The sequence below is a fragment of the Pan troglodytes genome, chromosome 13, assembly GCF_028858775.2.
Source record: "Pan troglodytes isolate AG18354 chromosome 13, NHGRI_mPanTro3-v2.0_pri, whole genome shotgun sequence".
In the NCBI taxonomy this organism is placed as follows: domain Eukaryota; kingdom Metazoa; phylum Chordata; class Mammalia; order Primates; family Hominidae; genus Pan; species Pan troglodytes.
The window spans coordinates 52,164,107-52,236,195 of record NC_072411.2 but is presented as its reverse complement, the minus strand read 5'-3'; the positions used below and the strand labels follow the sequence as shown (position 1 = coordinate 52,236,195).

At 38.1% G+C, this 72,089-nt stretch overlaps 1 long non-coding RNA gene across 1 annotated transcript; it reads left to right on the top strand.

Moving 5' to 3' along the window:
• Nucleotides 1-34,958: 34,958 nt before the first annotated feature.
• LOC107973703 (uncharacterized) lies at nucleotides 34,959-49,501 on the top strand. Its single transcript, XR_001716095.3, has 4 exons — nucleotides 34,959-35,214; nucleotides 42,769-42,828; nucleotides 47,310-47,464; nucleotides 48,447-49,501. It is a non-coding gene; the product is annotated as an uncharacterized LOC107973703 (long non-coding RNA).
• Nucleotides 49,502-72,089: the final 22,588 nt, after the last annotated feature.

Here is a 72,089-nt window from a genome sequence, read left to right as displayed (position 1 = left end):
GTGGCTCATGCTTATAGTCCCAGCACTTTGGGAGGCTGAGGCGGGTGGATCTCTTGAGTTCAGGAGCTCAAGACCAGCCTGGGCAACTTGGTGAAACCCCATCTCTCCCCAAAATACAAAAATTAGCCAGGGGTGGTTGTGCTAATTTTTGTGTTTTGGGGAGATATGGGGGTTTCACCATGTTGCCCGGGGGCTGGTGTTGAACTCTGAACTCGAGTCTTTGGTCCCAGCTACTCAGGAAGCTGAGGCACAAGAATCACTTGAACCTGGGAGGCAGAGGTTGCAGTGAACTGAGATGGCACCACTGCACTCCAGCCTGGGTGACAGAGCGAGACTCCATCTCAAAACAAAACAAAACACACAGAATCTGGAGCCAGACAGCTTCTGTTCATGTTCACCCTCCAACATGTACTAGCCGTGTAACTTTGGGCAAACTCCTTAATATTGCTGAGTCTCATTTTCCTCCTGTGGTAAAAATGGGGCTAACAACCTATTTCATAGGGTATATATCAAGATTAAATAAGGTAATATGTGTAAAGCTCTTAAAATAGTACCTGGTGCTTAGTAAGTGCTTTTGTGCAAACTTTTATTTTACTTTTACTTTTATTTTACTTCAGGATTATTATAATAACAGAGTAGAACTAGGATTTCTCCTGATTCTAGCTTTAAATAAAATTAATTGGTCCATCTTCTGTAGTAAGGGTACTGTTATTGTTATTACTAACATTTTCTTTTGATTCATTCTACTGAAATTTTTTTTAATGTTAATGTGTTGTTTCCTTGAATTTTCACTGTTCAATGTTTACTTTCACACATATGACTAACCATGGCTCAAAACACATATGTACAGTTGAAGTGAAAGATGGGTTTTTGATTTAATGGCAAAAAAATTAATCGGTGGTAAAATAAGAACTCTTAAATGAGTGCTATTCTTTAAAGGGATGATATTTCTATCACTATTATATGTTGATTTATAATCACTATTATATACTCTCTTTGATGTAATTTAGACACATTATGGTGGGCAGGAGAAGAAATGAGATGGGCCATTGTGAATCAGTGGTGTAGAAATAAGCATATGTCATGAATAGAATAATGTTCCTATTTCTCAAGGAGCACAGTATGAAGAAATAATTGTTTTGAAAATGTAAGATTCAAACAAGATGTCTGATTTAAACTGTATAAAGCTTATTTACCACCACTGGCAAAAATAAGAGGTGAAAGACCTTCTGGGTCATGCATGTGTCCTTTTAACCGGGAACCATGGAGACAGGCACCATAGAAACAGGTAAATCTCATCTTTTACTTTTTGAAGCTTTTATATAATTCCTTTAGCTTTGTCCATGAAAATTCAGGGCAAAATATGAGACAAGTATCTAGATGTTTCAAAATTTTAAACCACACTTCATTTTCTCTTTAAAGCGAATATGATTTTAAACATGATTTTAGCATAATTGTCTCAGTTCTTCAAAGAAGCTGTAGAAAGTATGTTGGCAGATGTTACAATCAAGAGGTTTCTGTTGATTAGTCTTTAGGGACTGGAATGATGAAGGAGGCTCAAAATAAATAAATCATAGTAGTTAATGTGTCCCATTTCCCTTTTTAAGGCCTTATCTAATGCAAAAAGTGCCCCTAAAACATTGAAAAAGCCATATTTTTCTTCTATAGAAATACAAGATAGAGGTTATTGAACATAGAAAAAAATCTAAGATCAAAAGTGCCTCCTGAATAATCAAAAAGAGAGAAAAGCAAATTTATTATGCTTCTGTAATGTTAATTATTACATTTAGTCCCTCCAAAAAGTGATTATCCACAGACTATATTTGTGGAACCACCAGAGAGTTTAAGTAACTAATAGGTCTCACTCCCTAAGCATTCTGCACAAGTCAGAGTTGTTCTACGTTTCTTCAGATATGGCATTGGCTAGCTTTTATGTAGCACTCCAGGACTACAATCATAACATCAGAGCAGTCCTGAGATTCCTTTTGATCCAAGTTTTGATCATAGTAATCAATAGATCCATGTACTCTAAGTAGTTAAGTACCTGATGCTTCTGGGCCTCTGCTGATTGTGCTACCATGGAGAGGATTGGTTTGAGGAATCTGACTAAAATTACCACCCAAAGAGTTCTTAGAGTCATTCTCTCACGTCACAGCTGCTGCCTCCATCTCAAGAATGGCTCCTATACACAATCAGTTTCAATTCATCCTGGCAGAATTATATGGAGAAGTGGTGAAGATTCATCTGTTTTAAGAGACTTGGCCTTAATTTTGCTTAAGTATGTATGTTTAGCATGAAAGTCTCTGAGTCTTGCCTCATAAAATTGAGGGTAGTAAAGAAGTTAAAGTGATGGATATTATGATGAGTTCTATCACACTCCCAGCTCCTAATTTCCCTTGCTATAGTATCTTGGTGCCCTCTCAATGTGTTTCTGTAGAAGATGTCAGGAAATATCTCTTTATACATGCCTTAAGCCATATAGTGATCTATCCTTCTTACAGGAAAGGAGTACACTGAGATTATTATCAATGTTCTGAAGAAACTTGGGCAAGGGTCACTGAATACTTTCTTATAAAATATCTGCTTTGTTTGCTCTGAAGGAAATGAAATAACCCTACTTGGATCCCTTTGTTTAGAAAGCCTTTCTTTTCTTTTTCAATTTTTTAAAATTATACTTTAAGTTCTGGAACACATGTGCAGAACGTGCAGGTTTACCACATAGGTATACGTGTGCCATGGTGGTTTGCTGCACCCATCAACCCGTCATCTACATTAGGTATTTCTCCTAATGCTATCCCTCCTCTTGCCCCCCAACCCCTGACAGGCCCCAGTGTGTGATGTTTCCCTCCCTGTGCCCATGTGTTCTCCTTGTTCAGCTCCCACTTATGAGTGAGAACATGCGGTGTTCGGTTTTCTGTTCTTGTGATAGTTTGCTGAGAATGATGGTTTCCAGCTTCATTCATGTCCCTGCAAAGGACATGAACTGATCCTTTTTTATGGTTGCATATTATTCCATGGGGTATATGTGCCACATTTTCCTTATCCAGTCTATCACTGATGGGCAGTTGGGTTGGTTCCAAGTCTTTGCTATTGTGAATAGTGCTGCAATAAACATATGTGTGCATGTGTCTTTATAGTAGCATGATTTATAATCCTTTGGGTATATACCCAGTAATGGGATTGCTGGGTCAAATGGTATTTCTGGTTCTAGATCCTTGAAGAATCACCACACTGTCTTCCACAATGGTTGAACTAATTTACACTCCCACCAACAGTGTAACAGCATTCCTATTTCTCCACATCCTCTCCAGCATCTGTTGTTTCCTGACTGTTTAATGATCACCATTCTAACTGGCATGAGATGGTATCTCATTGTGGTTTTGATTTGCATTTCTCTAATGGCTAGTGATGATGAGCTTTTTTTCATGTTTGTTGGCTGCATAAATGTCTTCTTTTGAAAGTCTCTGTTCATATCCTTCTGCCACTTTTTGATGGGGTCGTTTGTTTTTTTCTTGTAAATTTAAGTTCCTTGTAGATTCTTGATATTAGCCTTTGTTAGATGGATTGATTGCAAAAATTTTCTCCCATTCTGTAGGTTGCCTGTTCACTCTGATGATAGTTTCTTTTGCTGTGCAGAAGCTTTTCAGTTTAATTAGATCCCATTTGTCAATTTTGGCTTTTGTTGCAATTGCTTTTGGTGATTAGTCATGAAGTCTTTGCCCATGCCTATGTCCTGAATAGTACTGCCTAGGTTTTCTTCTAGGGTTTTTACGGCTTTACGTCTTATGTTTAAGTCTTTAATCCATTTTGAGTTAACTTTTCTACAAGGTATAAGGAAGGAGTCCAGTTTCAGATTTCTGCATATGGCTAGCCAGTTTTCCCAACACCATTTATTAAATAAGGAATCGTTTCCCCATTGCTTGTTTTTGTCAGGTTTGTCGAAGATCAGATGGTTGTAGATGTGCAGCATTATTTCTGAGGCCTCTGTTCTGTTCCCTTGGTCTATATATCTGTTTTGGTATGAGTACCATGCTGTTTTTGTTACTGTAGCCTTGTAGTATAGTTTGAAGTCAGGTGGTGTAATGCCTCTAGCATTGTCCTTTTTGCTTAGGATTGTCTTGGCTATACAGCTCTTTTTTGGTTCCATATGAAATTTAAAGTAGTTTTCTCTAATTCTGTGAAGAAAGTCAATTGTAGCTTGATAGGGATAGCATTGAATCTATCAATTACTTTGGGCTGTATGGCCATTTTGATGATATTGATTCTTCCTATCCATGAGCATGGAATGTTTTTCCACTTGTTTGTGTCCTCTCTTATTTCCTTGAGCAGTGGTTTGTAGTTCTCCTTGAAGAGGTTCTTCACATCCTTTGTAAGTTATATTCCTAGGTATTTTATTCTCTTTGTAGCAATTGTGAATGAAGGTTCAATTATGATTTGGCTCTCTGCTTGACTATTACTAGTGTATAGGAATGCTTACGATTTTTGCACATTGATTTTGTATCCTGAGACTTTGTTGAAGTTGCTTTTCAGCTTAAGGAGATTTTGGGCTGAGACGATGGGGTTTTCTTTTTTTTTTTTTGAGATGGAGTCTCGCTCTGTTGCCCAGGCTGGAGTGCAGTGGCACGATCTCAGCTCACTGTAAGCTCTGCCTCCTGAGTTCATGCCATTCTCCTCCCTCAGCCTCCTGAGTAGCCAGCCAACATGGCTGGCTAATTTTTTTGTATTTTTAGTAGAGACGGGTTTCACCATGTTAGACCGGATGGTCTTGATCTCCTGACCTCGTGATCCGCCTGCCTTGGCCTCCCAAAGTGCTGGGATTACAGACATGAGCCACCGTGCCTGGCCGACGATGGGGTTTTCTAAATCTACAATCATGTCATCTGCAAACAGATAATTTGACTTCCTGTCTTCCTATTTGAATATTCCTTATTTCTTTCTCTTGCCTGATTGCCCTCGCCAGAACTTCCAATACTATGTTGAATAGGAGTGGTGAGAGAGGGCATCCTTGTCTTGTGCTGGTTTTCAAAGGGAATGCTTCCAGCTTTTGCCCATTCAGTATGATATTGGTTGTGGGTCTGTCATAAATAACTCTTATTATTTTGAGATACATGGCATCTACACCCAGTTTATTGAGAGTTTTTAGCATGAAGGGATGTTGAATTTTATCGAAGGCCTTTTCTACATCTATTGAGATAATCATGTGGTTTTTGTCACTGGTTCTGTTTATGTGATGGATTACGTTTACTGATTTGTATATGTTGAACCATCCTTGCATCCCAGGGATGAAGCTGACTTGATTGTGGTAGATAAGGTTTTTGATGTGCTGCTGGATTCAGTTTGCCAGTATTTTATTGAGGGTTTTTGCATTAATGTTCATCAGGAATATTAGCCTCAAATTTTCTTTTGTTCTTGTGTCTCTGACAGGTTTTGGTATCAGGATGATGCTGGCCTCATAAAATGAGTTAGGGAGGAGTCCCTCTTTTTCAATTGTTTGGAATAGTTTCAGAAGGAATGGTACCAGCTCCTCTTTGTACCACTGGTAGAATTCAGCTGTGACTCCATCTGGTCCTAGGCTTTTTTTGGTTGGTAGGCTATTAATTGCTGACTCAATTTCAAAACTTGTTATTGGTCTATTCAGGGATTCAACTTCCTCCTGGTTTAGTCTTGGGAGGGGGTATGTGTTCAGGAATTTATCTATTTCTTCTAGATTTTCTAGTTTATTTGCATATAGGTGTTTATAGTATTCTCTGATGGTAGTTTGTATGTCTGTGGGATCAGTGGTGACATACCCTTTATCATTTGTATGGAGTCTATTTGATTCTTCTCTCTTTTGTTATTAGTCTGGCTAGCAGTCTATCTATTTTGTTGATCTTTTTAAGAAACCAGTTCCTGGATTCACTGATTTTTTTGAAGGGTTTTTTGTGTCTCTATCTCCTTCAATTCTACTCTGTTCTTAGTTATTTCTTGTCTTCTGCTAGCTTTTGAATTTGTTTGCTCTTGCTTTCTAGTTCTTTTAATTGTGATGTTAGGGTATTGGTTTTAGATCTTTCCCGCTTTCTCCTGTGGGCACTTGTGCTAGAAGTTTCCCTCTAAACACTGCTGTAGCTGTGTCCCAGAGATTCTTGTAAGTTGTGTCTTTGTCCTCATTGGTTTCAAAGAACTTATTTATTCTGCCTTAATTTCATTATTTACCCAGTAGTCATTCAGGAGCAGGTTGTTCAGTTTCCACGTAGTTGTCTGCAGTTTTGAGTGAGTTTCTTAATCCTGAATTCCAATTTGATTGCAATGTGGTCTGAGAGACTGTTTGTTATGATTTCCATTCTTTTGCATTTGCTGAGGAGTATTTTACTTCCAATTATGTGGTCAGTTTTAGAGTAAGTGTGATGTGGTGCTGAGAAGAATGTATATTCTGTTGATTTGTGGTGGAAAGTTCTGTAGCTGTTTGTTAAGTCTGCTTGGTCCAGAGCTGAGTTCAAGTCTTGAATATCCTTGTTAATTTTCTGTCTCATTGATCTATTATTGATGGTGGGGTGTTAAAGTGTCCCCCCATTATAGTGTGGGAGTCTAAGTCTCTTTGTATGTCTCTAAGAACTTGCTTTATGAATCTGGGTGCTCCTGTATTGGGTGCATATATATGTACGATGGTTAGCTCTTCTTGTTGCATTGATCCCTCTACCATTATGTAATGCCCTTCTTTGTCTTTTTTCATCTTTGTTGGTTTAAAGTCTGTTTTATCAGAGACTACGATTGCAACCCCTGCTTCTTTTTTGCTTTCCATTTGCTTGGTAAATCTTCCTCCATCCCTTTATTTTGAGCCTATGTGTGTCTTTTCCTGTGAGATGGGTCTCCTAAATACAGTACACCAATGGCTCTTGACTCTACCCAATTTGCCAGTCTGTGTCTTTTATTTGGGGCATTTAGCCCATTTACTTTTAAGGTTAATATTGTTATGTGTGAATTTAATCCTGTGATTATGATGCTAGCTGGTTATTTTGCCTGTTAGCTGATGCAGTTTCTTTATAGTGTTGATGGTCTTTACATTTTGGTATTTTTTTTGCAGTAGCTGGTAACAGTTTTTCCTTCCCATATCTAGTGCTTCCTTTAGGAACTCTTGTAAGGCAGGCCTGGCTGTGACAAAATGCTTCAGCATTTGCTTGTCTGTAAAGGATTTTATTTTTCCTTCACTTATGAAGCTTAGTTTGGCTGGATATGAAATTCTGGGTTGAGAATTCTTTTCTTTAAGAATGTTGAATATTGGCCCCCACTCTCTTCTGGCTTGTAGGGTTTCTGCTGAGAGATCCACTGTTAGTCTGATGGGCTTCCCTTTGTGGATGACCTGACCTTTCTCTCTGGCTGCCATTAACATTTTTTTCCTTCATTTCAACCTTGGTGAATCTGATGATTATGTGTCTTGGGGTTGCTCTTCTCAAGGAGTATCTTTGTGGTGTTCTCCGTATTTCCTCAATTTGAATGTTGGCCTGATTTGCTAGGTTGGGAAGTTCTCCTGGATAATATCCTGAAGAATGTTTTCCACCTTGGTTCCATTCTCTCCGTCATTTTCAGGTACACCAATCAAACATAGGTTTGGTCTTTTCACATAGTCCCATATTTCTTGAAGGCTTTGTTCATTCCTTTTCATTCTTTTTTCTCTAATCTTGTCTTCACACTTTATTTCATTAAGTTGATCTTCAATCTCTGATATCCTTTCTTTGGCTTGATTGACTCAGCTATTGATACTTGCCTATGCTTCACCAAGTTCTCATGCTGTGTTTTTCAGCTTCATCGGGTCATTTATCTTCTTCTCTAAACTGGTTATTCTAGTTAGCAATTCCTCTAACCTTTTATCATGGTTCTTAGCTTCCTTGCATTGGGTTTGAACATGCTCCTTTAGCTTAGAGGAGTTTGTTATTACCCACCTTCTGAAGCCTAATTTTGTCAATTCGTCAAACTCATTCTCCATCCAGTTTTGTTCTCCTGCTGGCAAGGAGTTGTGATCCTTTCGAGAAGAGGCATTCTTGTTTTTGGAATTTTTAGCCTTTTTACATTGGTTTATCCTCATCTTTCTGGATTTATCCACCTTTGGTGTTTGATGTTGGTAACCTTCAGATGGGTTTTTGCATGGGGGTACTTTTTGTTGATATTGATTGCTATTGCTTTCTATTTATTGCTTTTCCTTCTAGCAGTCAGGACCCTTTGCTGCAGGTCTGTGGGAGTTTGCTAGAGGTCCATTCCAGACCCTGTTTGCCTGGTTATCACCAGCGGAGGCTGCAGAACAGCAAAGATTGCTGCCCGCTTCTTCCGCTGAAAGCTTCATCGTAGAGGGGGACCCGCCAGATGCCAGCCAGAGCTCTCCTGTATGTAGTGTCTCTTGTCCCCTGCTGGGAAGCATCTCCCCATCAGGAGGCATGGGGGTCTGGGACCCACTTGAGGAGGCAGTCTGTCCCTTAGCAGAGCTTGAGTGCTGTGCTTGAAGATCAGCTGCTTTCTCCAGAGCTGGCAGGCATGAACATTTAAGTCTGCTGAAGCTGCCCACAGCCACCCCTTCCCCAGGTGCTCTGTTCCAGGGAGATGGGAGTTTTATCTGTAAGCCCTTGACTGGGGCTGGTGCCTTTCTTTCAGAGATGCCCTGCCCAGAGAGGAGGAATCTAGAGAGGTAGTCTGGCTACCAGGGCTTTGAGCACTGTGGTGGGCTCCGCCCAGTTCGAGCTTCCCAGGGACTTTGTTTACACTGTGAGGGGAAAACCCCGTACTCAAGCCTCAGCAATGGTGGACGCCCCTCCCCCAACCAAGCTCGAGAGTCCCAGGTTGACTTCAGACTGCTGTGCTGGCAGCAAGAATTTCAAACCAGTGGATCTTAGCTTATTGGGCTCCATGGGGGTTGGATCCGCTGTGCAAGGGCACTCAGCTCCCTGGCTTCATCCCCTTTTCCAGGTGAGTTAATGGTTCTGTCTCACTGACATTCCAGGAAAGCCTACTTTTTGGATATATGTCCTCTAATCTATTTAGAAGGGACTTGTCCCTTTGCTTAAGGCCTGGTGGGATTTCCTCTGGGTGAAGTTTAATGGGAGTAGTCTATGAGAAGCTTGTGAGTTTTCATCAGCAACCATCTGACCCAGAAAGTCTATAAAAACTATATGTCTTCCTTTTGCTGAGACACTTACCTGAGTGTCCCTACAGAAGACCAATTATGGGTTGTAGGCAAAATCTGTCTTTGTACCCTCCCATCACCAAATAAATTATTCCATGTCTGATCCTCACGGCTACTTGAACTGATTCCCACTTTCTCGAAAAGACTGAAAGAAAGCAATAAAGGGAATGCTTAAATTTTTTGAGCATTGTATTTGATAAGGAAAAAAAGGTGTACGAAATCATTTGACCCACTTCCATCTCTCCTTACTCTTGTGAAATTTTATGTCTCTAAGATGTAAAGAAGATAAATGGTCAATCTCTAATAAAGGAAGCATTCCTAATTTTCCAAGAACTATTCTGTTTGTGTTGTTCCCTCTAGTGCATTGTTAAAGTTTTCCTCCACTGCTTTTCCAGTTAATGATTTTGAGGACAATATCCCTTCCATTGATCTCTAGTTTGATAGACAGCAGAATGAAGTTGTGTCTTCTCACTATTGCCTCTTGAACAGAGAGAAGGAAAAGGGAAAAAAAAATTCCATCTTCAATGAAGACAGGAAATGGATATGACCACATACCACAAAATTATTAGAATAACTTGCCAAGTCTTGCGAGACAATACCAAGGACAGACGCACAGTCTGTAGAATTCTGGCAACGTTTCAGCAACAGCAGACATTGCTGTTTGTCTAATGGAAAATGTAAAACTAGTTTTTTGCCCATTCCCTCCTCAGGCTTTATTCTTCGTCAGCAGAGCCTTGGTTTTTGTGAGTATGAGGTGGTCATAAACTTCAGAGACTAATTATGATTAGTTGTAGCCCCCGATCATAATTTGTCCTTGTTTGAGAATGAGAAGTGACACAATTCTGGAAAATGTATGCAACAGTGTGCTTCTGGGAAACATCTGCTCATTTTAAAAAGGGACACAGGGGCCAGGCACGGTGGCTCACACCTATAATCTCAGCACTTTTGGAAGCTGAAGCAGGTGGATCACCTGAGGTCAGGAGTTTGAGGCCCGCCTGGCCAGCATGGTGAAACCCCATCTCTACTAAAATTAGCCGGGCGTGGTGGTGTGTGCCTGTAGTCCCAGCTACTCAGGAAGCTGAGGCAGGAGAATTGCTTGAACTCGGGAGGCAGAGATTGCAGTGAGCCGAGATTGCACCACTGCACTCCAGCCTGGGTGACAGAATGAGACTCCATCTCAAAAAAAAGGGACACAAATAAGGTTAAGCCTCTTTAGGGCCTCTGAATAGCATTATCTGCATGTAAGGCTTGGAAATATGGCACCTGGGACCGCAAAGGGAGCTAGCCTAAGGGGAAAGTGAGTGTGCCCATTTTGGCAGTCAGAAAAGATGCAGAGGATTTGAGTGTTTCATAAGGTCTCTGTTCCACTGAATAATCACCCTGAAAATGCTTTTCTCATCATTCTTCAACATGCAAGATAATGCATGTCCTAGTGGTTTCAGCCTTCTTACTCATAGTGAAAATCATCCTAATATAGCAGGGTCCTCAAACAGTAGGGCTATCTCTGATGGATCCAACACTCCTTTACTATTATAATGACAAAATCTAGGGGTGAAGATTATCTGTGGAAGCACCCTTTAACCCTGGTTCTTAAAACATAATGGAGACATTGTGGGAAAGGGTTGGCTATACATCTATTTGAGCATTAATAGATAATAATCTATTCAGATGTAGTATTAACAATAAGCAAATGTAGGAGTCATTTAGATCACAAGAGAAATATTTAAAAATGTTGAGAATTTCAAAATAACAATATAATTAACATACTCTTGAAGGTGAAATGTGATAGAAAGAAATATAACTAGGTTAAATTTCTGATTTTTCACACTGGAAGTTGATTGATACTGTTTAAAGTAGGCAAATCAAGCAGCAAATGTTTAAATGTATTATTTGAAGATGCATACATATATGTATATATATGTATTATTTTAAGAGATCTGTAAGAAAAATTTAAATTGAGAACATAATAACCAAAATCAAGAGATGAAGTAGAGAAGAAAAGTGGGAGAAAATACGAATGTTCCAGTTCATTCACTGTTTAAAAGGGACAATTCATATACACTCTGTAAAAATGAAAGAAATAAGAAGCATTATTGTTACAATTTGTAAACATCAACACTACAGGATCTAAAAACAGAGAATGTACTCTCCAAGCTACTGGTTGGGAAACATACCCAAAACAAAACATGGAGACAGATCATATATAAAAATTAGACAATTTACAAAGCAGCAATGACAAATCATATAAGAACTAAGAACAAGCCTATCTGTCATGTCAGTAAATGTAAATAAGATGAACTCAAATTTTAAAAGAAAGAGACTCTCAGATTGGGAGGAAAGCCTCAAGACCTGAGGGGGTTAATGAGGTGCTGACAAGGTATAAGTGGGGAGAGTAACCCATCTGTCCCCAGTTTTAAGCTGCACTTGTTTTTTTGTTTTCCCAAGTAGCGCTGCTTGTGTTTAGAATTTCACAAAGTCTTTTATGAAAACATTTTTATTTGGCTTAAGGCTCTGAACCTTTCTGTTGATAATAAAATTCTATTTCAAGCTGGATTAGAGAGCTGCTATGCCATCCTCTCTACTGCTTTGACATTTCCAATCTTTCTCCTGGTGAATACAAACATTCCTTTCCTTTTCTTGCACCCTCAAAGAAGAGTTTCTGTACTCATCAAGTCAGAAGCTATCAACTACCCACCCTATTCAAGAACGTTAAGACCTCATTTTTAACATTGGTCAGTTGAGATACCCTGTGATTCTAGTATCACAAGAATTCTTCCACATTAATTGAACAACCATTTGCTATCATGAACCAATTGCTGGCATTGCAAAGCTAAAGACGTCTCAACACCGCAGGCTGCATGTTATAAGCTATGAGCTTTATGATTAGGTTCAGAAAATAACAAATATAGGCCATCAATATGGAAATGAATGCCACTGCAGTCAGATGGACACATCAGCTTCCATGTTTCAACAGACTTGAGTGGGTGAGTTTGTTAAAATAGCACATGCTTCTAAAGAGTAAATCAGGTTGACTGACTACAAAAAATCTTTAAAACCTCAGTGTGTATATTTTTAAACTGTTACATCATGGATAGGCAGGTCAAACTCCATTGCTGTTTAAAAGAAGTTTTCCACCTCAGTGGAAAAGACACCTGGATGATGCAAATAGGTATGGGGTATGTTGCAATTTGTTAGCTATGACAGTTAGTGTGTGAAAGTTTGAGAATGATTTACTGAAAAAAAACAACAAATTCAAGGTTATCTACATAACATCACACTCGTATTTTGATATGCATTATTGAGCTTGAAATAAAGGGATTTCAGTATAATTACTCCTCAGAGAATCCCAAATAAATCTGTGTATACCCACGGGAATATGTATAAACCATTGGCTTAAATGCTGATGGTTGAAGAACAACCTAAAAGAAGAACTTGCAAAGGTGCTGAAAATAAATAGTATAGGGAGATTAGAAAAATAAACTGAGAGCCTGCCCCCAAAATGCTTGGATTTCCCTAGCAAGTCTAAAGTAGCTGTGATTTTTTTTTTGAAAGAAAATAAACACCTGGGAAAACCACCATGAACAATGTGTAAATCCCCTTCCTTTGTTTGTCCAAGGAACTACACTGAGCCACCCGAAGAAGCATAAAATCTGTGGAATTTTTGTTCCCTAGGAGGTGGAATACAAAACCCTGAATAAGCTAGGATTGCCGTCTTTCATAACCAACTATAATTTTATTGATTTCCATGTGTTATCCAAGTCTTATTAAGAGAGATGAGAAGTCTGCCAAAGCAAATAGAAAGATGCACATACTGCCATCTGAGTTTTATGTTATGTGGGCTACACCTATTGATGGAATTTAAAATTGGAGGTTGCCAAGAAGCCAGAAGGAAAGTGCAGGGTGATTTATGTTCTCAAAACACAAATAATACTCTATATTAAAAATTTCTACTTTTTTCCGTGGAACTGTGTTCATCTTTTGGTAATAACATACAATACATTTTTCAATGCAAAATAATGATTTTTATCATTGAAGATCATTATCTATCAATTATCATTGTAGATGGCTAAATGTGGTCAGTCCTTGACTTATGCTTTTCTTCCCCCATAAATTCCAGTGAAATAGTTTAGATTTTATTAAAGTTACCTTTCAGGATTTATATAGAAAATAGTCAAGACTTTTTTAAAAAGCTACAATTATTTAACATTTCATTGAAAAAATCAAAATTTCAACAGACAATAAAGTGGAATCATTTATTTTTGCATATCCTTTGATATTTCCTAGAAGATTAAGGGTCTATATTTAAAGGAATCCTCTATAAACCAGTCTTAACTAATGATTACTCAGCTTCTGTCATGCTAGTTCTGTCTACTCCTTTTACTCACGTATTTGCTACATAATAGAAATCATATTTTCATATAAAGGATCTTAGATACTTTAAATCATGGATCTTGATTCTCTTTGACATTTTCTTTCTTAGTCTAAATATTTAGAGGTCCTAAAAGGTCTTCTATTTTTGAAAATGTGGACACTGTTTCACCTTTCAGTTTTAGGGATGTTTTATTTCTGGATCATGGTGATTGCCTTTTTTTTTTTTTCTAAAAGAGATGAAAAACAATTTCAAGATCGAATGCTTAAATTTAGCTCAGTTTCTATAATTACAAGTGATAAAGGAATTATAGAATCTCACCAATATTTTGCTGAGGAATAAGACAAAGAGATTCAACCAAAAATGATTAAAAGTAGTGATTGGCAAAAACAAATAAATCATGTTTATATTTGTTTCGCTTGGGACTGAACTCATAGTAGTTAACAGATATCCCTATAAATAAGGGCTTAAACTCAAAGGTATTGTTTGGCTTAAGAGGTAAAACGTTGTTAAGGATTGTGTTAGTTCACTTTTACACTGCTATAAAGGAATACCCAAGGCTGGGTAATTTGTAAAGGAAAGAGGTTTAATCGACTCACAGTTCCACATGGCTGGGGAGGCCTCAGGAAACTTACAATCAAGGCAGAAGGGGAAGCATGCACCTTCTTCACAAAGCAGCAGGAGAGAGAAAGAGTGTATATAGGAGGAAATGTCAAACACTTACAAAACCATCAGATCTCATGAGAACTCACTTACTATCATGAAAACAGCATGGGGGAAACTGCCCCCTTGATTCAATCACCCTCCACCAGGTCTCTCCCTCAACACTTGAGGATTACAATTCAAGATGAGATTTGGGTGGGAACACAAAGCCTAACCATATCAAGGATAAGTATTGCAGGGCTGGTATGACACCTCAAAACTGTGATTAAAGACACAGACTTCTAGTGTCTTCCTGCTCTGCCTTCCACAACTTGTGGGTTTTGATTCTGTGGCTGAAAGGCTTTTGCATGTCTAAGGTACAGAATCTATCCTCCAGGAAGGAAGAAGGGCACAGTACAAAAGGCAAAAGATCAAATGGAACATGGCTGGAAGACTCCCTTTGCAAAACTTCCCCAGAGGTCCTGCTGATGGACTTCTGCTCATACCTCATTGGCCAGAACTGGGTCCCATGACCATGTCAAGTATAAGCAATCTGAGAAACTGAATCCATCCCTTTAACTTAGCACAATGGTGTGGTGCTCTAAGGTTCTCTTGGTAAGGAGGGAAGGGAATGATAATCAACAGTACCTGCCACAATACCTACAGCATTGAAAGCCTTCAATAAGCTGGTAACATACATGCATACATACACGAATCAAAACACAAATATTGCTAATTTTATTTGTATATTTCATTGAAGGTGCTGTTTTCACCATCCATCCATTTATATAATATTTAAAATATCAGTAATAATTACATGTATTTTTAAAACTTATAAGCAAACATATAGTTACTTATTTCATATTTTTGTGTTGATAGCCTACACAAGGATTTTGTTTTAAAATATTAAATGAAATACTTCAATATAAGTATCAATCAAATGAAAGGGAAAAATAATGGATGAGTTATTCTTAATTTCCATATCCTTTTATGAAGTTGTACAAAAGTGTGGAAAACAAGAGCATCAGCTGATTCAATTAAACCTAAATAATAATAATGGCCACTATTGATTGAGTCCTTGTATGTGACAGAAACTTTAGATATTTTAATTAACTTACCCTCACAGCCCTTTAAAGGTCAAGATTTTTCACTCCATATTCTAGATGAGGAACTTGCGGCAGAGAATGATTAAGTTAGTTGTCTAAAGTTATACAATTAAATAGCAGAGCTAGGATTTAAACTCAGGCTTTTTGGACACAGAGACCACACTTAACCACTATGCCACAATGATTAAATCCAAAATGTTATAGCGTTTATTTACCAACTCTTTGCACGCTTTGTGACAAATAAGTGCATATTAGTAGAGACTAAAATAAATAATTTTTAAAGTGTGTAAGGATCCAACCTTCCATTTCCAGGGCATATTTGTTTTATCCGGGTTGTCAAAGTAGCATCTAAGATAGACAGAACATTGTCTGAAGAATAAAATGAAATTTAAACAGGATGAATATTATATTCCTGCATTTATGTTCAAATATCATGGCAGAAATATATGGAAAAAAGTCTGATACAATGCATTTATAAAATACTTCTAGTATTTGCCTAAAATAACATACATGCAAGTGCTTTCAATATTTCAGTTGCTATATAAGTGATATATATTTTTAATAAACTTCAATCACTGTAAATCTAACAGGCTCATGCTTACCATGTAGATGGGAAGAGAGAAAATGATGAGGTTGTTTTAGCAAGAAGAATAGAGACTCCATAAATTTGTTGAGAAACTACTTTGTTCCAGACACTTGCTGGGAATGCAAAGATCACAAGACACAATCTCTGTCCTTAAAGTATGCAGAGATTAATGGGACAGAAACCATTAACAGATAATTTCAAAAGCCTAAGAACTGTGATCAAGATAATCACAGTCTTATGGGGTCACAGATAAGCCTGTACGCCAAACTGAGGGAAGTAGAGACAGTTTTATGACTGTCCAACGGTTTATTTCACATTTTGAACACTGGGTTAGAGTCAGGCAGAGGAGGGGGAGGTGGATGGGTGCTCCAGGGACAGATGGCATTAAGAGCAAGGCCTGTGGAGATGTCGTAGCAGTTCCAAGTTGATTGACAATAATGGAGGGGAATGGGGTGACGAGGGCACGGGAAGTAAAGGAAGAGCCTCGTCAAAGTGCTTAATGCTTTATACTGTTGGGGATAATAAACTACAAGAAGGTTTTAATCCAGAAAAGGTCATTGTTAAATTTTTGTTAAGTGTTTACCAGGAAAGTCACTTTGCTATTTGGAGCCTCAGTTTTCTTATGTATAAAACAAGAAAATTTATAATTCTTATTTTTAAACATTCTTATTCTTTTAAAAATAAGAATTAAAGAATTCTGCCATCTACAGCTTTGGGGTTTTGATTCTTGGCTGGGAGGCTTTTGCATGTCTACAAAATGTCTTATTTTTAAAAGAAAAAATTTTGGGGGAAAGGTTAGAATAGATCATTTTGGAGATCGTTTCTGGTTAGAAAATTTGGAAAAGGACTTAAATCAAGAAAAATTTTACCCTTCTATGATTCTTAAAGTTTAAAAATTAGACAGAGCTTTAAGTTGTTAGGTCCTTATTTAGGACCCGAATTCCATTGTCCCCATGCTGCTTAGCTTTAGCTATGTAAAGCAAGGGTAACTTTCAGGACAGGTAGGGGTGTGTGTGTGTGTGTGTGAGTGTGTGTGTGTGTGTGTGTGTGTTGGAGAGATGGGGGTGGGGAGGAGAAAGAAGAACTGGAGTTTGCTGTTGAAAGAGAGGCCATATATGAGTATTCCAAATAGAATTTCTAAGAAAAATACTCTTAATGATAAAATATCAGATAACCCAATGGATAGTGATAACATGACTGACAGGAAAAATGCCTGGAGTTGTTCTTGAAATATATTTTTATGCAGCCCCTTGGTTCTAGAATATTTTTCCTGTTCAAACAGCATCAACAAATAATCGATCATCTGCTTACTCTGTAGAATATACATGCAGATCAACATTCTCGCATTGTTTCTCTTTTCTTCTGCGGCTGCTTGACAAGCTAGAGTACAGTCGTTAAGTATTCATCTTCCAATACAGCTCTGTCCTTCAGGTTTTCAACAAAGTCCTGAAAGTTATTAATGCCTCCACCAAGTCTTCTTTACCTTAACAAATGAACACTCAAAAACACCAAAGAATAACTTTCTGACTTGTGCATGCGTGTACACACACACACAGACACACACACACACATACACAGCCCTCTCTATGCATGCTATCAACCTGTCTTTCCCACTCCTTCCACCTGACCTTGCTTTAAATTATAATGCAGTGGTTTATAATATTGTTTAAAAATGCCTTGAGGTCTAAATTGATTGATATTCTTGAAAAACCAATCAAAAATTTTTCAGTCTCGCTCTGTCGCCCAGGCTGAAGTGCAGTGGCGCGATCTGGGCTCACTGCAAGCTCCGCCTCCCGGGTTCATGCCATTCTCCTGCCTCAGCCTCCCAAGTAGCTGGGACTACAGGTGCCTTCTACCACGCCCGGCTAATTTTCTGTATGTTTAGTAGAGATGGGGTTTCACCAAGTTAGCCAGGATGGTCTTGATCTCCTGACCTCGTGATCCGCCCACCTCGGCCTCCCAAAGTGCTGGGATTACAGGCTTGAGCCACCGCGCCTGGCCTCAAAATTGTTTTAAATCAAGTATGAATTGTCTGGACCACTGCTCCAAACCTGTTAATTTTGTCCCTTTTGCTTAGTATCTCTTTTTATGAGATTTTTCTAGCGAGTTTATTGAAACTTAGTAGCAGCTATTGTTTATCATATCTTGGTCTATGTGATTCTACTGAAATGACTTACATAATTTGAAGGAAAATGCCAGTTTTACTGAAATTGGCAATAAAAACACCCATTTGTATTCTCCTTCTCTCTATAGAGTATATAACACGTATCTGATAGATTTAATGAGACATAAGGCATATATGTGCTCATATCATCGAAACATTATACATCTGCCCATTATCTATAGCGCATAATGTTATCTGCAGAACCAGATGTGCAAATCAGAGTGCTTGTGATAGAAGTACATGCTTAGAGATACATTTCTTATGAAGGCACTGTGATATTCAGAAATCACAATGGGAGTATATAAAATGTTTAATCCTCGTGCAGATTGTTTTCTACTGTACTTAAGTTTCCATGCACACACAGTCTATCCATTTGCATCAGAACAATGGCTGTCTGGTTATGAACTCAATATACAAATTATCAGCCATTCCGGGTCTGCCTTTGATCTCCAGTCTTCCACTTCAGGCATTCAGTGCAGTAGGTGCCAAGTGATATCAATCATTCTATTTTTGCCATGTCCCTGGTAAGAGATGGCATTTATTTCCTGATTCAGAAGATAAGCCAGACATGAGTGGAAAAAAAGTGTAAACAGGAAAAACGAAGCCTTGATGAGAAATCTTTGAACTAAACCCAGAACATGTTAAACATCTTTTATTAAGTGCAATTATAATAAAATTTTAATTATCTAAAATTAGAGAAGGCTGGGCGCAGTGGCTCATGCCTGTAATCCCAGCACTCTGGGAGGCCCAGACAGGTGGATCACCAGAGGTCAGGCAAAATTGCAGGAGGCCAGCACGGTGGCTCACACCTATAATCTCAGCACTCTGGGAGGCTCAGGCGGGAGGATCACCAGAGGTCAGGCAAAACCCCATCTCTACTAAAAAAAAACAAAAACAAAAAATAGCTGGGTATTGTGGCACGCGCCTATAATCCCAACAACTAGGGAGGCTGAAGCTGGAGAATCACTTGAACCCAGGAGGCGGAGGTTGCAGTGAGCCGAGATAGCACCACTGCACTCCAGCCTGGGTGACAGAGCCCAACTCCGTCTCAAATAAATAAATAAAATAAAATAAAATTAGAGGAGAAAGGATAATAAAAATTAATATGGAATTGCAAAGAAATTTAAATTTTACTCTAAAGCCAAGTGTGTTATTTTATGTAGGCACCTAATTTAATTGGGAGATTGCTCATATTAAGACCTTCTACGTCACAATGACATTAGATCTATTCTGCAGCTCTCTTAAGGCTTTAAGGCTGAAAATTGGTTTGCATTAAGAAATTAAATATTGTTCTTTTTCATTTTCGTACATAATTGAAATCTGCAAATAACTTTAGTGGATTTTTTTTTGTTTTAAATAAACCAATATTTTCAAAAGTTATCAAGCCCAGCAACTTCTCCCACTGTCTGTTATAAACTGAAAATTACTCATAAGCAATCTGGGTTAGACTAAACAAAAAGTTCAAATGGTGTGTATGGGAATGTATGTGAAGGTGCCTTTGAATTTTTGGCACTAGAAATCCACCCCTGACCTATAGAAACAATATCTGAATACCTTATTTACTGACAAATCTCTCTAAGTCTTGGGTGACCATCAAGTGGCATCTGAACATGAACCATCAGCTCTTCCCAAGCAGAGTGCACAGGAAACAACCTTCCTACACAGGAATAAAGCTAAAGTAGCACCACAGGAGCATGGTAAAAGACATTTCCGCAATCCCAACAAAAGCCACAAATTTCAAGGAGCTAAAAATTACCACAAAATGGAATGTAAATGAGAAGTTGCTTTTTAAAATTGGATCACTGGAGACAGACAGAACTTCTTGATAAGCAAGTCACAAGTGCAGCCATATGCAAAGGAGGGTAAGTAGACCATCTCTTAATGGATGGTTTGGCATGCTCTCAAGAAGAAAAGGAACTCTTAGTGGCCATATTTCAGGACTATTTACCACCAAGGGTAAGCAGGGCAGCCTTACAGAGAACTATTTCACTTGAATGGGTTTTAAGCAAGGACTACAAGCACACAGGTGATCAAGCAGTACAATCAGATTTTCTTAAAGAGAATTTAACAAAATCAGTGTACAAAAATCACAAGCATTCTTACACACCAACAACAGACAAACAGAGAGCCAAATCATGAGTGAACTCACATTCACAATTGCTTCAAAGAGAATAAAATGCCTAGGAATCCAACTTACAAGGGATATGAAGGACCTCTTCAAGGAGAACTACAAACCACTGCTCAAGGAAATAAAAGAGGATACAAACAAATGAAAGAACATTCCCTGCTCATGGGTAGGAAGAATCAATATCGTGAAAATGGCCATACTGCCCAAGGTAATTTACAGATTCAATGCCATCCTCATCAAGCTACCAATAACTTTCTCACAGAATTGGAAAAAACTACTTTAAAGTTCATATGGAACCAAAAAGGAGCCCGCATCACCAAGTCAATCCTAAGCCAAAAGAACAAAGCTGGAGGCATCCCACTACCTGACTTCAAACTATACTACAAGGCTACAGTAACCAAAACAGCATGGTACTGGTACCAAAACAGAGATATAGATCAATGGAACAGAACAGAGCCCTCAGAAATAATGCCACATATCTACAACTATCTGATCTTTGACAAACCTGAGAAAAACAAGCAATGGGGAAAGGATTCCCTATTTAATAAATGGTGCTGGGAAAACTGGCTAGCCATATGTAGAAAGCTGAAACTGGATCCCTTCCTTACACCTTATACAAAAATCAATTCAAGATGGATTAAAGACTTAAACATTAGACCTAAAACCATAAAAACCCTAGAAGAAAACCTAGGCATTACCATTCAGGACATAGGCATGGGCAAGGACTTCAGGTCTAAAACACCAAAAGCAATGGCAACAAAAGCCAAAATTGACAAATGGGATCTAATTAAACTAAAGAGCTTCTGCACAGCAAAAGAACTACCATCAGAGTGAACAGGCAACCTACAAAATGGGAGAAAATTTTTGCAACCTACTCATCTGACAAAGGGCTAATATCCAGAATCTACAATGAAGTCAAACAAATTTACAAGAAAAAAACAAACAACCCCATCAAAAAGTGGGCAAAGGATATAAACAGACACTTCTCAAAAGGAGACATTTATGCAGCCAAAAAACACATGAAAAAATGCTCACCATCACTGGCCATCAGAGAAATGCAAATCAAAACCACAATGAGATACCATTACACAGCAGTTAGAATGGCAATCATTAAAAAGTCAGGAAACAACAGGTGCTGGAGAGGATGTGGAGAAATAGGAACACTTTTACACTGTTGGTGGGACTGTAAACTAGTTCAACCATTGTGGAAGTCAGTGTGGCGATTCCTCAGGGATCTGGAACTAGAAATACCATTTGACCCAGCCATCCCACTACTGGGTATATACCCAAAGGACTATAAATCATGCTGCTATAAAGACACATGCACACGTATGTTTATTGCGGCATTATTCACAATAGCAAAGACTTGGAACCAACCCAAATGTCCAACAATGATAGACTGGATTAAGAAAATGTGGCACATATACACCATGGAATACTATGCAGCCATAAAAAATGATGAGTTCATGTCCTTTGTAGGGACATGGATGAAATTGGAAATCATCATTCTCAGTAAACTATCGCAAGAACAAAAAACCAAACACCGCATATTCTCACTCACAGCTGGGAACTGAACAATGAGAACACATGGACACAGGAAGGGGAACATCACACTCTGGGGACTGTTGTGGAGTGTGGGGAGTGGGGAGGGATAGCATTGGGAGATATACCTAATGCTAGATGACGAGTTAGTGGGTGCAGTGCACCAGCATGGCACATGTATACATATGTAACTAACCTGCACATTGTGCACATGTACCCTAAAACTTAAAGTATAATAATAATAAATAAATAAATAAGAAAAAAAAGAGAATTTAACTGTACAACTTGCTTCAGACTAGTTCGAGGAGATAAGTTGGGAAAAGTTTTGCTATCTCAATTATGACTCACCTAAAAAAAAAAAAGGCAACAATATACCCTGTCACTAAGCATTTTGAACTTTGTGTTCAAAACCTAGAAAATGCATTCACCACATGCTTCTCTAGCTGCAGTCAGCTTCTGCCTGCCTTCTCTTCCACATTTCCATTTGCTCTTCAAACTGCAATAACTTATTTCAGCCTCCCTGCTCAATTTTCTATAGGAAATGTGCCTGCACTCAGTAACCTTTCTGACTTTCTCACAATCGAAAATAGAGACAAGATAATTAGGTAAACAAAGAAAAATGTTCCTCACATTTGCATTTCCTCCAGATAGTGTCAGTTTGCTATTTCTGTTTACAGCAAACTCCTCAAAAAAAGTAATCAGTACTTGATATCTCTACTTCATCTTCTATTTACACTTCAGTTAACTGTGAGCAAACATCCACCATGAATTCCTGTCCAAGTTTGCCTTCTTTGAGGTCATCAATAATCTCCTGATTGTAAAATCCAGTTTCATTTAAGTGCTTAATCTTACATGATCTTTCTTGTGGATTGCACATTGCTGGCATTTACTTCCTTCAAACTCTATAGTCTTTGGCTTCCACCATTGCATAACTTCCTGAATCCCTTTCTGCCTCTTTGCTTGCTCCTTCTTAGTTTTATTCACCCATACTTTAGCTTTTGATCACTCCTTATATACTGGTGGTTCCACATTATTATCTTTCATGCTCTTCTCACTTTCTTCAATAAACTGAATTATTATTATTATTATGTGTACTAGACACCCTATATCCGCTAGGATATAAACATGTCATATATCCTAAAACTAAATACAGTTATGCATCGCTTAATTATAGGGATACATTCTGAGAGATGTGTCATTAAGTGATTTTGCCATTGTGTGAACATCATGGAGTATACTTCTGCAAAACTAGATGGTACAGCCTACTATACACCTAGGCTGTATGGCATAGCCGATTGCTCCTAGACTACAAACCTATACAGCACATTACTGTACTAAATACCATAGACAACTATAACACAATGGTATTTGTATATGTAAATGTACCTAAACATAAAAGTGGTACAGTAAAAATATGGCATAAAAAATAAAAAATGATATATGTCTATAGGACACTTACCATGAATGGAATTTGCAGATGAAAATTGCTCTGGGTGAGCCTCTGGGTGAGTGGTGAGTGAATGTGAAGGCTTAGAATATTACTATACACTACTGTAGGTTTTATAAGCACTGTACACTTAGGCTGCAATAAATTTATAATTTTTTTCAATAAAAAATTAACATTAACTTACTGTAACTTTTTTACTTTATAAACTTTTAAAGTTTTTTTTAACTTTTTATAGGTTAAAACACAAACACATTTACAGCTATACAAAAATTTTTTTGTTTATGTCCTTACTCTACAAGCTTTTTACTATTTTTAAAATTTCAGTTATTTTTAAATTTTAAAACTCTTTTGTTAAACACAAAGACACAAACATTCACATTGGCTTGGGCCTACACAGCGTCAGGATCATCAATATCACTGTCTTCCACTTCCACATCCTGTCCCACTCAGAGGTCTTCAGGGACAATAGCATACACGGAGCTGTCATGTCCTATGCTAACAATACCTTCTCCTGGAATACTTCCTCAAAGATCTGCCTGAGGTTGTTTTACAGTTAATTTTTTAAAATATAAGTAGAAAGTATTCACTTTAAAACAACATTAAAAACAATAGTATAGGAAATACATAAGCCAGTAACATAGTCATTTATTATCATTATCAAGTGTTATGTATTGTACATAATTGTGCTATGCTTTTATATGATGAGACTGGCAGCACAGTAAGTTTGTTTACGTCAACATCATCACAAATGCATGAGTGATGCATCGCACTATGATATTATGATGGCTATGACACTGCTAGGTGATAAAAATTTTTCACCTACATTATAATTCTCTGGGGCCACCATCATATATTCTATCCCCATTATTGACTAAAATGTCACTATCTCATAATTATATAGGCAATCTTTTCCTTCTCTGTTAATTTCTCATCTTATTTAATGACAAGGCTTCCCACACCAGATGCTAATACCAATATTTTTAATTTATCCTTTTCCCCATCATACTGTGTCAAGTCTAAGTGCTAATAATTCTAACTCTCTTCTCATCTTCACTAACTCTTCCTTAGGGCTTAGGTACCTATAATACCTCATCTGAACTACTATTGAATAAGCTATTAATTGTCTTAAAATTATAACAGCAAATCCAATCATGACATATCTCTGTGTTTAAATGTTTTCAATCAGCTTGCCATTGCTAAAGTCTTAAACCTGTGCCTTTTTGTAGTCAACAAGCTTGTCTATGACTTGAATCCTGACAGCCGGTCTCTCTTAAAGTCCTCTCCTTACTCATGCCTGAGGTTACAGTCATGCAAAATGATTCCTTGGCTAATCACATTCAGTGTGTTTAATTGCACTGCTCCCCTTGGATACATCAGTTCCAATTGGTTAATGGGTTCCAAGTCTTGTATCAAATATCCTTCTCCCTATGAAGCTTTTCCTGACTCCCCATCATCCTTCCTTAAGGGTCCTGTGGCACATTGAACACAAAAGTAATGACTTCAAGACTGTAAGCATTTTGACAGTGTGGACTGAGTCCATCATGCTTTCCCCAGCTCTTACTGCAATGCTAAATAGAAGACATTAAGGCCAAATAAATATTATTGAATGAATAAACAAGTTTCAGATGTTCCTAGAGAACAAAGGGGAAACAACTAGTCATGAGAAATTATGTTAATTCTATTAAGTGATCTAATATTTAAAATTCCTAAAATAATTCACTTAATGCTTGATAAACACTATGTGCCGAGTCTTATGAAATGTGGAGATACAGTGAACAGAGTCCTTGCCCTCATTGAGAGAGCCACTCTCTTACATGGGGATTTAAATGCAAGCTCACCACATACTAGCTGGGTACTCTTGAGGGGGGTGTTTAACTTTTCTATTTCTTACTCTTTTCACCCATAAAATGGTCACAATATAAAACCTACTTGAGAGAACTGTTGTAAACATTAAATGAAGAAATATCTCTAAAATGATTTTTTAGTATCTAACAGATAAGTGTTCAAGAAATATAATAGGCCAGACACGGTGGCTCATGCCTGTAATCCCAGCACTTTGGGAGGCTGAGGCAGGCAGATCACGAGGTCAGGAGTTTGAGACCAGCCTGGTCAACATGGTGAAATCCCACCTCTACTAAAATTACAAAAAAATTAGTTGGGCGTGGTGGCGTGCACCTGTAATCCCAGCTACTTGGGAGGCTGAGGCAAGAGAATTGCTTGAACCCAGGAGGTGGAGGTTGCAGTGAGCCAAGATCATGCCATTGCACTCCGGCCTGGGCGACAGAGCAAGACTCTGTCTCAAGAAAAAAAAAAAAAATATATATATATATATATATATATACACACACACACATATATACACACACACACATATATATTATTATTACAATGTTAAGCATAAAGTATTTAAATATAGTAAGTATCAGATATAGTAAGTATAGTATAGTATAATGTTAAATAAAGGGATTTTATTTAACTATCAACAGAAAAAAATGATTTTGGTGGGAATCACATATACTAGTTTGAAAACAAAGACAAGTAGACGTGGGATTTGTTCATGTCTGGGGCAATGAGAAGAAAGAGCTCAGCTCATCAGTTACCCTGAGCTGAGAAAAATCACGGTGATATCTATTGCTCTTTTGTTCCAATTTGTTATTCCCTCTAATGGATGAAATGGAGCATGGTGGTAGCTTTAGGGGCCAAAGAGCACAAGCAAATATATATTTTACCAACCGGACACCAGAATCAATCAGAAAAACCAGAAGATTGACTTGAAAAGTTAGAAAAATTCTAGAGCAGAGAGTGATCCTTAGTCAGCTGTACAAGAACATGCCCCACTGTCAGTCAGATAATACATTTTTTCCAAGTTTTATTTTCTCACTTCTAGTTACAGCCTAGCATTACAGATTAATATTTAACAGCTGTCCTAGTTCATATCATTTGTTTATTGCTGAAACTGATATTGGTGATTACAATGGGTGGTATGTGCTATTATAAAGCCAGTTTGTTCCAGATACACTTTATTGTTTTTAGTGTGTTTATTGGCCAATTGCTTTATGGCCATTTTTAGTATTCTTTACAACAACCATCTGTAGCTAAAAATGAGTGTGAAGTTTTTCATTCCAAATATACCCTTGTGACTATTAAGTAAAGAATACAAGATTTTGTTCTATGCTGACTATTGAGTCAATCATACCTAAAGTAAAACTCTAAAGTAAAAAATTTACAACTTTAACATTTAAGTAAAAACATCCTATTAATCTTTTGGCTTTTATTTTCTTATATAAACATTTCTTGGTGATAGTCAATGCTTCCCAAAAAATTACTTCCAGTTCCTGGCTTTATCTTTACATAAATTTTTTTATGTAGCTTAATGGACTCAAAACATATACAAGTAATAGATAAGGTGTTTAAAAAATTGATACCTATGCTAAGTTTATAGAAACTTGGATATCGCAAAGGTATGTGGTGTTCTAGCCAATATTTACTTTCTAAACAAAAGAGTATTATGCAAAGAGTAAGATAAATATTATAATGTAGTTAGTGTCTAGAAAATTTGAGAGCATGAGAAGTTAAGATCACTGGGGCCAAGTAAAATTGGATAGTTAAAAAGTTATAAATATGCTATTATAGACCTATAAAATATTGGCATGTAAAACTGTAACTATTTCAAATTGAGGTCATGCTATCACCCTTCACTTTTTCTATAATAAAACAGACCTGTTTTCATAATTACTCAAGGCGTGCACTGGGAAGAACCAGAAAATACTGTGAAATCATTCTTAATCAATAGACTCACAGGCATTATTAAACTCATAACCAAAAGCTATACTTAGTGGCAGTTCCAAATAGTGAATCATTGTGTAGGATTTCTAATCAGACAGCCTGGGTTTTAATCCTGTCTCTGCCATTTCTAGCTAAAAAAACACTGGAAATATTATTTAACTTTTTAAGCCACAGTTTTCTAATCTCTAAAGTAAAACATGAATGCTTTAGAAGATGCTGTGATAATGTAAAATGCACATGTGTATGACACAGAGTCAGCACCTACGGAAGTTAATGACTCACTTTATTAATATTTTAAATTTTAATACTTCTTAAAACATAAAATGCATTTTACATATTTTATTTCTATTTAAATATTTAAAGACATGCATTATGTTTTTATGTTTAAAATGGTTTTTTTTGTTGTTGTTGATTTGTTTTTTGTTTTTTTGAGACTGAGTCTTGCTCTGTCACCCAGGCTGGAGTGCAATGGCGCGATCTCGGCTCACTGCAACCTCCACCTCCCAGGTTCAAGCTATTCTCTTGCCTCAACCTCAGTAGCTACTGTTGCCCCAGTAGCTGGGCCTATAGGTGTGCACCACCATGTCTGACTTTTTTTTTTTTTTTTTAGTAGAGACAGGGTTTCACCATGTTGGCCAGGCTGGTCTCGAACTCCTGAACTCAGGTGATCCACTTGCTTCGGCCTCCCAAAGTGCTGGGATTACAGGCATGAGTCACCGCGCCCAGCCTAAAATGTTTATTTTTGTAGGCAGCACATATTTGTGTCCCGCTTTCTATTCAGTCTGACAATCTGTCTTTAAACTGGTACATATAGACCATTTACATTTAAAGTGATTATCGATATGGTTGGATTAAAATCTAACATCTTGCTAGCTGTTTCTCTTTGTTACATTTTTCTTTGTTTCTTTATTCTTCCCTATTGGCTTTTTCTTGGGTTAACTGGGCATTTTCATGATTTCATTTTCTCTCCTTTATTGACTTACTAGTTAAACCTGTTTTTAAAAACTTTTAAATGATTATCCTGGGGCTTACAGTATACATTTTAAATTAATCTGAGTTGACATTTTAATAACATTATACTGCTTCGCATGTGGTGTAAACGTATTTACAACAGAATAGTCCCATTTCCCTCACCCATCCTTTGTGCTATTGTTGTCATTTATTTCACTTTTATATATCGGTTATCTTTTAGAGCAATCTCAAGCAAGAAATAAATTAATTTTTTTCTGTCATTTGTTCCAGTACCTGTTCTCTTCATTTCTTTGTGCAGATTCAAGTTTCTGACTGATATCATAGTTCCTCTGCCTGAAGAATTTTTTTAGCAGTTCTTACAGAATATGTCTAGCAATTAATTGCTTCAATTTTTGTTTGATATGATTTTTGGTTTTCCTTTCACTTCTTTTTACTAAATATAGAATTCTGGGTTGACACCCCCTGACGCACACACACTTTCAGATCCCCAGCACTTTCAGTATGTCAGTACATTTTCTTTCGTTCTGGATAGTTTCTGATAGAAATATATTTTAATTTTTAGCCTTGTTCCTCTGTAGATAGTATATATATTTTTCTCCTAACTTCACCGTTTTCTCACTTTTGTTTTCAAAAGTTTAAATACCATATACCTAGATATGTGCGTGTGTGTGTATGTATGTGTGTGCATGTGTGGTATTTATCCTACTTGGCATTCTGTGAGCTTCTTAAATCTGTGGTTTTATGTCTGTTAATATTGTAAAATTTTATGCCATTTTTTTTTCAAATATTGCTTCTGCCCCATTTTCTCCTTCTTCTCTTTTTGAGATTTCAATTACACATATGTTACTCAGTTTAGAATTGTCCCACACTATTGGATGCTGTGTTCTTTATTCACTCTTTTCTCTATATTCCAGTTTGAATAATTTTCACTGGCCTATCATGCAGTTCACTGATTCTTTCCTCAGCTGTGTGGGCTCTACTGATGAGCCTGGCTTTATAGCTGTTACTATTTGTTTGTGTCTTCCAGCTTCTCCTTTTGATTCCTTCTTAGATTTTACACTCTCTGCTGAATTAATCTGATCTTACATGTTGTCTACTTTGTTCCATTAAAGCTAATAGCCTATTAATCATAGTTATTTTAAATTCTCAGATAGTTCCAATATCCGTGGTGTCATATGCAGCCTGCTCCCAAGGATTACCTTGCCTCTTCAGTGTGTGGGGGGGTATGTGTGTGTATTTGTCTTTTTACATGCCTTGCAATTTTTAGTTGACAATTAGACATCTTGTGTAGGGCTACAGATACAGAGATAAATCTTTTCTTAACGTTGGAGATGAGCATGTCTTTTCTTCAGCTGGACCTTAACTGTGGGCTCATATTCATCTATTCAGGAGTTGGGCTAAGTTTGGGGGTTTGTTGATGTTATATTACCCCAAGTGCCCCTCAGGCTTAAAATTCCTCTTGTGATACTGTGTATTTAACAGAGATTATTTCCTCAATGTCTGTTATTTCATTGGCTTTTAATCTGTCTTTGTACTGCCCCCCAATAATGATCTATCTCTTGCAGCTCTTCCGGTTGAATTTCATGGCTATTTTTACTGAGTGTGTTAGGGTGGCAGTGGGGGAAGAGAGGGTTCCCTAATGCTCTGATTAAGCCTTAGTCTCAAGCTGGGCTTTGTCCTGATATCTGGAGCTACGACCTCCACGAGTGCTCTGCCTCTCTTTCACCACCAGTTCGCCATACTCACTTTTTTCTATCATACTGAGAGGTGACAGCATACAGGCAGCCCTCGCAGCCCACGCTCGCTCTCGGTGCCTCCTCAGCCTCGGCGCCCATTCTGGCGGCGCCTGAGGAGCCCTTCAGCCCGCCGCTGCACTGTGGGAGCCCTTTTCTGGGCTGGTCAAGGCTGGAGCCGGCTCCCTCAGCTTGCGGGGAGGTGTGGAGGGAGAGGCGCTATCGGGAACCGTGGCTGCACGCGGCGCTTGCGGGCCAGCGCGAGTTCCGGGTGGGCGTGGGCTCGGCAGGCCCCGCACTCTGAGCGGCCGGCCGGCCCGCAAGCCCGGGGCAGTGAGGGGCTTAGCACCTGGGCCAGCAGCTGCTGTGCTGGATTTCTCGCCGGGCCTTAGCTGCCTCCCCACGGGGCAGGGCTTGGGACCTGCAGCCCGCCGTGCCTGAGCCTCCCCCGCCCCACCTCCGCCATGGGCTCCTGCCTGGCCGAGCCTCCCCGACGAGAGCACTGCTCTCTGCTCCACAGCGCCCAGTCCCATCGACCGCCAAAGGCTGAAAAGTGCGGGCGCACTGCGCGGGACTGGCAGGTAGCTCCACCTGCGGCCCCAGTTCGGGATCCACTGGGAGAAGCCAGCTAGGCTCCTAAGTCTGGTGGGGACTTGGAGAATCTTTATGTATAGCTAAGGGATTGTAAATACACCAATCAGCACTCTGTCTCTAGCTCAGGGGTTGTAAATACACCAATGGACACTCTGTATCTAGCTAATCTAGCGGGGAGGTGGAGAACTTTTGTGTCTAGCTCAGGGATTGTAAATGCACCAATCAGCACCCTGTCAAAATGGACCAATCAGCTCTCTGTTAAACAGACCAATCGGCTCTCTGTAAAATGGACCAATCAGCAGGATGTGGGTGGGGCCAGATAAGAGAATAAAAGCTGGCTGCCTGAGCCAGCAGTGGAAACCTACTGAGTTTTCCTTCCATGTTGTGGAGCCTTTGTTGTTTTGCTTTTTGCAATAAATATTACTGTTGCTCACTCGCTGGGTCCACACTGCCTTTATGAGCTGTAACACTCACTGCGAAGTTTGTAGCTTCACTTCTGAAGCCAGCGAGACCACGAACCCAGCAGAAGGAAAAAACTCTGAACACTTCTGAACATCAGAAGGAACGCTCTCCAGACAGACTGCCTTTAAGAACTGTAATGCTCACTGCGAGGGTCGGCGGCTTTGTTCTTGAAGTCAGTGAGACCAAGAACCCACCAATTCTGGACACAATACTGGTTGCAGCTTCTTAGTGTTTCCTGTTGGTTTTTTCCTTTGTTTAGATCTGTAAATATTAGGGCTTCCCACACTCTGAACTTGAAACTCTTTTCTTCTATTCCTTAATGATTCCCACATCAATTTTCCAATCCAGACCTTCTCTCTGAACTCTAGACTTATAGATCATCTGTCTTTGTGCATCTCTCCTTTTATGTGTAACTGATATCTCAAACGCTAAACCACAAAAGGAACCCTGGTTTAGCCCTCCTAAAAATCTACTCCCCATCTGTCTTCTCCAGCTCTTTCAAAGGCAACTCTCATTTCATTGCTTATACCCCAAACCCTTTGAGACATCCGTGATTCTTCTCATGCTCTATATTCAATTAATCAATAAATTTATTTGCCTCTACCTTCAAAATATATCTAAAACTCAAGCTACCTTTATGTCTTTTGAAATTTGTAATACCTCTTGTGGCAATGAGTAGCGCTTGACACTCAATAGATTCTTCTTTATCAGTAATAGAATCTGACTTTTAGCTGACACATGGCCTCCTATATAAAAACTATACTTTCCAGGTATGATGGTTAGTATTAGGTGTCAACTTGACTGGATTGAGGGATGGCTCGGTGGCAGCGAAGCATTAATTCTGAGTGTATCTGTGAAGGTGTTGCCAGAGGAGATTGACAGGATAGTCGGTGGACTGAGAGAGGAAGACCTGCCCTCAATGTGGGTAGGTACCATCTAATGGGCTGCAGGAATACTTAGAACAAAGGAGGTGGAAGAAGGAAAACATTCAGCTTGCTTGCTTTTCTTTTTTTCTTTTTCTTGCTTCCTTTTTTTTCTCTCTTTCTCTCTCTTTTCCAGAGCAGTACCCCTTTTCTTCTCCTGCCCTAGGACATCAAATTCCAGGTTCTTTAGCCTTTGTACTCTGGGACTTGCACCAGTGGCCTTCTGGGAACTCTCAGGCCTTTGGCCTCAGAGTGAGGGTTGTACTGTTTGCTTTCCTGGTTTGGAAACTTTTAGACTTGGAGTGAGTAATGCTACCAAAGGCTTCCCTGCCTGCCAAGCTAGCCATGCTACTGGCTTCTCTCATTCTCCAGCTTGCAGACAGCCTCTCATGGGACTTCACTTTTGTGATTGTGTGAGCCAATTCAATTCTCCCTAATAAACTCCATTTCTCATATATATATATATAACCAATAGATATTTGTTCTGTCCCTCTGGAGAACCCTGATTAACACACTAGGCTTTCTTGTATCTAAGTGAGGCCAAATAACTAATTTCTGACCAATGGGAAGTAATCACAAATGTTATGCAAGCTTTGAAGGGGAGGAATATAGATAAAATGGCTGGAACAAAAATATCTCCATATGGGGAAGGGCAGGAGAACCTTATAAAAACACTCAAAACCTTATTCAAATCTTTGTGATTTGAATACTAATGACTCATACATTTAATGTTATTTACATCAGATGGTGCAATTAAAATTTATTTAGGACCAAATTTGAGCATGCAACAAAGGTGGACATTCCTTACTCTGTCAAGAAGGGAAAAAGGAAAGAGAGCAAGTGGCATTTATCAAATACCAGGAGCTCTGCTGTGGCTTTTTTCATGTTATCAAGCTTGGTTCTTATAACAACTCTTCTTGGCAGGATTATTATCCATGTTTTATGCAGAGATATGATCAAGGCTTTGGAGGTTCACTTAAAATGGTGTTGAAATGGCAGGGCTCGGTTTGACCTCAGTGAATGAGTGTGAATTTGTTGATTTAAATAATAGATTGGTTTAGTGTAGAATATATTGAATTATCCCTAATGTCCCACATGGTTTTGTTTAGCAGAAATGCAGTTTCCACCCCTCAAAATCTCATGACTTTTTAGTGATGAAATCATATGTGTGGATTCAGTACAGGGTCTGAGACCTAAATAATTTTCTTAGTTCCTTTTGGCTACTATAACAAAATAACATAAACTTTAGGGCTTGTAAGCAACAGAAATGTATTTCTCACTGTTCTGGAAACTGGGAAGTTCAAGATCAAGGTGCCAGCAGATTTGATGTTTGGGGAGGGCCCACTTCTGACTGTAATCTCACATAGCAGAAAAGGGGCAAGGTAGCGCTCTGGGGCCTCTGTTATAAGACCACTAATCCCATTCATGAGGGCTTATGATATAATCACCATCTACAGGCCCCATCTTAGACTATCTCATTGGTGTTTAGATTTTCAGCATATGAATTTGAAGGGCATTCAGACCGTAGCAAAGATGTTTAAGAGAAGCTAATTTTCTGCCCCCCTACACCTTCCCCTTCTAAGGAAGATTATGTAAGAGCTTTGTTATAGATTTTTAAGAAAATATTTGAATATTTTAAGAAAATATTTGAATATTTGAAATGTTTGAATGTTTGAAATATAGGAAATAAATAAGCGCAAATAAAGCATGCCCTAAAAATGTTTCCCTCATTACTCAGTGTTTGCAGTAAGTATTTGATCTAAGTGTGTTTCAGTTTACTGATTTGCACTGTAAGCCTGAGGGACAAATAATAAAGGTTTGTAAAATAATACCAAGAAAAATGGAAACCACAGCTTTCAGATAAGAATGCTTGGTATGACTCATCTCCTGGTGGAATCACCAGAGCAGGCCCATTCATTGTACATTTCTGCCTGGAGAGTACACCTCCACGATAGCCCAGACCTTTCCCCATCCGTACCCTCAAATTATTGATATAGTGGGCATTTGTCAGCTGTTCGTTTGTACGTAGCTTTGGTGAAGCAGCAGTTTCCTCCTTGCATATGGCTTTAATTTGCATACTGTTATATATGGCCTTCCAAGTTCCAAGGGGTAAATTCAACTATGTCTCTTTCATAGTAAAATTTTTCTTAGATTTAAATTTCATCAACCTGCTCAAACCTGTAAAGAAAAGCAACAGAACTAAGTCCTCAGTTTCTTTTTTTTTCCTTTTTTTTTTTTTTTGAGATAGAGTCTCGCTCTTTCACCCAGGCTAGAGTGCAGTGGTGCGGTCTCGGCTCACTGCAAGCTCCGTCTCCCAGCTTCACACCACTCTCCTGCCTCAGCCTCCCGAGTACCTGGGACTACAGGCGCTCGCCACCATGCCTGGTTAATTTTTTATATTTTTAGTAGAGACGGGGTTTCACCACGTTAGCCAGGATGGTCTCGATCTCCTGACCTTGTGATCCTCCCGCCTCGGCGTCTGTTTCTAGTTTCTATTTCCTATGTGGAATTTTTAAAAGAACTATATTTTAATGATAAAGAGGCAAATTCCATTTGGCAGCACTTAGGATACAGGGACCATACTTGGGAAATATTCATTAACATTCAGTAATTTAAGAATCCTTAAGGCCTAATTATCAAAGTGAGTTCAATTACCACAGGCACCCATTCATTTAATTGGCTGGAAACACACAAAGAAATTAAATGATACCAATGCCAATTTGGCCCCAAAGTCTCATTCCGTATTTATTTATCATTTTTATAAGAAGGGTGTTCATGGTGATTGCTGCTAGTTCCTCTGCTGAAACAAGCCCACAAAACCACAAGAGCAGCTCAGCATTCTTTGACCTACTCGGGAACCCAATTAAAATTAACAGGCCTTGCATCTTCATATATTACATGTTACAGATTGTAAATACTCATCCCATTTAAGAGCAACAGAATAATTGGGTTCATAACAAATCTCCATAAGTCTAACTGATATTTACCAGTTAGGGAAATGTGACAGGTAATGGAGAAGAGACTGAGAATAAAGGAGCCTCTGCAGTATGATCATCATTTCACCCTGTCTAGAAATACTGCTGTGTCATTTCTTTGCTCCTTCAGAAAGCCCGGGAGTTCCTGCGCCAATTGTCACCGATGTTGCTTCCACTGGCTGGAGGTGCTGACTACTTTGGCTTTTTCCCTTGGGAGGTCAGACAGAGGTCATGTGGGAAGCATGCTTTGTTTACCCAGAGAGGACCTCCTGTTCTGCCCCTTGGCATGTTTACTTTCCTGGTTGCCTACTTGGAAAGCCCTATGACTGCTGGCAGGAGAGCTCTGGTCACTTTCACCACCTTCTCAGATTTTCAGCTCTTGGGGCTTCAGTAGGACCTGCCTTTCAGTAACTTTCAGAGGCATGGGGAGCCCTTCCCTGAAAGAGGGGAGAAGGTGACATCTTAGAAACTGTGATAAAATGATCTCAGGACCCAAAAAGAAAATGGACAAGCCTGGCAATGAGAGTTTGCAATGTGATGCAATCACAGGCAATACCAGGGTGGAAATTGGATGGGCAGCTTTCTTCTCTCTAGAAGATTTTCTTTCCAAGTCCATTCTTTCTTTTCATATTTTCATGTAAGTGTGCCTTCTTTTTTGTATCTCTTCTTTATGCTAAATTTACTACCCAATTTTATTAATGTATGTTACAGCTCCTAGCAGATGTTGAAGAAATATGAATTGGTTATGATTTACAGCCTAGAGAACTGATTAAAAAAAACACACTTTATTTTTTTATAAAGTGCTTTTCTGAGCTTTAACAAAAAGGCACAGGTTGTTGAAAGGGTATCAGACACTTAAATTGACAGAATTCTGAGGATCATCTCCTTCCTGCTGCTTAATATGAGTACAGTGTCACAATTTCAATTTCCGAGACTCAACATTTACCAGGGCCATTGCCGGCATCATTGTGGATGCTGGTGTTCATTCTGTCTTCCAATTGGCAAGCCTTTTGATTTATTTAGCATTGAAAAGTCAATGGCGAGACTTACATTCTTTCTATCCCACTTTCAAAAACTTGGCAGTGTCTTATTTTCAAAGTGGTCTGATGGAATGAGAATGGGGCTCTTGAAGCTGCTTGATTTTCCCGCGTGAATTTTGTTTAAACCTTCACCACAAATTAGTTAACATGCAGTACGTTGCCAAAGGATGCAGCCAAGTCTTTCCCTTTATTGTTCTGGAAAGTAAGACAACACAATGCCATCCCCAGTCCACCTCTCTTTTTAACCAGTGACCCACTACAGTAATTTATTTTGGGTTATAGGTCCCATGAGTTTACACATACATTTTATTTTGAAGTAAGAACTACTTCAGCTAGTGCTTTAGCAGAAATTTTAAAAAGTAAAGTCAAAATTTATATAACAATCTTGGGTTAAGTCTCGTGTAATCAAGTCCTAACTCCCTTGAATAAAAGATAATAAAACAAACAAATACAAGAAAAAACAAGAAAAAAATGATTATCAAGAAGCCCATGGCTAAATTAAACCCACTAAAGCTGTAACTGAAAGGGTTTATTTGTGTAAGAAAGCCAATTTCCATCTTAATGCAAGCCTTTTACCTCCGTAGATCTGGGCACCCAATTTATTCTTATTGATCTTCATCTCCAACCTTAAAAGCATCTCTTAAAAGGCTGTTCGTACAGCCTAGAGAATAACATCTATAAAAGGACCTTTGAACACCAGTATTGGGTCAAGCTAACTGATGTCTCTGACTGATCGGCTTACTTTGAGTACCACACGCAACTATGTTTTCTGGAATCCAGAGTAGCAGAGTAGGCAGGTATATTGTGAAGAGAGAAACTCAGAGGGAGAAGGAGCAAGGGAAGGTAGACTAGTAAGCAAATTCTTTAATTACAACTTCCTACTTCAATTCAGCAAGATGATTATTGGTTCACCTAAGAGTCAATAGTGCTCCAAGACTACAGACAATAATGAACATCAACAAAGACATAGCATGAGTATGTTTAAGTTTTAAAGTTTATATATATAAATCCCACCACAGAGCAAAGTTCAGGAAATATAGTTATGTGAAACATCAAAACATAAAGCAATCTTTGGAATATAATTTTACAAAAGAAGTAAATACATTTAAAAATTGGTTTTTTTGCTGAATGTTTGCTGCTATTTCAGGCCGTCAGTCTAAATTTATGTGGAACCATCAAAAAACCATATATATAAAAGTATATAGATTTTGTGTGGGATTTACTGGAAATTATCATATGTGCATGTATATGTAGTAATAGTAGTGAGTATTTGCTGAATGTTTACCATGTACCAGGTGCATGTAACTGGTATACTATGCATGAATACTTCTGGGGTAATCGAAAGACTTGTTTTCTTCTGTTTTTTTTTGGTATACTGCTATTCTTTTTAAAAAGTTTAATATTTTAGCCTGCTTAGGCAGTATCAGTACTTTCTTTACCAGCATCCTAAGTCTACTTGGGGTTGTACAGATACTTTTATGTGAACAATCAGAAGATCTAGTACATAATAAATCAAAGTCACCGTGTAATTTAACGTCAAGTCCTCCCTGCTTTCCCAAGTTCCGCAAACCCAAAGTGGGAAAGGGATGTGTCTGGCTTTCCTCTTTCATTCACTTGCTTGCATACTCTTCCCTGCAACCCACCTGTGATGATTAAATCTATGTGTCAACCTGGTTAGGCCATAGTACCCAGATATTTGGTCAATTATTATTCTTGATGTTTCTGTGAAGGTATTTTTTTTAGATGAGATTGACATTTAAAACAGTGCATTCTGAGTACAGCAAATTGACCACCATAACATTGTGAGCCTTAGCCAATCAGTTGAAGGCCCTAATAGAACAAAGACTGACCTCCTGCAAGCCAGGAGGAATTCTGCCAGCAGACTGTCTTTGGATTCTAACTGAAACTGTTTGCTGAGTCTCCAGCCTGGCAAATGTTGAAAAATCTGTCTATTTCTCTCTGGAACACTTGCTTGATTCTTCCAAATCTCATTGCAGAAGCTAGGTGCACTCACCCTCTTGCAATAACCTTGAACACACCAATGCATCCTTGCACTGGGTGGTTGCATGTGACTCCTTTCAAACACTGATGCTCCCCTCTGGCTTTAGCTGCTGGGGTCCTCCATCCCTCTCAGGCAACTCTATGTGACTGTACATGTACCAGGTAACTTTCTCTCTCCTGGATAGTCAGTATCTGCTCCTCAGAAAAGCAACTAAACCCTTTGCTCTGACAAATACTTGCTCCGCAGGCTGTCTCTAACCCATAAAAATGGTCCTGCCTCTGTTTCCCAGGCACTGAGCCCATCTCTGTTTATTTACCTTTCCTGATCCCTGAAGCAGGAGTGAGATCCACAATGTTCTTCAGCCCCAGACAAGGTATAGACAGGTCTCAAAATATTCATATTGAATCCCTTTCTCAGTTCAAATTTACAAAACAGTGGGCTAAAAGGTAACAAGACCACACATCCCAGCCATCCACTCCCAGACAAATTCTAGGGACCAGTCAGCAACAGATCTTTCCAAATAAATCTCTTCATAACTAGTTCCTTTTTTTCTCCCCTCTGCATTTTATAGTTTTGAAGAAGCTAGAACTTCTAGAGCTGTGTAGCCAATTCATTGCACTTTTCTTTGTATGTTCTAAGTTCAGGTTTACCATCACCTTGAAACCTACAGCTATCACACAGATACTTCAGTGAAAGCAGACATACAAAGCCATATTTGAATTTCTTGCTGTACACCATTTTAAGCATTAAACAGAAATTGCCTTGTTTTATTCCTGCAGCAAACCCAAGAAGCAGGTACTTTATTATTCCCATTTTACATATGATGAAACTATGCCAGATGTATTAAATAACCTGCCCTGGGTCACCCGGTACATGTCAGAGCTGAGTTGGAGACCCAGGGGGTCTGATTCTGATTCACGATTGTAACCACTGCGACATTATGCCAGTCACTGAATATTTAATTGGCACTCTTCCAAAATGCAAGTGTACAGCATGATTGGCGAGTTTACAATTTAATTAACTTTTGTAAGGAAGAGAGATGCATATTTCTAACATTCAGAAATCAATCAGTGCTTTATAAGACCAGAGCACTGAGCACTGGTTATCTGCTGAATACCTAGCAGGAAGTAGGGGCTGTGGGCAGTTTGGAGGATAAAGAAAGAAGCACAGGCTTGAGCTATTAATCCAGTACTATGGATGAGAAGAGGAAGGTATGACTTCACTTGGACCTCATCCATTTCAATTCTTTTGTTAAAGTAAGCTAGTCTACAAAAGGGAGGCATATAGAAAGATGGAATAGGAAGTCATGTTATACTGTACAATTCCAGGAAGCTGGGAAGGCCCCTTTCCCCCAAAGACATATTCTCCCTCTGCTTTGGGATGATTAATATCTCACAGCCAAAGACACTCATTTTTTGTTTAAACTGTCTTGGCTTAAGATTGTGTTGCACATTCAAATGCGGTGCTTCTGGGAGAGTTAACACCTTGCTACAGGTCTTCCTTTACTTTTTCTCTGTAAGTGTTCATCATCTTTATTAAAGAAAGCAGGTGAGGAAAAGGACAAGGAGCAAAATTCATGATAAAGTAAAGAGGAAAGCGTGTTTTCACCAAAAGTGAACTGTGTCACAGAGCTCATTTGCCCACTCACGAGTTTTACTGTTGTAGAGATCAGCTGTTTCCAAGCTGGGGTGGCTGTAGATCTTTAATGGGGCACATTGAAGGGGGTTCTAAGAGGTGCACCAATGCTGCTGTAAGCCAAATAAATAGTTGTCAGTCATAGTTATAGCAGGGAGAAAAAGCTACTGTGCTACAATTGACTGAAGTATGGGCAGATTGCTCTGAGAGGGCAGGAAGAAAGACACATAATGGGGCTTTTTATATTAATCATAAAACACACAATAATAACAAAGGGATTGAAATTTCTCTGTGTCATGAAATAATAGAGATTTTCAATTTACCCCGATGTCAGAGACAAGCTAAGTTGGAATCCTCATTGCTGTGGGGGAGGGTCTGAGGCAGGAGGAAAGGTTGTTGATAAAGGGGTGCTAGACGTAGGAGAAATTATTGGTTAAAATAATTATTGGTTAGAAGAGAGCAGATCACTACTCAGGAGAGGCTGAGGTGGGAGGATCACCTGAACCCAGGGGTTTGAGACTGCAGCTAACTATGATCTCCCCACTGCACTCCAACTCCTCCATCTGCTAAAAAGAAGAGAGCAGATCCCAGCTAGATCCTGAGAAGAAAGGGGCAGGGGGTGGGAGTGTGAAATAATATTTGGTAAGGCATGCTTGACACATGACTGGCCAACACAATGTGTGATGTTCAATTTTAAATGGCCTCCCTTGCTGTGGTGTGATAGCACCCTGCTGTTACTCCCAGATCTTTACCGAAAGTCTTATTTATGCACAACACTATTGTACGGGTAACATTTTAGCCAATGAAGGGGAGGAATTTGTGTCCATGCCTGGGGTGATGAAATCAGATGGAAGGATGGCAGTCATGAAAGTCAGATGAGTTGCGGGGAAAAAGAAACCGAGTTGGAAGGAAGAAGCAACCTACTCAGGAATCTTCAGAACATAGTGAGCGAACCGCAGACAGCTAGGATGGCTACCTAGGAATGTATTTTGTTTGTCAAAGGAAAGAATGACCATTGACTACAAAACAGGGAGAAACTTAGGTGACCTTGTATCTACCACTATTTTTCAAATGTATGCAAATGCAATTGCACTTCATAGTATATATAATATATAAATGTGTATTATACATACATACGTACATAGGAGCTTTTGAGCATTGTGTATTTTTCTGAATTAGGGAGACTACAGTCACATAGGAGATGGCAATAATTTTTCATGTTAAAAAGGAATACACTTAAAAGGGATGAAAAGAAAAGCCTGAAAAATCTCCTTTGAAGTTTTCAGTACACCAATAAGAAATCTATGAGAAAGGATCTGAATTTAAAATCCATGGGAAGGTTTAGTTTCCCCATGAACAGGATGGCTTCTCCCACACTGACTTACTATGATCCTCTTTCTTCTCAGAACACGTGCTTTGAGAACCATTGCATTTCATTTCTGTACCTTCATGGGCTTCAGGCCTTGACATTAAGAAAAAGATTGTCAGAGATAAGAAAAATGTATTAATCTGCTCCTCTTGTTTTGATTGCTCTGCTTTTAATTTTAATACACGTATTTTCTTACATAAATAGAGTGTTTAACCACGATTCTCATTGATTAACTTTTCCCCCCAGTTACGACTATCCCGTCAAGGCCGGGGTCCCTAAGGAAGCAGCTGAGAGAGCATATACTGCACACATGTGCCAAATTATTCTGTAGGCTGAGAAATTAACTAAAAATGAGTAATATGCTCTCAATTTAAACCTGGCAGGGGGGAATTGTACTTTCATACCCAAATTGGAATCACATTTCCTCCACGGGGACTTTTCCAGCTTTTGGCATAGCCTATGAACAAGGCAAGCTTGGTTCCTCATGGTATAACAAAACTGGGTTCACATTATAGCTTCCTGTGGTTTAGTGAGGACGGCAGGGATGAAGATAAAACTAATGGGAAAGCCCTGGATTCCCTTTTATCACCAAACACATGAGCATCAACAGAGCCTTAAATAAAGCCAACACAATCCATTCTTAATGCTCAGTTCTCACAATTAGCAGACTCCCTAAGCATCTATAATTATAGTTGGACACTTTTGGGGTACATTTTTTGGGGATACTTGTTGGGCATCCTTTTTCAAAAAAATGTCTTTTCTGAGTAATTAAGGGTACCTGCAACAAAACATATTACTAAGTGGCCCTTGAAATTTCTACAATTTATTCTAAGGTATGATTTCTCTGTCTCTGGCCTCCAGTCATTTTATTGCTAGAGGGATAGATGAGACGGGAGAGAAAGGAAGAGAAAGAAATACGAAATTTATCAGCAATCAGGTCATTCAGCACCTGTTGAAAGTATATCAATAAATTTTTGAAGTATATTTTCTTTAAGCAGGATTTGAAGCTCCTTGATGGGACATTAAATTTTGTCTTTTATTCATCTATCACAGTAACATCAAAGTAACTCTCAACCACAGCTGCAGACTAGAAACGCCTGAAGAGCTTTTACATCATATCAGTGTTTAGGCCCCGCTGCAGACCCATTAAGTCTCCATTTCTTGTGGGTGAGGTGCAGACTTGAGTCATTTCTGAAAGCTCCAGGTGATTCTATTGTTCAGGCAGGATGGAGCTAGCTCATTGCTTTACCTAGAATAGGTGTCATTTGCTATTTTAAGGAACCATTAAATCTTTTTAATCACCCCCCAATTCCCATGAAAATAGCAACACTTCATAGATTTAACACAGTTTTTCTGTAATAAATTATCATTAACCTATCCCATGGTTAATTGCATAAAGCTTTTGTTGAAAACAAGCAAACAAAATAAAGCCACTACCTTATTTGCACCTCCATTTCATCCTTCTTGCAGAAGGTCCCTGAGATACCTGCTGATTAAAATCCCATGAGGTGCCTTTGCACACATGACATATTCCTGCACATATACCTTTAATATTCTCCTTATTTTTAAAGAAAGACACACAAAAGGAAAATGAAAGAGGCTTACTTGAATATGGCACTTCTGATTGAATGGTCAGAGTACAATTTAAGAACATCTTGTCATGATCAAAATTATAAAATATAGTTCAAAGTCATATTAGTTTTAAAAAGTTGAAACCAATTTTTGGAAATGTCTGAGACAGTCTTTAACACAATCAATTTATACAACTGCAATGCAGTATTTCTGCTTTCTGTGTATGAACTCCCCAGAGCGATTAGTTTTGGTTTTCTCTCCTGGAACACGGAAATACAGAACCTTGAGATGTCTGTGAACAGTAAATGACATAATGGAGGAAAAATCGATATTTAGGTTGCAACACAATATTCTGGTATATGGTATTTTTATTATTGCTTCACCTTATTAACCTTAAAATTTTATATGCAAATGAATATTTTAGCTGGGAAACAATGCAAATATAATCATTAATTGTAACTTTTATTAAGCAATTACTAGGTACTCAACTTCTTGTTAAGTACTTTACATGATTTCATTAAACCTTCACAGCAACCCAGTAAAGAAAGTACAGTTATTATCCTTATTTTACAGATTTGGAAACTGAGGTTTATGGGTTCTAAGTCTTCCAGCAATTTCAAGTGAAGGTTTCCGGTAGGTGTAAAAATACTTAAATTTTTCTGCAATTATTGGTCTAAGAATCCGGACTGATTTGTTCCTCTTTATATCTTTGTATATTCTCATATCAAAGACAATTTCATTTAGATGTAGACGCACAGTGAGAGCACTGAGAAAAGGAATGCCACTGTTACTTGGTTCACCAGAGTCATGCTCCTCAGGCATGCTAGATTCCAGCTCCAGATGACAGCCATTCTCTCCATGGCCTTTCCTTGGACTCCACCAGACACTAAAAATAAAATAATTGCCTTATTCTTATATATCGATTATATGATATGTGTGCCATCCTAACTTAAAAGACAAACTCTAGATGTAGGGCTTCCTAATTCTTCAAATGAGGTATACTGTACTAAGGTTCCAACTCGTTTTCTTCTTGTTTTTCATTTGAAATGGAAGCATGGTGACAATGGAGAGATTATTTTAGGTGATAAAGGCCTGTGCAATTGTACTATGAAGGTAACTCTCAGGCAGGGCTGAGGAGAGAAAAGGAGGTGACCTGAATGCTCTTTTACATATCCACAAGGTGACCAGTCCCATCTTAGAATAGGGAGTAAATTATGCCTAAATCCAGCATCACATGCAGCTTAATAGATAATAAGCAAACACCATTGCAACCATGTGCTGTTTCATTACAATGCCATCTTTGATTTGTCTCTGTCTACCAGATTCTAGTGATTTTAACGAAGCTTTACCATTCTGCAAAATTACTAATTCATTGGCCTATGTCTCAAATGCATTGTGTATGATAGAATCATCTCGAAAAAGCAAGAGAAATATATCCATCTTAATGCTGACTGGGACCTCAGTTTGGATTTTATTGAAGCTTATATTTTATTTCAAAGTTACTTTATCAAAGCATTTAAGGGATGCAAACTTTACCTTTTGACACCTAAAGTCAAAGTACTAATACCAGGAATGGTTTCAATAGACTTCTGCAATTCATTGAGGAGATCATAAAAAAATAGCTTGCTTAAATTTGCAAAAGCTTTAAGGAAAGAAATGAGGATGAAACAATCATATTTGTTCAGTCTTTTCATATATCCTCTGTTGAAACCTCATGACGACCTGGGAGATTTCTTAGAAACAATATTGCAAGTGGTTGATTTATTGGCATGGAGGGCAGCAATATGAAATAGCCAGGGTCAGCACACTACTTTCTTCAGCAGGAAATCCAAATGGAGATCTGATTCTGTCTATTTATCTGAAATGATTTACTAAGTGATTCATTGCTTTGAGTTTATAAAGAACTGAGGTTTGGCTAGGAGTGTGTAATGTTTGGGAGGGTATGGAATATCAACCACATGGAAGAGAAACGAAGGACTTTGCTAAGCAGTACAAACCCTCATGAGCAATATTAATGTTGTCTTCTGACTGTGCCATATGTACAAGCCTTACAAAAGACTAATGTCTTCAGATGTACTGTGATTAGCTTAAACCATGTCTGCATTCTGGACAGCCCATCAGAGCCTGCTGGCTCACAGCCCACCATGACAGCCTGAGTTTGAGACATTTGCATCAAATCAGTTAAGTACCGCAGTCTCCTGCCACATTTATGTGGATGTCAGTAAATTTGCCACAGAACTCCATTAAAGGTCACCAAATTCCACTGGGGAAAACTTGGTTTCCAATTCTGGCCCTGTCATTTCCCTAATTTGTGACTTTGCACAAGTCCCTTAATTTCTCTGCAGCATTAACAATCTCAAAAGTATAAGAGCAGCAGTAAGGTGTTCTCACAGAGCTAGGGTGAGGCTCAGACAAGACCACGTGAAAATCCGTTCTGAATTGGCAAAGTGCTACATGTTAGCTGGCCTCTTTCTGCACCTACACCAATCCCCAACCAAGCTCTGTCACCACTTAGCAGCTTTGGGGGAGGTAGTCTGTGGCAAAGCTAAACCACATTCTCCATAGAGCCCTGACCCCAAGGTAACAGTTGAGATTTGCTGAGCTTTTCCATCATATTCCCTTCTTTTCCAGAACCGTGGATTTCAGTAGAAAATGCCTTGACAAGAGTTTAGCTGACGGGCTGGAAACCAGAGCAGGAAAGATAATGTGAAAGAACCACATGAAAACATACACATTTCTTCAACGTGAATAGGAACATTTTATGCTTCTGTTGATACTTTTTGTTCCTTTTTTATCCTTTATCATTTTTCAAAAAAATTATTTTAAAAAATAGTTTATATTAAGAAAAATAATATAATGAATAAAGGTATAGAAAAAATATAATCACAAAACCACCACCCAAAGAAATAAAAAGAAAGTTATCAATGCAATAAAAGCCCACCCCTCCCCTCAGCCCTGTGTATTTCTTCCCTATCATAACCACTGACCTTCCCTTTTAGAGTTAGCTACTATCCTGAATTTTATATTAATCACTATCTTGTTCTGCTTTACAGTTTTACTACCCAAGTATTCATCTTCAAATAACATAATTTACATTTGAGAACTATCTTCAAGATTTTATATAAATGAAATCATGCTATATATATATATATATACATATGTATATTCTTGCCTTTGATTCAACACCATGTTTGAAAAAGTCATTCAGTTGGTTGCATGTAGCTGTATTTTATGAATATTCACTGTAGAATAACATTTTATTTGTAAATATACAGTGCATTTTGTATATTGTTATGCTGTTGATGGACATTTGGATTATTTCCAGTTTGTGGCTATTAGAAACAACGATGTTTGAGAAAGATTCTTACACTTGTCAATATGTGCAACAGTTTCTCTACTGTAGTCATGTTCTGTGAAAGGATGTGCACATCTTCAGCTTTACAAGATAATACCAGGTAGTTTTTCAAAATACTTGTACCACTGTGCAATTTTAACAGCTCTTGGCTTTTCTCTACATGACATCATTTAGTATTTGGATTTTATCTTAAACTAGATTTACAATTTTTTTTTTTTTGAGACAGGGTCTGTTGCCCAGCCTGGATTGCAGTGGCATAATCTAGCTCACTGCAGCTGCAGCCTCGATCTCCCAAGCTCAAGTGATCCTCCCACCTCAGCCTCCTGAGTACCTAGGACTACAGGCATGCACCACCACACCCAGCACATTTTTTATTTTTTTAAATATTTTTGTAGAGAGAATTTGCCATGTCGCCCAGGCCATCGTTCTTGCTCGCCCTCCCCAAGTACATGAGCCACTGCACCCAGCATGAAAAATTAGTGGTTATAATTTTAGTTCTTTGCTCTTCTGACATAGCTTTGGGACATGGTCTAAATTAAATATTATTTGTGCTCTGGGTGGGTTTATAGGATTGGCCTGTATATTTCGTGTCCTAGGCCTGCCATAATAAATTTCCACAAACTAGGTTGCTGAAAACAACAGAAATTTATTCTCTCACAGCTCTGGAGACCTGAAGTCAGAAATCAAAGTGACAGCAGGGCCATACTCCCTTGGAAGGCTCTAGGGGAGAATCTTTCCTGCCTCCTCCTAGCTGCTGGAGGCTCGCAGTGGTCCTCGGTGCTCTGTGGCCTGCAGCTCCTCTCTGCCTCTATCTTCACATGGCCTTCTTCTCTGTGTCTCTGTGTGTCCTTTCCTCTGAGTGTCCTTTCCTCTGATAAAGACACCAGTCATTGCATTCAGGGCTTACTCTAAATCCAGGATGATTTCATCTGGAGATCCTTAACTAATTACATCAGCAAAGACCCTCTGTTCAAATAAGGTTACATTCACAGGTACTGGAATTAGAACTTCGGTGTATCTTTTTGTGAACACAATTCAAGCCACTACAGCTTGCACTGAGGGAAGGGAAAAGGAAGGGAGGAGAAAAATTATTAGCTTGTGAAACAATTACTACACATACTATATAATTTTTGATTGCTTAAGATGTTTGCATTTCTCACAGGGTAGAAGTTAAAAAGCTGCCCACACAAGATCACACACCTGCTTTAAAAAGAAACTGTTTTGATTCTATTAGGTTGCCTTTGCATATGGGCAAGTAGTTGAAAGAAATAGGTCAGGCTTCTGAGGAGGTCACCTAGGGCATGTGTGCCCTACCTTTGCACCTGAGTCCCCTACTGAAGCATGAGATGACAACAGTGGTAGAACTCAAAAGATGTCCTGGAAAGGTGCCATTTGTCCTGGGGACACTCTGATTTTGTGTGGGTGATTTTCTGTTTGCTAAAAGTCCTGGTCTTCATTCTTTTACAATTTGGTAGGGCAGACCTTACTGTTAGAAGGGAAAATATCTCATGGTTGCAGGAGCCAAGCTAAAAGCTCCACTGATTGAACTCATCCCGCCCTTCATCAGCCTTAGTGCCATGACTCACACCTTTATAGAAAGTTTACAGTGTGGGTTCTACTAAATGTGGGAGCACCCTGTTAAAAGTCAAATGTCTCAACTGGGGTTGGGGTGTTGAAGGAAGAGGACATTAAATGATTGTTAGACATCACTACTTGAAACATTGGCTTAACAGATAATATCTTACTATTTATTTGGCAGAGTTCTAAGGTGAGTGTTAACCTTGGAATCCATAGATTCAGAGGCAGGGAGTATGGGGACCAGTTAAAGAAGGAATGGATTAGAGAAAGCAACTTGGTGAGATAACACCTCCTATCACAACACCAGAAACTTTGAACACATCAGTGTCAGACCTGGTAAGTTGCCATGTCTTGCAGTTAAGACCAAAGATATCTTTCTCTTGATTCTGTCTTCCTGATATTTATCAGCTAGGACTAAATCTTGGCTCCACCTTTTACTCCAACTCTTGTGTATGTTTCTCTCAATTCTTCATGATTTCTGTCTAAAATAATAGGTAAATGACTCTTTAAAAAACTTTATTGCAATATAATTTATGTACAATAAATACAATTATGTGAGTTTTGACACCCATATACACCCAAGAAACCATCACTACAATGGAGACACGGCATTTTTATCACCATCTCCCTCCCCAATTCCTCTTTCCTCTCTAAAATTGATTTTACACATTGCCTTTGGCACCAGGCAACCACAGGTCTACTTTCTGTCATTACAGATTGTTTGCGTTTTCTAAATTTTATACAAAAGTGTAAAAATAACAGAATGCTCTGTTTCTTTCAGTCAACATAATTTTGAGATTCATCTATGTTGCTAAATTAGTAGTTTGATCTTTTTTATTGCTAATTATTATTTCTTTGTGTGGACACATTGCAGTTTATACATTCATCTGTTTTATAGACATTTGGGTCCCCTCCCTCCGATTTTTGATTATCAAAAAATAATTGCCATAAACATTTGTGTACAAGTTTTTGTGTGGCTATATGTTTTCATCTTAGGCAAATATCTAGGAGTAGAATGTCTGGGTTTAATGGTAGATGTATGTTCAGCTTTAGCAGAAGCTGCCAAACATTTTTCCAAATTGATTTTACCATTTTGTAGTCCCAAGAAAATAGATACAAATTTTAGTTGCTTTATATTCCAACTAACATTTGATGTTAGTCATTTTAATTTTAGCTATTTCAATGAGTATGTAGAGGTATCTCATGGTGATTTTAACTTTTTTCCCTGATGACTTATGATGTTGAGCACTTTTAAATGTACTTATTAGATGTCATGTGTTCTTCTCTGAAATGTCTTTTCTTTTTTTTATATTTACAGCAGCTTTGTTCGTAATTGTCAAAACTTGGAAGCAACCATGATGCCGATATCCTTCAGCAAGTGAACAAATAAATTAACTGTGGTACGTCCTGACAATGGAATATTATTCAGCACTAAAAAGAAATGTGCTATCAAGCCATGAAAAGCCATGGAGGAAACTTAAATGCATATTACTAAGTGATAGAAGCCAATCTGAAGAGGTTACATACTCTGTATTCCAAGTATATGACATCTGGAAATGACAAAACTATGGACACCATAAAAAGATCAGTGGTTACCAGGGGTTGGGGATTGGGGGATGGATACCTGGAGCACAGAGGATTTTTAAGGCAGTGAAACTAGTCTGTATGACACTATAAAAATGGATACATGTCATTATACATTTGTCAAAATTCATAGGATGTACAACAGCAATAGCAAACTCTAATGTAACCTGTGGACTTTGAGTGATTATGATGTGTCAACATAGGTTCATCGGCTATTAACAAATGGACCCCTCTGATGGAGCTATAAATATGTGACAACTTGAATTCTGCTTAATGGACTTTCTTTCTTTCTTATTTCCTTTCTTTCTTTCTTTCTTTTTTTCTTTTTTTTCTTTTTGGTTTGTTTCTTGCATCTTATGTTATCTCTATGGTAAGTTTAGCTAAATGAAAAATTCCCAGGATTGTAAACTGATTGATTAGAAATTATTTGATTTTTCTTTATTTCATTTTATATTACTTTTTAAGACCCAGTCAAGGAACATTTCCATATTATGTGCGTGTATCCATAGAATTATATCATGGCTGCATATGCAGTTTTAGCCTATGCTATAAAATGCCTGCTTTTTAAAAAAAGACGTTATTTTCTTAGAACAGTTTTAGGTTCACAGCAAAATTGAAAGGAAGTTACAGAGATGTCCCGTATACCCCTTGCCCCCACCGCACATTTGAAATATCTTTTCAAATCTTTTCCTCATTTATTAAATAGCTTGTTTTTCTCATTATTGAGTTGTGATATATCTTTATGTATTCTGAATAAAGTCCTTTGTCAGATCTACATATTACGAATAACTCCTCTCACTTTGTGGCTTGCTTTTTAATGTTCATAATGTTGTCTTACAAAGAGAAAAAGGTTTTCATTTGATAAAATACAATTTTTTTATTTTTAAAATTTATGATTTTGTGTTTTCTGTGTTCTGTGTAAAAATCTTTGCCTATCCCAGGGATACAAAGATTTTTATTCTTTTTTTATAAGAAGTTTTATAGTTAAGTTTTACCTTCAGGTCTGTGATGTATTTTAAGTTAATTTTTTCATATGCCATGATGTAAGAGATAATGATCCTTTTTATACAGATATCTGTGTGCTTTCACTCCAGCAGTATATAATCGATAAATATTTCTACATATAATCTATCTCTATATCTACATTAATCTAACATGAATTCATATTAATGTCTCCTACTCTAATCAATTACCATATAGATCATTCTAGCTATTGTCAGGTTTTAGATTTTAGTATATATAATAGTACACTAGTTGTTAGTGGGTTTTACTTAGTAATTCCATTTGTTTAATAGCTATAAAACTATTCAGAATTTCTCTTTCATGTTGTAGTTTTGCTAATTTTTACCTTTAAAGGAATTTGTCCATTTTATTTAAGTTCTCAGGTTTATTTTACTTCTGTTTTTTTGGTCCTTTCTGTGTTTCGGTATCTGTCCTGAAGACGCCTGACTTGGTGCCTTTGCCTGACAACTCTTTAGTGTTTAACTAAAGGCAGCGAAACCATCCCCAGACATGAATTGGCATGAGCAGAAGAATCACATTAAAAGATTGGCTAGAAAACCTATTGCTGTTTAAAGACAAGGATTTATTAAAAGTAAGAACATCAGTGGTGCATCCTTATGTCCTCCCTTTCTTAGAAAATCAGTTTTCATAATTTCTCTTTGAATCTGACAGGCTTTAATTATATAACTGGTAGAGAAATTTAACTTTGATTTTCAACATGCAAGAAAAAGAGCCAGGAAACTATATGTATATATTAATGTATTAGCTAATATTTAGTGCAGAGAAGTACAAAGGAGAAAACAAGAGTTGGATAATTTTCCTTGTCAGATAACTTTTTGGTATTTTTATAAAATTAGCAATGTATGAGGCTAAAAATATACAAAAATGTACAGGTCAAAAAAATAAAATTCTTTTCCTTTGTGCCCACCCCACCTCCCAGGCTTTCTCCAAAGTGTAACTGATTGACGGTTTTATATATCTTACAGTGGGTGTTGGAGGTCATTGCATGTCCTTGTGTCTTTCTTTTCCCTGCATATTTGTATGTTTATTTCATAACAAAATAATCATACTAGATAGACTGTCCTACACTTTGCTTCCTTCACTTGCATTATGTGATATTTCCATATAATTTCATACAGGTCTAATTTATTCTTTTTAATGACTTTACAGTGTTTTATTATTTTACAGTCCCACATCCCTGCAGATGGACTTTGGTCGTATCTAGTTTTAATCTTTACAGACAGTGCTGCAATGGACACCCATATGTGTGAAGATAAGGCCATGCCACACACAAATAATTAAACACACATATTAACATAAAATTTTTTCATGTATATTCAGGGGCATTTTTAGAAGTAAACTTTATTTGAGTGTGTGTATATGTAGTAAAATTATTGGGTCAAAGACATGTTTATTTTATATTTTGATAGGTATTGGCAAATTTTCCTTTTGTAAAATTATACCAAATTATTATCTCACTTACAATTTATGAGAGCTCACAATTCCCAGCTCTCTAACAGCTCCAGATGACCTCAAACTTTTAAATTTGTTGTCTTCCTGAGAAGTAAAACATGATATCCCATTTATTTTTTTATTTACATTTTCATGAATGAGTGAAACTGAATATCTCTTGTATGATAACTATTTATATTGCTGTCTGTAAATTGCCACTTCACATCCTTTTGCCATTTTTCTGCTAGGTTGTAAGTCATTTTCCTATTGGGTGATTTGAATAAGCTGTCACTAAAAAAAAAAAAATCTATAAATATGGCAAAAATGTTTTTCCTTGATCTTTTGACAATGTTCATGTTTTGGTAGGTTTATAATTTTTCTGTTAAGGGAAAAAAAAATCCCTTAACCATATAACTGTGTACTTTCCAAGAAGTATTTTTATTTTTCCCCTTAAAGGTATATCTCACTATGTAGGTAGAGATTCTTCTTTCATTCAAAGAATAGCTCAGTATTCTTTTATCAGAGAGAAGGGTAGAAGAGAGAGTCATTTGTGCTTTCTAGGTGCAGGCTGCCCAGGCGAATAGCTTGGCTGAGTGTTTGGTTTTCTCCCTGTGGTTGGATGAAACATTTTTTAGTTTTTTTATTTTTCCCTGCTTCCCAATTAATTTGGGGCAAAAGAAACCTGAAATAAACACTAAGAGAAATATTGTTCTTAGTTTGCTTTCAAATTTAGAATGTATTCTGTAGATAACATAAAGTAGACTTAAAAATTCTAGATTCTAAACTTTTGACACCATTTATATTGTATATGTGTTTAAAACACAAGTAACTCTCTCTATGAGTTTTCTCCATTTAAGCCAGCTTTAGTTTGGGGCATTTTTCTTTAGATGACACTTTTATCTTTTCCACTTTAAGAGGCTGTAAGTTGCAGAGAGAAGGTTAATCTTAGAAACTCTTTAATTAACAACAACAAAAAAATACCTATCAAGATTCCCAGACTTTATTTGCTTCCTCTTAGCCATAGTTGTGATAAAAGACTATGCCAAATTTTTTTTTAGATATTGAAAGAACTTTAGAGACCACGGAAGTGAGATTTTTAATCAGGTGATTGCTGGAAGTGAAGATTATTGTTTTTCACAAGAGAGCAGAGAAATCCTTTGAGACCCAAGATTGCTTTCCAGCTGGCCATCTCCTAGGCATTCACATTCCTAGGCTTGCTGGGAAGTCCTCAGAGCTCTGGCGGTGCTTCCAATCTTTTCTCACAAGGTGCCTTGCTGTTTGGCTCCTGAGTCATGAGGCACCAACAGTTTGACCAGGCTCTCTACCCAGCTTCGAGCCTAGTGAGCAGCTTTACTCTTCCTCCTCTTAGGATGGAGGAGTCAATCTGCAATTACAACTTTCTAGGGGCCTGCAAAATCTGCAATTTGCCTATGGTGGGCAGTCAATTGACCCACCTTAGAGAAAAGTTAGGCTTGGTGATTTCACTCTTCCTCTTATAAACCCTTAGAGCTAAGCAAAAGAAAAATTGCAGGCAACCTGTCATAGAATCTGGCTATTTTATATGAGCTCTGGGGTGACTTAGAAATGGTTGTGATTTTTGTAGCCCTTTGTGTCTTCAAAAGAGCTGGCTCAGCACAATTTCCAGGGAAGCATAATGTTCCTTTGGATTTTTCCCATTTTTCCTTCTGACTTATACCCTATGGTTTCCTATGTCCCCAGCTTCCCTCTGACTGGATAAAGTCTCTAATCAGATGCACTTTCCATGCTCAGAAGTGTTCTACCATCAAAAATTACCTTCCTCCTTCTTTTTCCTTCAGAAATTATTACCAAATTCTTTTTCTTTTCTTTTTTTTTTTAATTGAGTTAGGTTTGATTCAGTATTAACATTTTCCTCTTTTCCCCCTAGCTTTGCATTCTATTAGCTCTTTTACTTATAATTAGAGAAGAGTAGACAATGTCCTTGTGATGCTAAGGATATTCCACACTTGGCTCCTTTTCAATAGTTCTGACTCAGCAGAACAGGAGGGAGCATGCATGGTGGTCACCCTGGGAAACTTGGAGCAACACGGTCAAGTCCTCTAAAAGGTCAGCTCCATGAGGGAAGCGTAATTTTCTATTTTATTCCCTGCTGTTTTCTCAGCCCCAGAACAAGGCCTGGCACATGTACGTGCTCAGCAAATACTTGTTGAATAAATGAATGAGTAGATCAATACTTTGTTTCTTCTCCCTGGTCCACCAAATAACTAGGCCTCCCTATATCCCAATTTCACTCAAACCTCTTGCCTATTCCTTCTATCCCAGAACCTGGAAGAGCTGCTGAGTATCCTGGGCATTTTGTAAGTGTTCTCTGGTCATGTGGCCTAGTGGTCAGTAGTGCCCAACTCATGGTTCATTAGGAGTATGTGTACGTTATTAATAATGTATGCAAAGGACTTAGGACAATGCCTCCAATATATAAAGTCCTCAGTAAATATTAATTATTATTTTAAACAAGTCCACTGACAACAAAAAAATTGATTCAGAATTTCTCATTGAACATTTGTAATACCAAAATAGGAAAAATCTATTTGTGAACTGATTGATCTCTAAATTGTGCCATACCAAATCTTCCCCAAATGTAATAATTTTAAACAGCAATAATCATATATTATCTCCCACAATTTCTATGGACTAGTGAAACCACCATTGAAAAATTATAACTGAGACAGTGAAAAAGATCTGACCCAGGCAACGCCATCTTGCTTCTAACCTCCAAGCTATCCTTGTTCATTCCTGGGCATAGGCTGAACTAACTTTGGTGGAACTTAGTTTATAGTTTAAAACAAAGATGATAACAGCCTTTTCTCAAAACTAACCTCCTTCTTGCTTGAGGACTAGACTGCCTTTGTAGGACTAACAAATTAGCCACAAGATTAGAAATTATGGTTTAGGAGTCATGCAGCTGGAGGCTACAAGTTTCTGACCCTCCCCAAATGGCTCCTGGGGATAACATCACCATTGTAAAACCTAAGAGCAATACTTGAGATATTTTGCAGACTCTGCACTTGATGGATCAACTGGCACCACCCAGATAGATAAAATGGCTCATTTGATCTTGTGGCCCCCACCCAGGAACAGACTCAGCACAACAAGACAACTTCAACTCCCTATAATTTCATCTCTGACCTAATCAGTCAGCACTGCTGACTCACTGCCCCACCCCCCACATCAAATTATCCTGAAAAACCCTGACCCTCAAATGCTTGGGGAGACTAATTTGAGTAATAATAAAACTTGGGTCTCCCACACAGCCATCTCTGTGTGAATTACTTTCTCTATTGCAATTCCACTGTCTTGATAAATTGGCTCTTTCTAGGCAACGGGCAAGGTGAATCCCTTGAGCAGTTACATTAGGGTGTGGCTTGACCTATGATTGGTTTTGACTCAGTCTCTTGTGAGGTTGAAGTCATGAAATTGAAACCACCTTTGCATAAATTTTATTGGTGATAAAATTATGGTAGTAAGGGAGATCTGATCTAGCCAATCCCCATCCTGCCTTTAGCCTTCAATCTGCCCTTAGTTATTCTTAGGCTTAAGCCAAACTAATCTTGGTAGACACTTAGTTTATAGTTTAAATGATGATAGCCTTTCCCCAAAACTCAACTGCCTTTGTAAAGCTAATGAAAGACCACCAGGCTAGGAGGATAGAGGAGCCTGAATTCTACTAAGGTGTAGACATAAAGGATTGCCAGCCATTATTCCTGGGGTCACAAAATATGCAACTTCCCCAATTACTCCTGCAGATAACATCACTGTTGTAGAACCTAAGATTGGCCTTTTGAGATATCTTTTCAAGTTTTTTGCATATCTGACTACTGATGACTCTGCCTGGACCAGCCAACCACTCCTGTAGCCCCACCCAGCAGTGACTCAGCACATAGGAGCAACATTTCCCATACCCCTATAATTGCAGCCCCAACCAATCAGCAAGCACCCATTGCCTAGCAATCTCCACCTCTTCCCCCAAACTACCTTTGAAAAACCCCTAGCTTCTGAGCCTTTGAAGAGACTGATTTGAGTGATAATAAAATTCTAGTTTCCCATCATCTGGCTCTATGTGTATTAAACTCTCTGTTGCAATTCCCCTGCCTTGATAAATAGGGTCTACCTGGGCAGTGGACAAAAAGAACCCATTGGATGGTTACAATATCAGCTAATGGTTTCCAGGGACTTTTGGCTAGAACATCCACTTATAGCCTCTCCATGTGTCTTGGGCTTCCTCAAAACATGGTTGCTAAAGGGCAGCATTGAGAGAGAGAGAAATAGAGAGGTAGAATATATCCTGCCTTTAATGACTTTGTTTTGGAAGTCATGCAGCACCACTTCTATGTCATTATATTGATCAAAGGATTTACAAAGATCTCCTCAAGCTCAAGAGGAAGAAACAAATACCCCATATCTTGACGGAGGAATGCTAACATCACATGTAAGAAAAGCATGTGGAATGGAATAGAAATACATATGGATGTGACCACTTTTAGATAAAGCAATCTGCCATAGGGTATGACTCCAGTTGCAGCATACACACAAGAACGCACACACACAAATCTTCCCCCGAGCCCTGACAATAGTGGGATTGAGGCTAACTAGGGCTCATGAGTTTAGATTTCAATTAGCAAAGAAGTATGGGGATTCTTCTGAAATGTTCACCTATAGGGATGAGAATTGCTTTGTGCAACCTCTTGCAAAGCATTCTTTGAATTGCATCTGACATTCATTTGAAGGGTATTTAAAGGAAAAGAAGGCTAGCAGTCAAAATTGAAAGTGCAAATTGCAAATGCTTCCCTTCTAGAGTGATAGGGCTATAAATACCGAGGCTCTTTCTGTTAAACAACAAATGGAAATGCTCCAGAATCAATGAGAGATGTTAGCACCAGGGAAAAACAGCATCTTAAATCCTTACATTAACAATTAAATCAGACACTTTTGACACTTTCTCTGAGACACTCCTGGCAGTACTTTATTCTTCATGGCATGATTCAGAAACTCACAGCAGGTGACAAGCATATTTTGGAGGATCATCAGTTCAGCTTTCCCAGCACTCTTCCCAAACATAATTCAATATATTATATTCGAGCCAGTTTCAGGTTTTTTGAAAAAAGGTGATGGGTAAAAGTAAGTAGGCTTCCAGAAATGTGCTCCATGGCCTTAAGAAGCTAATGGCTGCAGAGAGAGAACTGACCTTCTCAATAAGAGTTGAATATTAACACACTCAGAAAAAGAAACTGATTTATTCATAAGATCCCAAGGACCCTGTGTTACAGTCCCTATGAATCATGAGTAATCTTGTATTCTGGGAGAGCATGAAGACTTAGAGATTACTCACCCTACTATACATGGTCCTTATTCAACGAAATTAAAAGTATTTTTCTTGTGATCATTATAACTGAGCTAATTTTATAAGACATCTAGTGCTAAAGGAATAATAAAACAGAAACAATAAAACTTGAGAATTTTAAGTATCTTATTTTTTTAAAGTGTTCTAAATGCTTTGAGTCTGCCCAATTAAAAGTCCTAGCTTGACTGAGACTCTTGCCATAACTGAATCATGAGGCAGGTTGCTGGGATATTGACACTGGGGAACAGCCACTCTTCATAGCTTCTAGAAGCCTCACTGCCAGTTTCTGAACTGAGCAGCTGATAATGCGGCCACCACAAAGGCAGAGGCTGTGTGAGGGAGCTCTAAGGAGCTGGCAGTAGGGTCAGACAGAGCAACATTTGAATCCTGAGTTACCTATTAGCTGTGTGACTTTGGTGGGTTCCTAGACCTCTCTGAACCTCAGTTTTAACATTCACAAAATGGGGATGATAGTACCTGCCACATGTGTTTGGGACCTAGCAGTGTTAGCCCAGAGTAAGTAAGTGGCCTGAGATAGCATTACTGGCAATCTCTGGTCCTCTCTGCCTTTCCATCTGCAAAGGAAGGAGAGAGAGTCCAAAGACCTAAAGTGAGGGCTAGAGCAAATTACAGAAGTCCTAAAACTAACTTCACTAGGAATTTGAGGGCGTTGTCCAAGGAAATATAGACCATGATGTAAACACTGCCCAGCATGCAAATAAACAACAATCAGCGCACCCTTCATGTAGCTGCCTTTGTTCCAATCAGCAAATGACAAGCACCCAGGCTTGTCTCTGGGATTTTGGGAAGACAAGAGCAAATCCATTGTGCATGAATGTGCATTCTCGTGCTCACTTCTGGACAGGGTTATGAATGTGCTTTCAGCAGTGCATTTGTCAGAAAGCTTGATGGGCTTTTGTGTGACCCCAAGGGAGGGGAAGGTGAGATTATAGATCTAGGTAGTTCTTTATCCATCTAGATGAGAGGAAGGAAAAGACAAATCCCAGACCCACATACACTGTTCTCCACACTCTCCTCTTTGCTATCCGGCTATAGCTTGAACTTATTTGGGGAAGGGAACGGCAAGACCAGAATACTGGGAACTCTCTGTGTCTGTAGTAATAGTCTGGGAGTAGAGAGTAACAATCTCAACCCTAAGTCTTATCTCTTGATCTCTGTGCTCTCTGCAGCCATTACAATGAAAGTCTCCAATCTCCCAGTTTCTGTTCTTAGGAGAAAAGACAACTTTGGTGTTTGAACAACTCCCAGGATCCCTGACTTCTCTTTGTTTTTGATACCCGTAGTTTTCTTGCTTTCATGCTGCTTCATAAGGTTTTTTTGTTTTGTTTTTTAAATTATCCAGAATTTTAGTTGACTTTATTAAGAGGTTTGTTAAAAGTGTTCAAAATGAGCACTGAATTTGCATTAATTTGTATGTGTGATCTGTATTAATTTATATGGTTTCCAAATTAAATACACCCATCTTGATGCAAATATTTAGACATCTTGAAGAATGCAACCCTTGAGCGGAATCCAGCTACTACTGACTCACAAAGCACCTGTCCCCTGTTTCCCAGCTGTCCCATGTCCTGTGTGTTACTGACCTCCTTCATTTGGCATCTTTTCTCGGACTTGAAAAGAATGAGGTTATTTTCATACTTCTTTCCACAGGGAATCAGCTACAAATATATAATGCGAGTTGTCTGGAAAAGTTATAAGAAAGCAACTCTCTAATCAGATGACCTCTGAATGACTCAAAACGTCATGAATTAATGCAATATAATGGTGAAAATCAAAGTGAAACAGAGCTTAGGAATGTTGCATCCTCTTTTGGTCCTCTTGAACAATGCTTACCTTTTGGGCCACTCAACTTTTCCACGTGTTAAGTATTACGATCACATGTATCGGTAAGATTGTGAAGCACCACTCTTAGTTCCTTGTGCAAATGCTAATTCTACAGCCTTATGGCCAGACTTTCTAATAGAGTTGCTGAACACTTATTGTTTTTTCAATATCTCATCAGCCCTAAATCTAGATGGGCTTAATTTTCTAGATATTTATTATATTACAACTGCCTCTCGCATAACCCAGAATTTATTGAACATAATGTTTAAGAACACAGACTTGGACCCCAGACCTATATTGAAATGAAGCCCTATCATTTAAAAGCTGTGTCATCTTGAATGAAACATACTTTCCTTATATGTAAAATGGAAATAGTTATGGTACAACTCATCAGATTTTGAGGTTAACAAGGTAATGCCCATAAAATGCTTAGCTCATGACCTATACATACTATGTGTTCAATAGATGAAGAATGTTTCTATTATGAATCATTTTTTGTTTCTATGATATTGCTATGACAATGCATAAAATGTTTGTTAATGTTTTTATCCTGACTACTCTTTACCATCCCTGATAACAGAGTAATGTTTGTGTTTCTTGTGGGATTTAGAGCTGTTTGAGAAATTAGGATGGCAGCTTCAGGTGGGCAGAGAATTTTGTCAGCTTTGTTCTCTTCTACAATTTGGATCCCACTGCAGTGCCTTATATAGAGCAGATAATAACTATATCTACTGAATTAATGAATGAATGAATTATATGAGGTCAAAAATATAAATGGACTATGACATTAGACATAAAATAATAGAAAATCAAGGATCATAGTCTTACTTCATGTGATCAAACTCCATTTCAAAAATAAATGTATCATATTTTGGGAATTTTTATAACAAAATATTAATTTAATCTAACAATTATAACTTTTACAATTTAAAGCACCAAGTGCATACAATGTTTAAATAAAATATTTTATTGTAACAATCAATATTCATTCAGTTCTTGTTAGAATTATGCTTTGCAATGTTCATTGTTAAGAAATTTCTAAAGTGTGGTTTTGATGCTGATCTATGTAATAGCAAACATTTATGATATCCTGAAATAGACAAATGATTGTGAAAGGAAGCTTTTTGATATTCTGACAATATGAAATGTTAGTTCCAGATTGAGACAGCAGGGACACATTTTACAATTTGATTTCTACTTATGTTTCTGTATTTTTTGTGCCATGTAGAGGTAAGTTTTGCAGGACTAAAAATTGTCATTTTCTATTACAAACTAGATTCATTATTGGTAAAAGTCTTCAATCATAAAATCTGACATCATTTAAACTTTTAAAGCTAGGGCAGGAAGCATCATGACATGAGTCAGTTACAGTTAGATAAGCAATCATCCTATGGGGAATATTCTTATATGAGCAAAAAATAGCCATTAAATGACATAATGGGCCATAGATGCATCTCATTTCCTCTCTGTGTGGTGAACCACCAACGGAAGTCTTTAATACAATGAAAAATAGAATTTTGTTTTTAATTCATGAAAACAGTAAGTGATAGAGCTTAAGCATGAGAATACACACTGGAAAATCTTGGTTTACTTTTTCCATAATCCGACTGTGAAGGGCTGAAAAATTGAAAGACATTCTAGAGAGTTTTTAAACGTTGTGAAAATAAGACTGAGAAGAGAGAGTGTTTACTGAGCAAGCATTGCAGGTCAGGCAGCACAGCCTGGCACCTGCCTACTTCTTACCCACCTACTCTGCCTAGGATCCAAATATCTGCCAGGAAATTTATTGTAACAGCCTGAGGGCAGGGACCTAGTTTTATTGTGCATTGTACTCCCACATGCAGCCTAGTACATAATTTGTAAAAACACTCTTGTACTAAATATTTGCATATCTCTAGAACGTTAGCTTCTGATTGAGACAGCAAAGACACTGCCACTGCCAGAGTTCCTCCAAGTTCATTGAACAAAAAGAAGGAATAAGATTGTCTGAGGATATGGTCACCTTTGCTTTTTAGTAGAAAATGAGGCAAGTAAGGATGTGAACAAACTTTCATAAATTACTTCTTGCCTTCTTGTGAAACATGAAATAAGTGCATGAGAATAATGATTAGAGGAAAATGTCTTATTGAGCTGTTTCATCATCTGCAAATCACAGTAGCTAACATTTATTAAGAGCTTACTTATTTAACAAGCATTGTCAGTGGTTTAACAAGAATTAACTCATTTAATCCTCAAGATAACCTTATGAGAAAGGTCCATTATTATTCCTATTTTACATACCAGGAAATGAAGGCACAGAGACTTGCCATGGTTTTCCCACAGCTAGGAAATTAGGAAGAGGTTGAGCCTGGTTTCATTCCACAGCAGTCTCTGACTCCAGCCAAATTGCTCAGCAATTCCTACATGGTACTAGCTTTTTGTTTAGCCACTGATATTAACTTGTTCATCTTTCTCCCACAAATAAACTGAATCTGGATTTTTTTTTTTTGGCTGCTTTTAGTTTAGTTCTAATGCTTAGAACATTAACAGCTATTTAGAATGTAGAATGTAGATGTTGATTACCTCTGTAATCTGTAACTCAATTATCACTTTGCCATTGCAAACCCTGGTCCATGCCTCCTTCTATTCTGAGCGCTGAATATCTACATTATTTTTGCCGCCTTCCCTAAAAGAGTCTGGACTGAATTTTTAAGGCGTGCTTACAACATAAGTACACATAAAGAAATGACTGTCACATGAGCTATGTGGTGCCATATGGCGGTTGCATCTTTTCCCATTGCTTTTGTGCCCTCCAGGCTTTCTGTATTTTCTATCAGTGGTTTCTGGTTTGCTCCCCTGGGTGTCTTGCTTAGCACTAGTGCCTACTAAATCAAACTTGCTTTTGACAGACAATTTGTATAATTTATTGGGATGTAGGAGCCTCAAAAATGTTTTTGTATCTCCAGTGACTTGGTGTAAACTGGATGGTGATAGTCTAGAAAATTATCCTCCCAGCCCCACAGAAATCACTGTGTGACTCCCGCCATGATTAACTTGGAGGCAGATTAAATGTTGTGTTTGACTTTCAATGCAGTTTGCTGTCAACTCATTCTGAAATAATTATAATGAACCTTCAGATTGGACATGTATTCTATTCAGTGGGTGGCAGATCTGTTTCTAAACATATTTCTTCATGGAGCAGATTCCTAGTGGGGTTTATATTTCTTAACTATTCTTTATAGTAAACATCGCCCCATAACAGTTGCATTTGCATGTCAATAGCAAAGGTTCTGTGTGTGCGTGTGTGTGTGTGTGTGTGTGTGTGTATGAGAATGGGTAGAACACAAGCGTACATATCTACTTTTATTTTTGTTTTCATTGTATCATCTGAGATTCATTCATCTCAAAATAAAAAAGGATCAAGGAGGCAGAGCAATATATAATGAAGACACTAAATGATTTAGTCGATTTCAGAGAAAATGGTTATCTAATGTATTTACAAGAATAAAACACATAGTAATTTTGTTTTAATTACCTGGATAATTGCAATTCCTCTTGTTATAATTCCAAGTCCAGGAAAAGAATGTGACTTTGGGACATATGGGTGCAGATATGTTGTCACTGATTGCTGACTAGTATATACTAAATTAACAAAGTCAACATTGTAACTTACCATACCCTTTAGGTATTAAAATGCTTGATTTGAGTCTTTCCTTCTGGTTACTTTTTCCAAAAGTTTGGAAGGCATAGATGCCCATATTTTATCTAATCACTTCAAAATCACCAACATAAGCAGTTGTATTGCAGTTCTGTGAAAGATTTTGAACAATAATAAAATCTAGGGCAATCATGATTTTTAGGAAATCATTTTTATGGATATCTTCTCTGCTGCCAGAACTTCAGAAATATTCCATAGAGTGAAAGCCTAATAGTGCTTCTGGTTACCATCAGGCCTTTGGAATTTCAACAGAAACGAAAGACAGTCTGTGTAAAAACTTCTTAAGATTTTATGAGTCTGTTTAACTTCCCACAGTTTGTTTCTTCAGAAGGTGTGTTTATTATTTCCTATCTGATTTCCCTCAGAATGGAGCAGTAAATTCTGAAAATGAGAAGGGTCCATGATATTTATCCCCAGGTCTCTCCTCTCAGTCCCAGATGCATAAACACAGCTGCCCATGTGGCATGTCTACTTGGGTGACACTCAGGGACCTCAGTGCCCACACACCAAAATGGGTCTCTTGATTCCTTGCCCTCACCTCCTCCCCTAGGCTTTCCCAGCTGAGAAAAAGGCACTGATACCCACACAGTTGCCAAGCCAGAAAGTTTATTTAAACATTTTTGTTCCAGTATTGTATAGCCCACAGAGCAAAAAGAGCATAAAGCACATGCATCTGATGTGTACAGTTCAACCAACTTCTACTTATGAACACACCGTGTAACCACCTGGATCATTTCCAAGATGCCAGAAGGTTCTCTTGTGACCCTCTGGGAGTCATTGATTTCTTGTTTTTCACTCTTGCTATTCTTCCATAATTTATCCTGAGCCTTTTCACTTTTCTTCATTTTCTCTGCTTTCACCATGATTATCTTTCACCTGGACGACTCCAGTAATGATCTCCCCGCTTCTACTTTCACCAATTCATTATCTCTACAGAGTCATCTTTTAAAAACTACAACACTGATCATTTTATCCCCTTCATCCTTAATCTCACCTTTACACTTAAAATAAGAGGGCAATGGAATGCATTATTAGGGCTTACAATGAACGCCTTTAAGAAGTGGTTCCTGGCTGCCCTCCAATCTCATCTCCTCCGCTCTCTGCATCACTGCTTCCAGGTGTCTGAGTTTGTTGTTGGCTGGTTTTGGTTGTTGTTGCTGCTGCTTCTTTGAGCTCCTGTAAAATGCCCTTAAGGCCTTTTACACACAGTGTTTCTTTGATATGAGTGTTTTTCATCTTCTTTTTCTCTCCTCCCACCCCACTTCCATCCCACACTCGTGCCCATACTTATATATTGTCTTCACTTGGCTAGTTCTTTCTCATTCTTCTTTCTCAGTGTAAACATCACCTCTCCATAAAGTGTTTTCTTGCCCCTAACCTAAAAGACAGTTTTCAATGACTCTCAGAAAGTCATGTCGCTTTTCTTTATAGCACTGAGCACAGTTTGCAATTTTTATATTTAAGGGTTGCTTCTAGTTGTGTATCACCTAACCTCTGCTAACTGAGGCCCTCAGGGTGGAACCAAAGATGTTATTTGAATCCTGTGTCCTTAACAACTAGCACTGCACCCAGTATACAAGAAGTACTTAGTAAATAATTACTGAATGAAATAAATAAGTGAATGGCTGTGTGCTTGTCTCTGAGAACAGTGTGAACAGGAAAAACTGAGCAGAAACAGAGGATGATGTAGACAGTGCTTTTGAGAAAAGGTTTGCCATGGGAAACATTTTTTTTTTCTCTCAACTGCATGTATTTCAGAAATGGACCCTGGAAGATGTCCATTTTCCTGAGCCCAGCATTACTCTGAGACAAGCATGTCCTCCTAGGATATCCCTGGAGAAGAATTCAGCAGTTATAAGTCAGTTTCTCTCATGGTTAACTCATGTGTCCATTCATCACCACAGTCCCTCTCATTCCATTGGGTTGGGGCACCACCTGGGGCAAGATGTTTGCAGACACCTCACTGGTTTGTTTCTGTAATTCCTATAGACTTGGCAGATGACCTGATTCCTGGAACATGGTGCAAGCTGAAAGCAGGGGATGGGGTGGAGTGAGGAGGCTTAAAAGAGAGATGGTAGGAAATCTTTTGGGGCAAGAATATAAGGTTGTATTCTATGTGAGTAGTGAATTTTTAATTTTGTTTTTTTCCATTGCAGTTCACTTCAGATCATCTCAAGCCATAGTAAAATGTTAAATACCATAACCTGGTGTTTGCTGTACTTTGGGCATTTCGAAGTGGATACTGGTTCAATGTTTGGTGCCTAGCCATATAAGGCAGAATGGCAGCAACCCAGAGCAGTGTTATGATGTGGAAAGAGGTATCCAACAAAGATGTTCAGAGCAGCAGATCAGAACAAGAGCTGACAAATCACTACAGGATGGATTTGTCTAACATGTCAGCATTCCTTAGGATTTACAGAAATACAAGGGGGAGAGAGCTGACTTCCCATGGCTGTACAGGATAGGGCACATTCCATGTCAGTTGGTATTAACGAGATGAGTGATCCCCGAAGCCTAGAGAACATGGGGACATTTGGGTTACCCTCCTTGGGTCACATGGCTTAAAATTCTCCCATTTAGACATTCCTACCCCAACGTATACTACAACTCAGAAAAAATCTACTATATTTAGAGCTTTAAATCTTTTTTAAAAAGTAAAAACCCTGGCTGAATTAACTGGGTCATCCATCTGGTACACTTTGGATTGAATCAGCACAATTTTCTTTCTCAAAACTCCTAAAGTGATCAGCCAACTTAGGAAATGGGAAATTTAACAGATGTGCAGGGAGGTAGTGTAGAGAAAGGTCATTTTTGCCCCTGGTGGCCTGTCAGAATATATATGGGAGTGACAGAGTTAGGCTTTTAGGAATCCTAGTTACAAAAGGGAACAACGTTTAGGGTGTGGAGCAGTGAGAGAAGACTGGAGTATGAGAAGTGAGACACTGTCAAAGGGATATTCTGCTGACTTGCAATTTTGCTTCTGCTATATCCAATCATCTTTAAATGAGTCAGCAATGTAATTGGAAGCAGTTGCTAAAATAGCCAAATAAAATAATCAGCCCTGTCCATTTGAATATTTTGGAGGGGTGAGAGAGAAAGAGAGAGCATTTATAATACGTGGCTTTCCACACCACTGCTCAACCAATTTCACTTGAATTCTGAATAATAAAGATGGGATTGTTTTACTGGCTTTGTGGGATAATTGGCTCAAATCATCTGTGTATTTCATGGAATATTATGCCTTGATCTAAGAGTAAATACTTAACATATTTATTTTCAAGTAGAGATGACCATGTGTGTCATTCCTGGCTGAAACATGAATGCAGCAAAAACAGGCTGTAACTCTATATTCATGATTTAGGATAGAAGCTGACATTCATCGGGGACTTACGTTGTGCCAAGCCCTGTGCTAAGAACTCGCCTGCACATTTCATGTCATCCCAGCAACAATCCTTTGAGATTGGTACCATAATGATCCCCTTTTCCACATATGAGGAAAGAGATGCTCCAAGAGGTTCCCTAACCTACCCAAGTCCTCACTGCTAGGAAGGAGTCAGACCAGAAGTTGGGCAGCTCTGTTTGAGTCCAGAACCCATGATCTGCTCACTATGCAATACTACTGCAGCCAGTCAGTAGCAGCAGCCATCACTGCTATGTTTCCTATGGATGCAGAGTAAAATGAATGAAAGAACAACAGGGTCTCTAGTGTTGGAAATATTAGTCAAGAGATTTGTAGTTCATTCACATATTGCCAACCCCAATTTTGATATCCAATTATAGCAGAGTTGTGGAACAGTGGCTGAAGCCAGGAGTCAGCATCTGTGGTGCTGGCCTTGGCTCCTGCTATGAGTCCTTGGAAAAATCATTTAGGCTACCTGGATCCAAGTCTGTGAAATGAAGGGGTTAAACGATCTTATAAGTAATAAAGCTTTTCCAGCTCTAACATTCCAAAAGTCTTAAAGTCATGAGAATATGAATCTTCCTCCACCCTCCCAGCAAATGGGATTAATTTTCAACATGTTCTGTGGCACACTCCAATGTTGCCTGCCCAGTGACGTAACCCAAGATCAATGTAGGTCTTGTAAATGGACTTTGGCCAAAGGAAAAGAAAATCACACCAGCTGGCCGCTTGGCAGCAGACGAAAACTTGCAAAAAGGTGGGCAAGAAAACACTTTGCTACCATTGCTCCAGCCTGTTTTCATCCAATGTATTTTCTCTCACAGATTGTCTGAAGGTGCAAGCCTCCAGGATTTCTAGGTGGAAATTGCATCGTGGCTGGTTATAGCTCTTCCAGTGGCCTGTCTTCTGGAGTTAGCAATTCCCTCAAGCGGGAAAGTTTGTTAAGAAGTGGAAGAGTGATTTGCATGTATATGTGTTTATTTTTCACAAATACTTTTATAAGTGCTGAGATATGGGGTTTGATGCTCTCCTAAATCGGGTTGCCTGATGAAACACAGGGTTGAAGTTAAAATTTAAATGTCAGGTAAATTAGGAATTACATGGGCTATCCTTATACTAAAAAATTATTCCATATCTGAATTTTTATTTGATAAATAGAGCAGCCTTACTCATGGAAGAAATAATATTTTATTTAGCTTTTTGAGTAGGATTTTGGTCAAAGGTGTCATAAGCTGGAACATTGATAATTTGGACTTGCATCTATTACTTTCCCCATTTCACTACTCTAGTGTTAAGCATCTGCCATGCTGTCGACGTGCTTTCAGTGGGTGTGTTTGTGTTTAAATTTCTGAGGTTATAAGTTTCTTCTTTTTAAAGGAACACACACATACACCCACCATGAAACTCATTCATAAAATCAAAGAGATCCTACGCATTGATATGAGGACTTCTAAAGAATGTAGCATATTTTGGCTAACATCTGTGACTGTGTTCTTTGAACTAATTGGGAAATATTGCATGCTGGCAGGCTTTAATCGAGAAATATGTTTTCTCTTAAGGGTGATTTGTCTAATTGGCTGTAGAAATTCTTTCTCTCTGCTTCAGAAAGCTTTTTGCCCATTTGCTAATAATTCAGCTTCCCCACCCTTCCCCCACTCCAAGGCTGATGTTACACAGGGTTCCTTGAACTCTGTTCAGAATTCTGTCTTTAAGCAGGACAAGGGTTCAGACCTGAATCAACTTGAAACAAGGCATTTCACCTTTCTGCTTGCAATGACCTCCTTTAGACAAGGTGTTGGAAGAGATGATCTCTGAAATTCCATAGTCTACCATTTCTGATCCAAAGCAGGGAATGGCCTGGGGAGTGGGAGGAGGATAAATCGAGAAAGTATAAAATAGGGTGTTAGTTACAGTTTTATTTCAAAGTTCTCCTAACCTGGGCCCTTTGGGTACAGTGAGACTAGGTTGCCCCAAAAATCTGTGTGAAAAAAAACAACTTCTGTCTGTTTCTTAAATGCCTTCTGGATTCCGAAGAATTTAACATTTTGCTATAAAAACATAATATTTAGCTATAATATTAGAGACTCCAAAAATTTTGTCTGTATCGTCCTAAATATCAAGGTTTTGAATGCATCTTAATGTGTGAGGAAAATTTTCAAGTTGATGCTTGGCAAAGGAAAGGTGAAATCCAGGAGGTCACACAAATGAACAGAGAAGCTGGTTCAGGTGACTGTATTAATGTGGAGAGCCAGACAATTGGCTAGGTCAGGAAGCCGAATGAGTCATACTGACTCATACTTTCATACCATTGCAAAGACAATGCATATGGAAGGACTGCGTGATCTGTTCTCAGACTAGATTCATTTCTAGTTTCATAACCTTCATTGCCCTTAACACAGCAGACAGGACACTGATGTCATTGGCAGGATGCTACAGAAAACAGGTGAAAATAAACATTGATGCCCTTCCTCCGCCAAACAGTCAAACCCTGAAGAAAAGAGGAGGTGCGAGTCTCATTATTTCCTTTCGAAGGGTAAAAATCAAGGTTACTTTTTCCAAACATTCATTTTGGTGAGAAAATCGGTTTGATTTCTAACTCAGAGACTCATGTTTGATGTTACTGCAAAATAGTTAAATGCATAGAATACCTCCTAGAAAGAAAGATTCCACACTGCTACCTATACGGGAATGATGTGTAACTCATGTTTCATCTAAAAACTCAGCTTTTTATTATTTATTTATTTATGGGCTAAAAAGTGCATGGCTGAAATATCCATTTAAGATGTAAACCTTTGTCACAATAACTGTTCTTCCACCTAGTGAAATCCCAAATATTCCTTTTTTTAAAAAACTGCAGGCCAGGCATGGTGGCTCACACCTGTAATCCCAGCTCTTTGGGAGGCTGAGGAGGGCAGATCACGAGGTTAGGAACTCGAGACCAGCCTGACCAACATGGTGAAACCCCATCTCTACTAAAAATACAAAAAAAAAAAAAAAAAAATAGCCGGGCATGGTGGCACGTGCCTGTAGTCCCAGCTACTCAGGAGGCTGAGGCAGGAGAATCGCTTGAACCCGGCAGGTGGAGGTTGCAGTGAGCCAAGATTGTGCCACTGCACTCCAGCCTGGGCGACAGAGCGAAACTCCACCTCAAAAAAAAAAAAAAAAAAGTGCATAGAGTATATTTGACTCAGCCCTCTCCTAAGAAATGGAGAAAAAACAAAATTCATGGAAAAGGATGCTTCTTGGTGGAGAGGACATGCATTGGACAGATTTACTATTGGGAGAAGTAGCTTTGAGAGGCTAAAAAGTCATCCTTACAGGTCCCTGCCAGGTGTTGAAATCACTTCTGATTGAGATTTGTCTAATTTTTCATGACCCCTCTCTTCCCTTTTCTTCATTGAAAATAACAGCAAGTTGTTTAAAAGGCATAAAACTTGCCACTTCAGGAGGAAACAAATATCTCTAGTTCATTCCAATTATCATTTAGTAATTACTACATGAGTGGTTTGTTTAGTTTAGTCTTCAGTGTCTCTGGTAATTTCCTTTAGAGAGTCAAGCTAAAATTTTTTAACAAGCAAATAGCTGATTTCCAAATAAGCGTGTTCCTATGAACTTTTTCTGTTTCATTAGTGTTCAAAAGATGTATCTAATGCAGTTTTTAAAATAAATGTAAGTTTCTGATATCTGATTTGTGCTGATTTTTTCTCTTTCTTTTAAGGATAATCCCCTATCATATCCCCTACAATTTAAACCTAATCAACCTAAGGAAAAAGAAAAGAGAAAAAAATAGCATTGCATTTGCCTTATGGATCTTTTCAGGTACTTATTACAGGGGTCAGAACTCTATGAGGAAGCCATGTTTTCTTAGCATTGTCACCAGTTAGCTTTGTTTGACAAATGAAATTAGAAACAATGTGAACACAGTTCTTCTAATAGTTCATAAATTCTTAAAAAACAATGACAATTTCAAAGGATTTTTATTTGAATGTTTTAAGTTTGGCACGGTATTGAACTTTTAAAGTATAGACTTGCATATTCTTTATTAGCTAAACCAGCCATGACTCTATAATTGTAAGACCCCGAAACATTCAGGGTGAACCCAATAGGAAGAAAAACAAAAAACAACCGCATTAAACTTTGTCTTTATTGCATTTATTTATTATTACCAGATACCAGTGGTATTAATGTATCACCAGTGGTGATAGAATTATGAGACTATGATACAATTATGAGACTATGTCTAAGGAGAACAATGCAATAATTTGATAAATAAGAGATTATTGAAATTAAGTAAGCCTAAAAAGCATTTAAATGGTGATATTAATATTTTAAAACAAATGATAGCCAAGCCAGCAAGAGATTTATAGTTATAAATAGATATCTGTTTTACATGTATCTTTGTTCTGAAAAATTGGGATAATTACTAAAAAGTTTCTAGGAAAATAAGTATATTAGTCAGATACCAACAAGGTAAAGTGGAAAACCAAACTAGTTATTGACTTGAATAAAGTCATTCTATCTTCTACCTCCAAGAATAAAAACAAAAGCATATAAACATAAGCATAAAAACATAAGCATATAAATACAAATACCAAATTTACATCTCAATCATCAAACATTTCCAGAAGATAGATATTTTTGAGGGCGTAGTGTTTATCTTTGTTTAAACAGGAAAATAAATGGCCTTTGAAATAAAAATGAAGTGCTTTATTTCTCATAAAAAACATTCTTGTGATGACCAGAAGAAAGCTACTGACTAAATTCAACAAAGATTCAAATATTTCATGACACTTCTAGGTCACATTCACACATATTTTCATTTGCTTTTCTACAATAAGTTCAAGTGTGTAAATATGGAGTTAGCATGAAAGCCTGATGAAAAACTAGGTTTTCAACTTTATATTGCTTTATGTACTTTCTCCTCTTGATAATTGAAAATTCACTTTTGCAATTTACATTTCAAATCTATTAACAGAATACAAACTGCTATACCTACGTTATTACGTGCTCTCTTTCCTACCCAAGTAACTCTAGCTTCCCTAAATTTCTCACATTCTTCTGAATAAAAAGAGTCAGGACTAACTATGAGGGAGAAATGATCATTTTTGTTTTTACACCTTGACTTGAATAAATTTTCTGAATAAATAATTAGCAAATTAGAAATTCAGTTTGAATGATCTTGGTTTCCACCTTAGGGTCATCCTCTGAAACACACACTACCTATACTTTATTCTCCATTTGATCTCTGTCTCTGTCCTTCATTTGGATAATTTCAGTAATGCACATAATGAAGACACAATCCTCTCCCTCTCTTATCTTGTTAATTTTCAAACTTTAGAAGTCTGCCATATTGACATTAGTAAGTCCTAGCTTTGTATGCAGTTTGATCTCATTCTGGCTTCAAGTTATGTTAAACATCCTAGAGGCACCCAGTTCTTGTCGCTCTGGAAGCCCTGGGTATAATACAATGTCTCAAGTCTCTTCTCATGTACCCCTGCTTTTCTATTTCTGCCCCTCCAAAATCAGAGAAATTCTAAACAAGATTATGTCCCCTTTTGAACTAAAATTGGCTTATTCCTACAAATACCCTTCTTTTCTTTTCTTCAGACGTTAGCATCCTCTGTGTTTATTATGCTCCAGTGTTACATCCCTTCCAATTTATTTACAACCCATTAAAAGCCAAACATTTGGAAGCAAATCCAATGTAAATATTGGAAGGATTCCTGGTTCTAATTGAGATATATTGACTTAGTCTTCACATACTCAAAGCATGCATTTTAGCATTTTTCTTTTCTTTTTCCCTGTGGATTCTATCTAAACTTCACAAACACACACACACACACACACACACACACACACAATCAATTTTAAAAAATAGGTCTGTGCTCAAGCAGGAATCGTCAAAATAAAAGTAGACTAAGGTCTTTGAAGAGAGGCCTTAAGAGCACACTGCTCCGCAATGTCACTGGTTTCAGAATGGCTTTAGGGCTCCGAAACTGAAAAGAAAAGTTTCTTCTTTCCGATTACAAAAGTAGTAAATGACTGTGAAGAGAATTTTGAAAATGCAAGGGAAAAATATCAAGCAAAAGGGAATTTTATGTACAATCTCACCACTAGAGAAAACCACTGTTTACACATTACTGTATTTCCCACATATGTTATGGCAATAAAAAAATGTAATCACTCTAGATAATTTATATCCAGCTTATATTTTTCCTCTTAGTACTTCATAATGAGCATTACATTTACATGCTCTGAAAACACATGTAAACCATGGCATATATGTATTGGCATTCATTTAGCCATGCTAGGAACTTTAAAAATCTATTCTTCTGCCTAAGAAAATAATTTCTTACATGTATGTAGTTCTCAAAGGGCTTTCAGATACTTTACCCAACTTAGACCCTCAACAGATAAGGAAAGATATTATTGTCATCTCCATTTCACAGATGAGGAACTGAGTCCTGGAAGATTTGTACCTGGAGACCAAGATGAGAGGGATCTGGGCCAGGGCCCATGGGTATCTACTTCACCATTGCTAGTGGTGGTAGAAGCAGAGGAAAGCCGATGATGACCAAACTGGAAGGTTACAAACTGATCTGAG